Below are 60,948 nucleotides of genomic sequence, written 5' to 3' on the forward strand. Positions count from 1 at the left end.
AGAAAATTATTAAAAAGTCTCTATTTCCTGTAATTAAGCCACTGTGTTTTTACAAGAACAGAAAGCACTCTGTGTGTAATAAAACAGTGTAATTTATAACATATAAAAGTCAGAAATCTGAGCTGAGCTATTTCAAGCAACATGTGCTAGTGTTGTTTAATGTGATAGCATGCACAGTACAAAGAGCCAAGGCTGCAGTAGAATCTCATGATGCAGCACAGACCAGCACGGCCAGAAACATCTTGGACTCCTTTGATATTGAATAATGGTTTTGTCATTACACACTCAGAAACATTCTATTGTTACCACCGTTTTCACCTCCACCTTCAGTTACAGTGATCCCACAGAGCATCACAAGTCACAATATAAGAAGCCCGAGCTTCTCTACTCCTCCGTGTTCCAGAGACAGCCGCATCTTCTTGTGCAGTGCCAGCCTCGTCCCGTAGACAAAATGGTGAAGGTCGGTGTGAACGGATTTGGCCGTATTGGGCGCCTGGTCACCAGGGCTGCCATCTGCAGTGGCAAAGTGGAGATTGTTGCCATCAACGACCCCTTCATTGACCTCAACTACATGGTCTACATGTTCCAGTATGACTCCACCCACGGCAAATTCAACGGCACAGTCAAGGCCAAGAATGGGAAGCTTGTCATCAATGGGAAGCCCATCACCATCTTACAGGAGCGAGACCCCGCTAACATCAAATGGGGTGAGGCCGGTGCTGAGTATGTCGTGGAGTCTACTGGTGTCTTCACCACCATGGAGAAGGCCGGGGCCCACTTGAAGGGTGGAGCCAAAAGGGTCATCATCTCTGCCCCTTCTGCCGATGCCCCCATGTTTGTGATGGTGTGAACCACGAGAAATATGACAACTCACTCAAGATTGTCAGCAATGCATCCTGCACCACCAACTGCTTAGCTCCCCCTGGCCAAGATCATCCATGACAACTTTGGCATTGTGGAAGGCCTCATGACCATGGTCCATGCCATCACTGCCACCCAGAAGACTGTGGATGGCCCCTTTGGAAAGCTGTGGCGTGATGGTCATGGGGCTGCCCAGAACATCATCCCTGCATCCACTGGTGCTGCCAAGGCTGTGGGCAAGGTCATCCCAGAGCTGAACGGGAAGCTCACTGGCATGACCTTCTGTGTTCCTACCCCCAATGTGTCCATTGTGGATCTGACATGCCGCCTGGAGAAACCTGCCAAGTATGATGACATCAAGCGGGTGGTGAAGCAGGCATCTGAGGGCCCACTGAAGGGCATCTTGGGCTACACCGAGGACCGGGTTGTCTCCTGCGACTTCAACGGCAACTCCCACTCTTCCACCTTCGATGCCGGGGCTGGCATCTTTGTCAAGCTCATTTCCTGTTATGACAATGAATACAGCTACAGCAACAGGGTGGTGGACCTCATGGCCTACATGGCCTCCAAGGAGTAAGAAACCCTGGACCACCCACCCCAGCAAGGACACTGAGAGCAAGAGAGAGGCCCTCAGTTGCTGAGGAGCCCCTATCCCAGCTCGGCCCCCAACACTGAGCATCTCCCTCACAATTTCCATCCCAGACCCCCATAATAACAGGAGGGGCCTAGGGAGCCCTCCCTACTCTCTTGAATACCATCAATAAAGTTTGCTGCACCCAAACAAACAAACAAACAAACAAAAAACCAAGAAGCCCGAGCTTAGACTTTAGCTGCTGCTTTCAATAAGGTTCCCTACTTTAGATGGACTGTCTAACCTTTGTGTGTCTAACCTTTGTGACTATGTTGTATGCTGAGGAAGAGTGGGGCTAGTTTTTCAGTAGTCTGACTTAAGGCTTGAAGGTGTCCAACCAAGTCTACCTAGAAAACCTCTTCCATAGAAGACCATAGCTCACCAATAAGGGTACATTTATTCCCTAGTGCTTCTTTTTCTCAGCACTTTGACCCTGTGGTGACTGTCATCAGCATCCTCAGCTCAGTGCTGTTTCTCCAGCATGCATATTTTCTGCGCTATAATAACCCTATTTCTTACTCTCATCCATCTGGTTTTAGGACAACCAAAACAACCTCATGGCCTCAGCTAATTTAGCCATTTGTTTCCATAGACTTTACTTGATGGTACTTAAATGGTACATTCATTTAAGCCCTCTGTGAGAACTCTGATATGATACTGTTCCCTGCACATTTTCAGGACGCTAGCTACATTTCCATTATGTTCCACAGGAGGAAACCCAGCCAAACCCTGGCTACAGTCTCTCATATTCACTCAAGTTTGTCACCAACACATTCTTACTCCTATCTCTCAGAGCAATAAACTCCAAAGAGGCCCTTCCTTCCTGACCCAAGATGGTAAATAAATTCTTAGGAGTCCTTAGTGAAGAGAGCTAGAAATCTGCAACTTCACGGCCTTTGAACCCCAGCCCACTTGCCTAAATGGAAGCACATATCATCCATTCTTGGCATGCCATTAACTATAATGTGTTTCCATTTCTAGATGTATATTAAACTTGGCCTTATTATTTACTTGCTCAGGTTTCCCATGAAGAGAACCTTCCTTGTCTGTCCTTGTCTCTAGGATTCATCCAAAGACATTGCTACAACACAGGGAGGAAATCTGTTAGCCAATTCCCTCCCTGCTTCCTTTGTGAAGCTCCAAAGACCCTGTCCTACTTCTCTGTGACCCTGGGTATAAACCACTCTTGCCTTTTCAATATTGAGTGCTTCCCAACCTGGTAGCCCTGAAAATCTCTTTAGTCTCTCTCTCTCCTTTTCCTGCCCCGATAGATACAAGTTCCTGGCATGTGGCTGTCAACACAAAATTACTGTCCCTCTATTTCTTTTACCTGTCCTTTAAAATCCTCTGTGAGTTAAGAATTCAAGAAACCAAGCCAGAAAATATTCGGGCAGTAGTTCTCTGCTGTTCCATTTTCCTGCCCTGTAGCACAGACCCAGAGCTTACATGGGTAACAGGAAACTTCCAGAGGAAAGATCTTTAGAGAGGACCACCTCAAAAAGAGCTCATAAGACAAAATATCCTCAGGTCCCAGAAGAAAAAAAAAAATATCCTGAGACAGGTACTGGTTTCTCATACTTGCTTTAGCTATTCCAGCTTCTGTACTTTTTGAAATTTACTGGATGCTCTTTCTAACCTGTTTGCAACTTTTGTAGGTGACCTGAATTTCTTAAATTTACATCTTGCCAAGACAGCACCAGTTTGAATGATGAATCATGTGGTAAGTACTCTTGGGCATATTTTTTTCCAAAGTCCATTTTTTCTTTCTAACCGGGACAGTATTTGCAGGTATTTATGTGGAACAGCGTGACATTCAATACCCATGAGCAGTGTGAAGATCAGATCAGTGTGACTGGCATGTCTGCCACCTTAGACATTTATCACTTCTTTGTGTTGGGACCATTCAAAATCCTGTTAGCTATTTGGAACTACTCAACTGATGATTATTAATCTAGTTATCTTATGGAACTTGCATTTTCTCCCTTCTTCCTTCTGTCCTTCCTTCCTCCCTCCCTCCATCCCTTCCTCCCTTCTTTACTTCTTTTCTTCCTCCCTCCCTCCATTCCTTCCTCCCTTCTTTACTTCTTTTTTTCCTCCCTCCCTCCCTCCCTTCTTTCTTTCCTTCCTTTCTTCCTTCCTTCCTTCCTTTCTTCCTTCCTTCCTTCCTTCCTTCTTTCCTTCCTTCCTTTCTTGAGAGAGGATCTTATTCTGGCACAGGCTGAACTTAAATGCTCACCATCCTTCTGAGTTGCAAGGTTAAACGTATGAGCTATCATGCCTAGCTATGGGTGTTTTCATCTGACAACATTTTTAATTACCCTCTACAAAAAATTCTCTTGAGCAATAATCAGGCCCATCATTTTGTTAGTACCTTGGCACCACATAAATAACCTACTCTACTTCCATAGGCAGACGTTAGAACCAAATTCTGATGAATCAGCCACACCCATCTTGAGTACTATAAAGCAAAGGCATGGGGGGGGGGGAGGGTGAAGTCTAAAGAGTCACAGGAGTGAGCTGCATCCTGGCATAGACTCCCTTGTGATGTCATAGCTATATGACACTGAGGTAAATTTATGTTTGATAGCCTTGGATGTTTGCAAACAGTAATAGATACATGCCACCTCCAAGAGAGTGATTTATGTTCATAGTTTGTTTTGGGCATGCTTTGCTCTGCCAGCTCCCCATGTGACTTATAAATCAAGAGCTTTTTATTCACTCTTCTTCAGCAAGATGATTGTGTTGTTTGCTTACAGATGCTGTGGCAGTGGGGAGAGGTGAGGGCAAGACGGACTGCTTTTGATAATCTAGTTAATAAACAGAAGTGAAGAATCTCACCCTGTAGGACAAAGCAATGAGAGGATTATTTATTGTGGATGTTTAAGGACAACTTCAGAGTACAATCTGAGCATCTCTGAGGAGTCTGTGTTGACCTGCAGTTTGAATGAATGTTAGGCTGATCTTATTCTTCCAGCAGGCGGGCTGCAAGAGCCTGGCAAGAGAATTCCACTGTGCCTGAGTTCAACAACTCCATAGGCTTGGAAATCTGATCTCATCAGCTATTGAATTATAAAGCCATCTTTCAGGTAAAGATCCACATCTGCTAAGCTCACACTATTCATGTGTATCATCAAAGATCCAGTTGTGCAAACTAGAATAAAAATGCACTGCTCATCTTGACTCAGTGGCTCAACCTGGTATCTCTAGCCATCTGTATACCTGCAGAGAAAAACAAAGAGCAAAATCCTCCTAGGAGCACTGCACAGAAATGCATAAAAAGAGGAGAGCAAGCCAGATCTCCTAGAAAGAGTCAGGCCAAAGCTCTGGGAGCTCATAGGCAGAAGCAGTCACTTCCACCATTATTGACTGCATGTTTACCTACTTTCTTCAAACACTTCCCTTTCTTCATTGATTAATACATTTAATTTAAGCTATATTAACATTTTATTCGTTGTTGCCCTGGGACCTGTCTTGCTCCCACTTCAATGAGCTCATTGAAGTCTTTTGCTTTGTGTAAATTTGATTCACAATGTTCATTCTCTTATGTAGTCTGTATAAAGATTTGCATCAGTACCACTCCCAAGAGACTCCTGTATATCCAGAGGTAACTGAGATGAGCAGCGATATTCCTCGATGACACATTTTGCCCTTGCTTTTACTTCCCCAGACATGTTCAGTGGACACTTGTCTCCTGCACCTCCTGGGTATTATTCCCTTCCTTTCTCTGCATATCCCTCCTTTGCTCACCTCAGTCTAGGAACATTGGTCAAAGATTGTCACCAGGAGGCAGCATTATCGACCCACTTGTCACATGTTTCACCTCCCAGTAACAATTATTAAGTGGCTATTTCATTGCCTGCATTGTGGTATTATGTGTGCAAACATAGTGTGATATGTAATGTAAAGGTTTCAGTATTGCCTATGCTATTTCCCACAAAGTGCATCTCAGTTAGACAACCCCCACAGCACATTTCAGCCAAATCCTGATATGGATCCCATGCACTGCAGCATTGAAATCATACACAACTTGACAGCAATCTCTTTGGGTGGGACCATTCAGTCATCTTAAGGCTCTTCATGGTGCCTCAACTACATTGGCGTGGGTGTGGCTCCCTTTCCTGCTCCAGGAACAGCCAAAGCCAGATCTTCAAATGTATCCATGCAGAAGCGCAGGGTTGCCAAGGCCCAAGGGAAACCGAGAATAACTCATGACCGATCAGAGGGTGTGACGTTCACAGATCAATGGGTGTGAGTGTCGCCTTCGGGTGCCTTTATTCTGTGTTAGAGTTCACTGGGAAATACAGTTGAAAGAAGAGCTGGTAACATTGATGTTTCTAGAGAAACTCACATCACTTTTAAACTAGAATTCTAAAGTCTGTCATATCACCATGGAAACGAGGCAGAAAGCTGCCTGGCTTCCTAAATGCCATGGGACATGCTGATGACTTTCCTCACATTATCCTGAGAGTTCAAAGGCCTGAAGCCAATGGACAGGGACTGTGAATATGTAGCTAAGGCAGTAAACCCCATCAGCATGGCCAAGGCGGTTTCCAAATGTAAGTCCCACTCAGATGAGGTTAAGCCAGAGCAACCTGCCCAGACCTCTTGTCTTTAGCAAACATCAGAACTAGAAGGAAGCGTGCCAGGCAGCCAGATCTCATTTGCATTTGCCATTGTCAAGTCTGAAACTCAGTGAAGTTGACATCACATGACCGGACTCTTTCCATACTATTTGCCATCATTTATGAGTTTAGCCTGCACGTGTAGGAATTGTCCTCCCCTAAATGGTAGAAATGTAGTAACAAAAGATGCAAGAATTTCTACCTAATTTATGGAGCTCCTATGTATGTACAAAGTATGTAAAGTCCAGTAAACACACTTACATATGGAGCAACTACAGATTAGCTTAAGAGTGGTAGAGCACAGAACACGGAGCAATAGAGGCAAAAGGAAAAGACTACTGAAGATGGCAAATCCTAGGAATTTTCTCCACAGCATTAGAAGGTGACTGGAGTGGCACAAGGGAAAATGGTAAAGGGGCACTGCTTTTCAGGAGACCGTAGAACTTGTCTGTACACCCATCTAAGCAATGCATTCAAAGTCGTTGCCTGGTAGCTCTTCTGACTACTCTAGAACACGTGCACATAGACTGTGTGTGAATGTGTCATATTCTTTCCTTTGCAGCCTTAGTCAATGGTATCCTCTCTCTGTGTAGCCATTTTGCATCTCAGATCACTTTGCAGGGCTTCCAGTCCCATTCTGTTCATTCTGAGCACAGGAATGAAGTGAGGAATCATATCCCATTTGATGAGAGTGAGTGGTATTTAGAAACATTATTGGTTCGAAATCATATGCTGGACCTTCTATTTGTCAAAGGTAAGATAGGATAAACATTGCTCTAGTCCCTCCAGCCCAGAACTGCATAGAGAGAAGATGGTATCTCACATCCTGTAACTGGTGGTCAGGGGTGGGGTTCAATGTAAAGGTGCTTAGAGCTCGGAAGTTATAAAGCTTAACATTCAGGGATTTGGGGTTCCATAAGAGTCAGACTCCACAGTACAGAGGGCACATAGACTTTTCCCTGGAATTCTGTAGCTCATACTGAGCCACAACCCAGTTAGAAGCTATAGAGAGAGCTCTCCCCTCTTCTAGTGGACCCCATACCCCACCCATAGCCACAGTATGGTAGCAGGGCAGTTTTCATTTTGGCTTGCCGTCCTCTTCTCACCTGCTGTTTATAGTCTCAGTAAGACCCAGAAGTGATTCTCATCCATCACTCATGAGCCAATTTCACCACTACTTGCTGCAGACTGACATTCCAGAAGTGAATTTTGCAAACAGCTCAAGCTAGGAAGGTGCAGCTGGATTTTCCTGACCAGTCCACAGATGCCTTGAGGAACTGGCCAACATGCCCTTTAAACAGCATCCTCCAGACTCTCTTAACATTAGATTTAGCTACTCCATTTTAAAACAAGAAGGGACTTATTGGTTTCAAAAACAGTCCTCAACATCGAAAGGGGGGGGGGTTACATAGATGGGCAAAAGCCTTTGAGGCAAAAGCACTCCTGGCCAACTAGGTACACCACAGCAGTCATGTGTTGGAGAACCTCCAGGCTTGCGAAGCTACCCCAACATCTCTAATAACTAGGAAGTAGAAGGCACAATTCCTCTTGTTTCTGCTTCCAAACTCACTTCTACACTGGACTTCATAGCAATGAACTTGAAACTGTGCTACTTAATTGTGACTAGGGTTTGGAAATTAAATTCATTTGAATTCTGACCAAACATAGTTCTATGACTAACTGAAAGGATGTGCCTACTTTGGCTTAATTCCTGAAATGAATCTCACTGTGATATATAATAAACTTTGGCAGATTTTAATAACATTTTTCTTACAAATATTCTCTCAGCTAACAGTTTTACTATTAAAGGTTCTGGTAAAAATAACAAGTAGGGAGTTGCTACAAATGCAGATTCCTAATCTTCCTTGCATATTAATGCATGTGTGCAGAGGAGGAAGGAGGGCAGGAACCTGGGTGTCCATAACCTCAACACCACAACATTCTGAATGGGGCCACACTTCAAGAAATCCACAAACACTGTCCTACTTTCCAAGACATCTAACCTATTTTCCCTTGAGATTGCTAAGGTCCAGCTGAAGCGCCGACTTTCCTGATTTTGGAAGCCTTATTTCTTTCTTTCAGCTCAGTGTGGTTGATTCCTATAATTCACAGGATTGTTGTTCAAATAAATTAGGACCTCGGTACACTGCTTTTCATCTATTGGTGAGCAAGAACTGTTAGTTCCTTTTGTTCAAACAGAGATGCCTCTGGGGATAAGCTGTGTATATGCTAGTCAGGCCATGGAAACTCATCCTACCTGGAATTTTAAGTCGTTCCACTGGACTATGGAATTATTGAAGGGAAACATGCCCACACCATGGTGGAAATACAGAAAATAGAATTAAATAAGAAATAACTTATTGCTCAACGATGAAGCTCAATAAAGAACATGAGAATCAGGTGTAAATAGCTTGGCGGATTCCCTGTTTCTGGGACGGAATACCCTACAACTCTGACTCCCTCAAAACTCCCATCAATCAATCACACCAAAGGTCAGACTGTGTTTACCTGAATTACCTATGGACAGGAAATGCCAAGTTCCTCTGGGCAGGATTTGCTCCACTGGAGAGGGCCTGAGGGGTGACATCCCAGTGATTTACCTAGATGTGCTTACTGCTCCCTGCTTCATGTGTTAGCTAGCAGCAGACTATAGGGAGGAACATCAATTGTATCAAAGTCAATGGGGATGAAACTGCTGGCTGTGAAGACTGGGGTGCTGCTGCGTAGACTCCTTGACTTTTCATCAGGTGGCAGCTGCAGGTAGACTCAGATATTGGGATAGATCATTCCTGCTGTGGGCAGAGGTTAGCCCTCTATCCAAAGAAGGTTATATGGAGTTCTGAGCCATTGTCAGGAAGCTGAGAGTATAGACTCTGTGAGGCTATGGTCAGAGTCTGGACAAGGAGGCAGACCATCAACACTGCCACTACACTCAGTCAACCCAAAACAAGTATCCTGTGCATACAGCACAAATTATAGTTAACCAAGCACTGCCTTCATTTCTAAAACTCTGCTGGTATGTGTATCAGGTGTTCAACCACTGTCAGAATGGTGAGACCCAACCATAGCAAAGAGCAATAGAAAGAAAACTCAATAATCACCTTCAAGAAGACTTACCATGGCCTTGGCTCTTTATCCTAAGTACATTTGCAAAGCTACAGAAATTGCCAGCTCTTGGCCCCTGAGCACAGGTTCCTCAGAAACTCTGGAGTTAAGGCATAGGGTCAGAGGCACTTCTATACCCAGAGATGCCACTATGCAGCTAAGACTGTAATATAGATGTTCAATGTGAGTGTCACAAGAACCACCCTGACTGACATCTGACCCTGGTACAAACTCTGAAATGGTCTCATGCCATGGTGTACTAGAGCAAAGTCAACCTGACTGTTAAACTGTTAAGAATTTGACACAGACAAAGGTGAGTGTGATCATACCACAAAATCCACCATGTTCTATAAATCAGTCTTTCTATCCATCTCCAAACTCATCTCGAGAGCTAGTCATCAAACAGGCCACATACGTCTCCCCGCAAAATTTTAGTTAGCTAAAAATAGAGCTTCCACCTTCTAGGGAGGGAGTTCTTTGTAAAACTAAGTTTCTCATGATACTCTGCCCCTATAATAACTTATAGCATCTATCAGCTAAAGACCAAGGTCTTAGAATACAATGAAGTTTCTGATCCTTCATCACTCTCTGGCCTCTTAATTTTTTTCAGCTCTGGCCACCTCCATGTTCTTCTAAAGAAACAAAGATTGCAGTTTCCTGAAAATCACCTATCACACAATATTGGATGGATGCCTAGAACTCAGTGGGACATCAGTTTTAGATGAAGAAGAAAGGAAGAGAGTGAATCAGGACTTTAAAGACTTATGATTTTAAAGGTATTATAGCAACAATCAACAGCAATTGTGCGTCTCAGGTAGGATATATTATTTAACCAAGAAGAGGACATGGTGATGCTCTCTCACCTCTGTCTTCAGTGTTCAGGATTCTTCATTCCTGTAAAGCAAGAGCCCTTAGGTGAAAATGCAGTACGAAAGATGCCTGGATCTGATATTTTACAAGGAGCCTGGTCCCTCTGGAACTTACATCTGAAGGATGGCTGATGGCTGAACATATCAAGAGAGACTGAAAATTCTTGAAAACCCCAGATTAACAAACCCCCCAGAATTGCTTTTAGGAGGTTGAGTACAAAACAGACATTTTGCAGGGTCCCAGTCTCTAATCCCAAAGCAGAGGGAGGAATTTTCTGCATTATAACAGAGCCCACTCCAGGGTAGTTTTCCCAAGAGTGAGGTGAGAAAAAGACAAGACAAACACTTAGCCAGGCAGGGAGTAACTGCCCTGCAGCCTTCGAGTGATCACAACAATAGTAGTAACCACAGCAGCCTCAGCAGAAACAGAAAGAGACTAGAGGTGTCTCAACACCCTGCGTCCTAAATACCATTAGTGCTTTTCCATGGCAGCTTGCACTCCACATAGATGTTTAGACTGCTGAGAGTCCTGCACCAGGAATGTGCACCTATCCTAGAAGAAGGGAAATATTCTAAAGAGAGACATGCCTTTCCCTTTGGTTATCAGACTATTGAAATAATGAACAATGTGTAACTGGAATGTCCCAGGAATCTCATGCCAGTGGTAAGAGAACTCAGTGGGACATCAGTTTTAGATGAAGAAGAAAGGAAGAGAGAGTGAACCAGGATAAAGCCCTCATACAAGCCAGAGGAAGAACAGTCTCTGAGAAAATTATATTTTACTTGGTCAGATCATCTTATAGGAGACAGTGGCGTGGAGACAATGATGGATCACTGATGTTCAGGACTTCTTCGTTATGAATAGTTGTTCCATATTTAAATCTAAACCTCAGCCAGACATGGTGGTAGATGCCTTTAATCCCAAAGCTCAATGCTACCAGTTTAGGGTCTTGATCAGATTTATCTTCTCTAACAGTTAAAGAATTAAAAGGCAGGGGGAAAAAATCTTTATATGATGGCTAGTAGCGGTTAAACTGTGAACTTTGTAAACAGAAGTAGACAGAATCAGCAGTTCTAGAAAGTTCTTTATTGGTTTAAGGAAACTCATGTATGCTGCAGACACACAGAAAAAACAAAAAAAGTCCTTCACAAAACAGAGGGAACTTAGGAAGCCAAAAGTCCAGTTTCTCCTCAAGGACTGAGATTTTTTTCAAGTCTCTGTGGAGTCTCACTCCTCTAATTTAGTGAATCTGTTTGAAGAAACATAGATGTTTGATTGACCCAATCTGTTGTGTAAATATCTCCTGATCTGGCCTTGAACTTGTTGAGTCAATCCATCAGCAGCTGGGCTGCTAGTGGAAGACAAAGCCTACAGGCCTTTGTTTGAAACTTCTAGGCTTTTGTCTCAGGTCAGAAAGGGAAAAATGTATCTGCCATCTTGGAAGTTCAGCATCTTTATTGCCTGCTCATGGTCCTTCTCCTATCTCTCTACTTACCAAGGAATATGTCCATCATCAGGTGGCAGTGACAGGCTGATTCTTATGATTTCTCAAATGATATGATTTGAGGTTTACCTCATCCACATAGTGAGTTCCAGGCCAGCCAGCTACACTGTGAAGCTTTGTCTCTAATTAAATAAATCTAAATCTCATGTCAGAGTCAAATCCCTATGAATTTGCTAGAGCACTGGATATCTCTTTGTTTGTTGGCATGTGTTTATTTGTTGGTGATTCTCTTCCCAATCTGGTCAGTTCAATGAATCCCCTTTCGCTGCTCTTCACTGTTAGAATGAGTGGGAGCCAAGACCAGCTTCTTAGGGCTGCCAGTTCCAGGCTTCACCCTAACAGCTCCCAGTAGCAGTCATACTAACAGGGAATGCTGTGGGTTATGAAAAAAAAGTCTGTGAGTTTTGCAGTGCTCCATGAAGCCAAAGAGTTGCTGCCTACGCTCAAATTTTCTTATACTTCATTGTTTCAGTTGACTGGTGATGACTGTGCAGAGAAAAGCCAGACTTTCACATTAATAAGGTAATATGTCCTCCCTGAAATCTGGAAGAGTTTTTTCCCACTCTATAGTTGCCCAAAGGGAACAGTTACTTCTTTTTAGTGTAGCAGGGAGAATGGTGAGGATTTTGTCCTTATAACCAAGTTGTTGTTATTGTTGTTGTGGTGGTGGTGGTTTTTGTTTGCTTGTTTCAATTTCAGCAAGTTCCTTAGTCAGTCATTTGCTGATAACCTCTCTGGGTTCCTGGAAGAGACAGAAGGGCAACTCTTGGTTATCAAGGCTGTCCCAACCAGGCAGCCTCCTCCTGTTGAAAACATGCAGTTGCCTATAAGAAATGCTACACAGAAAGTCCTTGTGACATTTTTATTGCTGTTGTTGTTTACATCCTGACTGCAGTCCCCCTCCCTCCTCTCCATCCAGTCTCTATCCCCACCTCCCCTCTGCACCACCATACCCTATCCACTCCACAGTTTCAATTCAGAAAACTGCCTGCCTCCCATTGATATCATATCAAACCTGGCATATCAAGGAGCAATAAGACTAGACAACTCTTTTTGTATTAAGGCTGAACAAGGCAACCTGGTATGAGGAAATGGGTCCCAAAAGGTGGCAATAGGGTCAGAGACAGCGCCTGCTTCCACTGTTAGGAGTCCCACAAGAAGATCAAGGTACACAACTGTAACATATATGCAGACATGGCACTGACCTAGGTCCTTGGGACTTTTATGGGCTTTGGGAGAAACAAAGAGGCTCCGGGATGGTAGCATGTGGGCACGGCAGCAGGTTTCTCCCACCTGGGAAGGCGACACTTTGATTCTCACTCCCAGTGAACAAATTAAATATCCATATGTCCAAAATACCTAATTGGTGATCATGGAAAATGCATCTTTTAAAGTTTTCACAAACTTCCCACACTTTTTCTCTGCTGAGGACAGAGGGACCCTGGGACCTGCTTTGAGGGGGTAGAAAGCTGAGCTAAACTGCCATTCATATCCCTGCATCATACCCAGAGGAGTTCTTAGCTTTGTAAGACTGCAAAAGAAAAGCCAGACATTCGTAATTATAGTCTATTTGTTGACTTGCCTTCTGGATGTTTTTCTATCAACCAACATAGGATCTTGGAAATTTTAAGGTTGTTTTTTTGTTTGTTTGTTTGTTTGTTTTGCTTTGTTTTATATTTTTGGTATCACAATCAACTCACCATTTTCCACTGAATCATTTTCACTTCTTAATATTGGAAATTTTGTCTGCATGGGTATATATTGTGGTTTGGATTTTAAATATTCCCCCTAAGGCTCATGCACTGGAGACTTTGTCCCAGTGGATCACTGTTCAGAGGTAGGGCATTTGGAAAGGGGGTTGTTGAAAATGCCAGAAGACAGAGTCACAGCTCTCCAACCCCCCTAGTCTTGTAAGCACTTTGACTCAGCCCAAACTTGAATTCTTGGATTTTATATTGAAATGAATTACAAGTCTAGCCAGAATGAAGCAGAATTGTGGATCATATTAAATATATTTTAGAGTAGAGTTTAAGCAGGAAGACTTGGAGATGGAGAGGGCCTGAGAAAGAAAGACATGCCTGACTAGGGCTACGTATTTCCCAAAGGAGAGTAAGAGAACACACCTCAGTTTGGGTATGGGTTCCTCAAGGGAAAATTGCAATTACTTTTCCCACCATTAGCTGTATATTTTATTTTAGTGGCTGGCCAATTCCAATTTAAAATTTTACTAAAAGATTTTTTTCTCTTTTCCTTTCCTCTGTCTTTTAATAAATGAAGTTAAAAGATGGACCCAAAGTACCTTGGATAAAATTAAAATCTGATAATATAAACCTCAAATCTACTATGGTGCCGGGCAGTGGTGGTGCATGCCTTTAATCCTAGCACTTGGGAGGCAGAGACAGGTGGATTTCTGAGTTCAAGGCCAGCCTGGTCTACAAAGTGAGTTCCAGGACAGCCAGGGCAATACAGAGAAATCCTGTCTTGAAAAACCAACCAACCAAACAAACAAACAAACAAATAAAAATCTGCTATGGTTTCCCAAAGCAGAGAGTGTATGACCACGCCCTGTAATGGGGTTGCTGGGAATAAACATGGTATTTCATGAAAATAGAGGGTTTATATCTGAAAAAGGAGGAAGGCTGTATGCAGTTGTTAATTTTTCCGGAATTCTTATTTTTTTGATGACAAGATTCTTCAACCATATTTCAAAAAAGGGTTTCTTTCATGTTCCTCAACTTCCTCTGTCATGCTATCCTGCTTCAACTGATGATGAAAGCTCTGTCCTCATGAATGTATTTGTCCATCAATGGATTCACTGTTTAAAGGGTGACTGGGAGGAGATGGAAACTTTAGGAGAACTGCTTGTTTCCCTCTCATGACTACTCCGTATTTACAGGAGATAGACATGTCCTAACCCCTTTGGGCAACCTAAGTGAGTCATAGCTTTATATTATCAGATTATAATTGCACCAACTGATCTCTAAAGCCACCCTATAGTTTTATTTATCAGAAGAAAGAGAAAGAAAGTAGGAATGAGGTCTGTAAGTAACCTTTTAAGATATAACTGAAAAGTCACTGAAATGCTACATATGGATAATGCAAAGAGAAGCTATATTCTAAGATCCATGAGATAATTATGTTTCTCATAGAGGCAAAAGTCACTGTATAATAACCACGTTTAAGGCCTAACACATGGTTAAATATTGCCTTTCTCTATCTCAACTATAACCTAAAATTTGGGGTGAATCTTTCGAACAGGTCTACAAAATCAATTTATAGTAAAAGACAAGGTTTAATCCATTATGCAACACTGGTGACCCATAATCATATTTTATCAGATTGTAATATTCAAGATAACTCAAGTTAACTATCTCATTTTTCAAAAAAAAAAAAAAAAAGGAAAAGGAAAAGAAGAAAATGTGGGTTTCCCTTGAAACTTCTTGAGCAACGGAATTCCAAAAGCCTCCAAAGTTGTACATAGAGCTGTTGCCAAGACATATGTGTAGCTCTTTCTTATGAACCCCACACCTGTGCTTAAATGTGTCAAACTTCTCTTAATAAACTTCAACTCTACATTTGCTACTTCATCCTGAACATTTTTCTATGGCAAAGAATCCCACCAGGTACAGGTAACACCACAGAGCTATGTCCCTGGCCTACATCTGCTTACATGGCCTCACTGGAAGAAGTACTCACTGCAATCATGCCCTTGAATGATAGAGCCCGATCTCAGGTTCCTTCTCTTTTTTCTTCTCCATCCTTCCCTTCCTCCTTTTCCTTCCTCTCTCCTCTTTCCTCCTTGATATACCATGAGCTGAGCAATTTTGTTCCACCATGCATTCTTTGCCCTGGTGGTCTGTCTTCTTTACTCTCAAGCAATGAGGCCAACTAATTCCAGACTAGATTCTAAATCATAAGCCAAAATTGACCTTTAATTTTGTAAGTTGATTTTCTCAGGTATTCTGCCTTTTGAGAAAACAGGAAGCGATGGAAAGGAGAGCAACATGGTGTAAAAAAATTCTCTAACCGTCTCTTTATCTACCTCCTCTGCGCAAATAGCTGCACAACACTCTGTGTGACGCTATCCTCTGATTAGCCTTAATGTTCCAGATTTTCTCTACCTTGGATAATCTTTTTATAGCTTCCTTTCATAGAAGGTTTACATCAGACTCTTTTCTTCAAAGGAACTCATCAGAATCCTTTTTCTAGGCATTAATGTTTTCTAATGTATATAACAGTGTTTCCTCTCTGCTTCTGATCTTTTAGGATTACTTTGCGAATTTAAACTGCAGAAAGTATATTTTGTGTATAAATTTATTAATTCTCCCTGCTAAGTATAACATTTAAATGGCTTTCTGTTACCCCAATGGCATAAATGTTCTCTTTCTTTATATTACTGATTTAATCCTTAATTTTTGTTTAGAGGTGGATCTGTATTCATTTCATTTGTTTCTACTCTGATCCTCCTGGAATTAGCTTTTATAAGTGCTATTCAATGGGATCACAATGAACTGGGCGTCAATTACAGCAACACTATTCCTTGGAAGTTAGTAGGTCACCTGCATATTCATTGAGTGTAATTTGAAAATAATTTTGAATATTTTTTGTTCTTTTGTCCCATATGAATTCTAGAATTAGCTTGTCAAGTTTACAGTAATTACTGCAGTGCATTGATTAAGATTGCAAGTATTTCATAAACTATTTTTGGAAACAATTACCTTTTGAAAATATTAAGTGTTTTAGTCATGAACAAAATGAACAACTTCATTTATTCAGGTATTCTTGGATATTACCCAACAAAGTTGAGCAATTTTGTGCATAGAAGCAATTTTGTTACTCTTATGAATGCAATCTTTTTGTTTCATTGTTCCTTAATTTTTTAGATTAGATTATTTTCAACAAACAAAATTCACTGTGGAGTTTTTAAAATGTAATTCTTGTAATGAATAGAAAAATACAATTACAAACTACCTCTGCCTTAGGGCACTGAGCACACTCCCGAGGGAGCCAGTGTGGGCATTATGCCTCCTGGCTCAATGATCGGCTGCTGTGTTTGTACACTGAGTTTTTCAGAGGAAATCTGGCAAGGCCAGTTAACTAGTGATTTTTTTATCCTATCTGTCTATTTACCCCCAATGTTCACCAACTCTGGAAGAAACGGTTGTCCTATTTAAACATCTAATATTAAAACAAGAGCACAGTCGTGCTAAATAGTCTATACCCTTGGAATTCCACAACTGGGGCCCAAATATATGATCTTTGGTAGAAAGATTCAAGTCCTAGAGGATAATAGACACCTGGAGTCTTACCTCTGTTTGAACTCTGTAATGGGGAAGGGACAGCATTCCTTCCAGCAACCTGCTGGGGTCATTTCCTTCCTGTCTTAGTCCATTTTGTGTAGCTCTAATAAAATACCTGAGGCTGAGTACCTTAATGAATAAATTATTGTTTGCCTCACAATTATGGTGGTTTGATAGTCAAAACTGCATAACTGAACTCTCTCTTTTATCCTAACAGCGTGTGTTGTCTAAGCAAGAAAAACAAGACAGGATTTACAAGGCAAGAGAGAAGAAGGCCAAGGTTCATGCTTTTATACCAAACTTGCTTTAGTGAGAACTTCTTTATCTCTGCAAGGTCTAACCCATTACAGGAGTTTAGCACCAATCTCTTTCTGAGGTTGGTTATGTCCAACTTTTTCACCAGACCTCACCTCTCAAACATTCCCCTACTATCCGATACTATCACATGGAGGAATGAAACTTTTAGCAAGGAAATCTTTAGAGGATAAACAATATCTAACCCATAGCAGCATAACATACCTGTCCCCCTTTTCATGCCCATTAGCATAGAGGAAGGGCGTCATATTCTCAGAGTAGGTCACCAACATCAATATTCTATGTTCAGTCATACCTTCTCAATTTCAGGATTCTCAGTTGTTATGACTATTTTTCTGAAATTATTGTGAAGTTGAGAAAATATTCATATTTCCTACTCATTTAGCATATCTTCTTATGTGTGTTCTTTGTTGATTTTCTCTCTACATATATATATATACACACACACATATATATAACATATATATGTATAGATGTACATATATATATGTCTCTCTCTGTCTCTCTGTGTGTGTGTGTGTGTGTGTGTGTGTATGTGTCTTATGTTAGTGTTGCTTTGTCTGTATATTTCAAAGGCACTATTACCTTCCACATGCACCATACATCCTTCCCTTTTCTTCTCAAATTTATGAAACAATAATTGAGATACCATTAAAATATCCTTGGTAAAAAATGCAATTTTATTATTTCAATACATAGCCTTGTGTAACTGTCTATAATACAATGATATTATAATCTAATGTATGTACATAATCTAATGATTTGGTTTATTTTTTGGGTTTTTTGTTTTTTTCAGAGAATTCTAATCAACATGGAAGTATTCCTCTTGACCATTTTCAGCCAAACTCCATTTCTTCCTCAAGCCACAGGCAGCCACTGCTGTTCCTGTGGTGGTCATCATATGAAAGAAATCCCATAGCACATGATTTTGTATACCTGTCCTCTTTTAGTTGCTACAGTTGGGGAGGATTGAATTTATTGGCCATTTGATGATAATTTCCATCTTGGCAATATTGACTGACCCTATGCAAGGGCATAGGAGGTATTTACATTGACAACTGTTATGTTTTTCCTTAGCTATATTTTAATTTTTAATGTACAAATCTTATCTTTTATGGCCTCCAATCATATTTATTTTATATTTCTTGTTACTATTATAAATGGAATATCTTACATAATCTCATTTTGGATTACTCATTGCTAGCACAGTTGATATTTGTATATTGATCTGGTATTCTGCAAAGTAACCTCATGTATGAATTCTAGAGCATTTTATGCATGAGTCAATTTCTTAGAACTTTCTCCTTAGGGCCATATAGGATAATCCTGTGGATATGATGTTGTTCTTGTTTTTTTTTCCATTATGTATGTGCTTCATCATTTTTTTCTATTTTGTATCTGGTGCTTTTCTTCCCTAGCCAGGTTACATGAAATCTCTAGAACAATATTAAAAAGAGGGCTGGATTATTTAATTGTCACTATCTTGACACAATCTAGAATCTGTTCAGAAGGAAGTCTCAATGAGAAGTTTTCTAGATTAGGTTATGTTTCCCTTGTTTCCACTTAGCCCCTTTTTCAGATTCTTGCAGGTCTTCCTCCCAGTTGTTCCATTACTTTATCTCATACAATAATTGGGAAAGATTCAAACTCTGGACGATACTGTGCTGGAGGCCTCTGGATTTTGATCAGGTCAGTTAAGCAAATGTGTACTAAATGAGTATCCCAAGAAGAAAGTCATGTGGACAATTCTGTTGCTGATTGACTTGTAAAAGAGTAATTTTCAAATGTTATTTATTTATTTATTTATTTTATTTAGTGCAAAGATATTTTGCCTATGTGTAGTAGATTGTAACTGGTGACTACAGAGGTAAGAAGGCATTGGATCCCCTGGGACAGGAATTACAGGTAAGCTGCCCTGTAGGCACTGGAAATTGAACCAGGATGCTCTGGAAGAGCAGGAAGTGCTTTTAACTCTTCAGCCTTCTCTCCAGCCTTGGAATATTATATTTTGAAGGCCAGCATAAAATTAATCACTATGGCTCATTGAACTCACAACCACTTACACTCATTTTTATAATCAAACCTTCTCCTCTTTGCTGCTGCTGACTTGTAGGCTGCTGAGCCTTTCCCTAGCCTTCCAGGGGTCTTTATAATGCCTCCTTCTCGGTGTTTGTACCATTACTGGCTATGCCATTGTTCTTTCCTTTGTAAGATGTGTTCTATGGCATGTGGAAACATTGTGATTGTAACTCAATAAGTAAGATTTATTGGTAAAAATCACTCACTCATTTTATGGGATATCTAAAGTTTCACACAAGAGGCAGATGGAGGTTTATTAAGCACATCAATTATTAATTCATCACATTTATGAACCTAGTTTTCTCGTGTTCTGTAGGAACGCCTTCTAATAGTTGATCTGAGTTTTCTTTTATTGTGCTGTTTTACACTGTGATAATAAAATGCAGCAATTCACATCAGCTGAAGATCAGAGTTTGATTAAATGGAAGGAAGGGAATCACAGAGAGTCAGAGAATGAGACAGAGGTAGTGAAGGAGGGAAAGTCTGAGACCTTTATAACTATGTAATGTAAATCCAAGTGAACATAATATTAAACTAAATCCTAAAGACTTATTAATATACCCACATATTAGTGCATCTTTCAACCCTCATCAGAGAAGAGTCATCTTGCAATAGGTAAAACCTAACACAAAACTGATCACCATGCAGAAAATGGGACTGCAGAACGTTCAGTCCTAAATTGGATCTCTCTCTCTCTCTCTCTCTCTCTCTCTCTCTCTCTCTCTCTCTCTCTCTCTCTCTCTCACACACACACACACACACACACACACACACACACACACACACACAGGACTGTACCAAGGGTCATGGATTTTCACTAAAGAGGGGCTGAACAACTGTAAGAGGCAGGAGACAGCAGACATGGTCTAAACAAAACTTTCCAGACACAACAGAGAAGATGCACATATAAACTCAGAGATTGTGAGTGAGTTTAGCATACACAAAACCTATGCAGCCTCAGTCTAGAAAAAAAAATCCCAGCATGGAGAAGGAGAGGGAGACTAAGTCCCTTTACTACTAGTATTAAATAGCTACTGAGAAAGGAAGAGTGACCTGGTAGATAGACTACTCCTGAAGGCAGGTGTGAGACCCAGAGTGTTTGGAAGCACAAACTGGACTGGGAAAGATGGAGAAGAGCAAGAGAGAGAGAACATACGTCGCTGTTACAGTCTACTCATCCTCACGTTGTCACTCAGCAGAACTGGCCATATCCCAAGCACAGACCCCCTCCTTCTCCATCTTCTGTCCCCTTGCAGTCTCTGGTACAGTTGCCAGCAGTGCCCATTTCTCCCTCAATATCTCACCTGTTGACAACTCAGATCTCTCTGAGCAGATCTGGCTCCTTTGAAAGGAGCACCTGAAGTCCCCTTTGGTCAAGGTGTCTTCCCTGAACCTTTATTCTCTGATCCTTCTTATATCTAAGCTTTTATTAGTACCTATAAAAGCTTTTCCTAAAATATTTTTACAACTTAGTAGATCCTTCTGGTTCACAGATATCTATTTAGAAAACCCTGCAAAGGGCTGGTGAGATGGCTCAGTGGGTAAGAGCACCCGACTGCTCTTCCGAAGGTCCAGAGTTCAAATCCCAGCAACCACATGGTGGCTCACAACCATCCGTAATAAGATCTGACTCCCTCTTCTGGTGTGTCTGAAGACAGCTACAGTGTACTTACATATAATAAATAAATAAATCTTTAAAAAAAAAAAAAGAAAACCCTGCAAAGACCTAAATAATCCACCTGGTACTTACCACATATAACATTTTGGACAGCTTCCCAGATCTTCTCAAAGCTCTCCTTATATTAATACTTTCTTGCCTTTTTGTTTATTTTTAGTGGAAATAGGCCTGAAGTTTTACTTGAAACACCTGAATGAGTCTCCTTCCTGACTACAGACATTACTAGTGGGGATTTATTTCAAGTCTCAGTTTTCACTTCAGTGTGGTAGAAAAAATAACCATCTCACAAAACTATAGTGATAAGATCATAGAAGAGTCTATAAAAGGGATTTAATGAGCTACAGCACACAGTGTAAACATGGCCACCATAAGTCTTCTCATTAGGCAGTAGAGAAAGATCGGGTGAGCCATAATAGTTTACATTCCCTTTGCAGCAGTCAAGTGCAATGAACCCATTCAACAACTGGAAATAGAGAGGATAAAGAGCTGAACAGTGAGAAATAGAAGCAAGTTGGAAAAAAACCTCAGGATTGGAATGAGATGAGATATAATACCACTTCCTATTTGATCTTGGATGCATTTTCTAATCTCCCCAAACTTTAGTTTTGTCATCCTTCAAATGGCTGTAGCTGACAATGTTGTAATTCACAAGTCTAGCTTCCTGTCATTTTCCCTATCTCTGCTGTAGGTATGCTGAGTCAAGGGACTAACTACTGGGAAGTCATTAAGTACCACTCTAACTCTGACTGCCAGCTACTTTTCAGTATCTACACTTGCTCTTGTCACCACAGTGAATGTATCTATCATAAGTATTTATTGAAAAACAAACTTTCTCAAACTCAATGGCAGGTTTTTAAAAATCAATCATGTCTAAAGATTCCCCTCATCCCCCTATATCCCCATAGCTGTAAATTTCCATTCATTCTCCTGACCCTCTGGCCCTCGCTCCTGTCTCTTCCCATGCCTGATCCTGACTGCTCCCCTTTTTCCCCTCCCTTTCTCCTCTCCCACCCAGTTCCCTCCCTTTCTCCTCTCCCACCCAGTTCCCTCCCTTTCTCTGAACCATGATTAATTTATTTTCTGTTCTAAGTGAGTTTCAAGTATTCTCACTTGGGTCTTTCTTCTTGTTTAGCTTATTTGGGTCTATGGAGTGTATCATGTCTACCTTGTACTTAATGGCTAATATCCACTTACAAGTGAGTATATACCATGCATGTCTTTTTGGGGTTGGGTTACCTCACTCAGAATGATATTTTCAAGTTCCATCCACTGGACAGCAAGATTCGCAGTGTCCTTAATTTTAATAGCTGAATAGTATTCCACTGTGTAAATGAACCACATTTTTTGTATTCATTCTTCAGTTGAAGGGCATCTGGGTTATTCCCAGTTTCTGGCTATTACAAATAAATATATACATATATATGACAGTTGCTGTACAATTCAATTCATATAAAAATTAATTTGTGTCGTTGAAGTCAAAGTGGCATCCTTTATTCTAGAATCAAAAATAATAATAATAATAAATGTTGGTAGGATATGATTTGTCATATTTAGCAATTTATGTTTAACCACAAACTTGATACTCTCTTCTTAAAGGTAAATCAATAGAGCTGTGATAGAAAATCCAGAAAGGGTAAACTTTGGGTACACAAGACAAGTCCATACTTTTCCAGAAAGAGACTGTTTTGTCATTCTTTCTTTACAATGTAGTCAATTTTACAATGTGAGGAAATTCTTGAGGGATTTATTCTCTTGATTTAAGAACTGACCATATAGATACAATTTGTTTTCTAATAATTCCTCAAGCTTCACACTTTTGTTCTGTGTGCATTCTGTTTCTATAGGCTACTTAGCAATGGAATGTTTAGAAATATGCATGTGGATCATTTTGGTAAAAATTGTAGTAAGTGTGTGTACATATTGGTATAAATAATGTGCGACATAGATAGTGGGCCTGGGCCACTGTTGGGCAATGGGTCAACAGTCAAGAGCACTTACTGCTCTTGCAAAGAACTCAAGATGATTTCCCAGCACCTACATGTTGATGCACAACTATCTATAATTCTATTCCCAGAGGATACAAGGCCCTCTCTGGCCATCAAGGACACCAGGCACTCACAGAATATACAGACATAAATGCAAGCAAAATACCCATAAAATAAAAATAAAAAAATCTGTGAAATGCAGTATGAAAATATTACTAAGGCATTTATATGTAAATTAATACCTAAGAATTTAATAGTCATGTTTTTCAATGTAAAACCCTAGAAATAAATCTCTAGAACATGAAAAGATTCACAGAGATAAACCATCTTTTCTTTTACTAATAGAAAGCTTGCTGACAACTAGACTGAGCTCAAACTTCCCCTGCCTTTCCCCATGCCGGCAGATAGCAGCTCCTTTTTCCACAACAGAGCAGGAGAGACAGTTAATCATCGTGAACTTTAGAAACCAGGGTGAGTTGAAAGATTAGAGGGCAGGTCAAATCCCAGTTTCTGTTCTTCTTTTGAAAGACAGAGTTTTGTTTGAATTTGACTTTTGCAGTTTTGTGATGAGCTGCAATACTTTACTTGGACTGCAAGTGGGAAAGTCATCAATAAGGCACACTATGATATATTGCTGAACTTCCAAAAGGGTGAAAGCAAAAACATCGTGACTCTATATAGAACAGTCACATGGGTTGGGGTTCTGGAAAACTCCAGGAAAGGATTCCTGGAGAATTAAACAATCTTGATACATTCAGTTTGAGAATATTCAATGGTGGGTTGTAAATAAATCATCAAGAATGAGTATATGAAACCTCTCTGGAAATCAGTCTGGTGGTTCCTCAGAAAATTGGACATAGTATTAACTGAGGACCCAGCTATACCACTTCTGGGCATATACCCAAAAGGTGGTCTAACATATGACAAGTAGACATGCTCCACTATGTTCATAGCTGCCTTATTTATAAGAGCCAGAAGTTGGAAAGAACCCAGATGTCCTTCAACAGAGGAATGGATATAGAAAATGTGGAACATTTACATAATGGAGTACTATGCAGCTATTAAAAACAATGACTTCATGAAATCCTTAGGCCAATGGATGGAACTAGAAAATATCATGCTAAGTGTGGTAACCTGATCACAAAAGAACACACATAGTATGCACTCACTGATAAATGGATATTAGCCCAAAAGCTCAAAACACCCAAAATACAGTTCACAGACCATATGAAGCTCAAGAAGAAGGAAGACCAATGTGTGGATACTTTAGTTCTTCTTAGAAAGGGGAACAAAATATTCATGGGAGCAAATATGGAGACAAAGTGTGGAGCAGAGCCTGAAGCAAAGACCATCCAGAGACTGCCCCATCTGGGGATCTATCCCATAAATAGGCACCAAAGCCAGATACTACTGTGGAAACCAAGAAGTGCTTGCTGACAGGAGCCTGACATAGCTGTGTCCTGAGAGACTCTGCCAGAGTGTGACAAATACAGAAGCTGATGCTCACAGCCAACTATTGGACTGACTATGAGTTCCCCAGTGGAGGAGTTAGAGAAAGGATTGAAGGAGCTGGAGGGGTTTGTAACCCCATAGGAGAAACAACAATATGAACCAACCAGACCCCCCAGAACTCCCAGGGACTAAGCCACCAACCAAACACTACACATGGAGCGACCCATGGCTCCAGCCTCAAATGTAGCAGAGGGTGACTTTGTCAGACATCAATGGGAGGAGAGGCCCTTGGTCCTATAGAGGCTTGGTGTCCCAGGGTAAAGGAATGCCAGGACAGGGAAGCATAAGTGGGTAGATGGGTGGGGGAACACCCTCATAGAAGCAGGGGGAGGAGGTATAGGATAGAGGGGGTTTCTGGAGGGGAAACTAGAAAAGAAGATAACATTTGAAATGTAAATAAAGAAAATATCTAATAAAAATAAATCAATCAATAAATATTATTTTAAAAAATTGGTTTACAAGTCAAAAAAAGAATAAACATATTACACATTTGACTACTTTTTAAGAACAGTTGGGTTCTAGCACTGCTGTAAATATGTAATCTGGCTCTTCTACAAATCCCCATGTAATAATGGCTGTCCTTTTTCAATGTTTGACTTATTCCTTCATGAAAATTATCCTCATTTTGTCTTAATTGCAAGGTTTCTATAATCAATCCTTTCTTTCTTCTTTCCTTCCTTCCTTTCTTTCCTCCTTTGTGGTCTATGACAGCAATAAATGTTCTTTAACCAGTTTCACCTCTTTTTAACCATGAAACAATGACATTACAAAACCTGCCATAGACTGGTACCTTGACACACATTGCTTTCAACATGGCCCTCAAACATGACTGAACAACCTCCTGAGTCTCAGCTTCAATCCAATTTTCTCTTGGTCTAACTTTTCTTCAAAGACATATGAGAAGGATCTAGAGTGAGAAGTTTATTTGGAGATATCCTAGAAAGGCAGACAAGGGGGAAGACAAAGTGAAGGGAAGCAGAGACTTTAAAGCCAAGAGACAAGATGGTATGAGTCATGATGAAGACAACTGAGGTCCAACCCACTGGGAACCTTCTGTGAGGTCCTCTGAATGTTCTGTCTGAAGGACAAAAGTCTGGGATATTTACCAGTGACTCATCTGCTGCTGATTGGGGGTGTATTAGACCATTGGCATTCCTAGAATGCCCTGTGGGGAGGTGAGCATCCTGACACAGGGCTGGATGATCCCCTAGGACGTGGCCTACTGTGGTGCAGGTATGAGAAAGGTGCTTCTCTTTTTCATTGGAGCTGAGATCTGCTGTTACTTAAAGACAACTCAGAGCATTGGCTATTGGTGGGGGTAGAGAGGTCCCACAAGAGCATAAACAGAGATAACATCAACATCTAGCCACATCCAACTGTGCACAGCTTGGAGTAGAAAACACCCATTGAAGCTACTGGAGCCATCTGGTGAAGAAAATGCCTCACACTCACACATCCCACTGAATGAACCAAATTACTCCAGAACAAATAAAGAAAGCTGGCATACTGTCTCCCAAGCCTTTACTTGTCATATATATATTTGCTCAGAAAGCATCTGCACCCCAGACAGCACCCACACTTACTTCTCATCCTAGTTAGCAACATTCGCACCACACCCAGAGCTTGCCATAACAGTGCCAGAAAGCAGCAGCCTCCCTCACTCCTCCGTGTCACAGGCAACAAAATGGAATTCTGCCCTAAGCTGCACTCACTGGGGCTGAAAATATTTTTTTAATGCCAAAAATTAATTTGAACACTTTTCAATGTTCATCATAAGGGATTTTCATCTTGATTTTAAAACTAGAATATTCATGGGTGTTGGCAACTCCACTTGGCTGTTTTATTCATTCTTTGACATTGAAATGTTAACTGTTTTGGAGAATAAACTCATACCTAAGAAAACCAAACTACTTCTATTAAAATAAAACTCTTTGGGAATGACTGAGCAGAAGCAGATGTGATGGGCAGTGCTGACTCCATCCACTGGCAAAGGGAAGATCCCCAACCCAAAATACAAGAGCTCCTTGGTAAGATCCAAGAGGGGGCAGGGGAGGAGAGAGGGAGAGAGGAAAAGGGAGAGAGAAGGAGAGAAAGGGAGAGAGGGAGAGAGAGGGGGAGAAAGAGGGAGAGAGGGAGAGAGAGAGGGAGAGAAGCCAGAGTGAGGTCTGGCTATGAGTCAGCTGCACACCTTCCTGGAGCATGAGTGGTCCAGACAGAATGCACCATGCACCTTGGAAGAGGCACATAGGAACCACCTTGAAAATACAGTTCAGTTTCTGTTATCCATGTGATGGTATTTCCAGACCCCAGCATCTAGCCCCAAAATACTACTCTGTGTTGTAAGGCCCTGTCCCTTAACCACCCACCTGGATCTAGATCTACTTTGGCTCATGTGTTACCCTTGCTCAATAGCTTCAATGCCACTCTCCCAACAGGATACCCTCCAAAGCTTCCAACTTTATTCCTGTAGTCTCTCTGCCAGCTTAGGTTAAAAAAATACTCTCAAATCAGATGTAAGAACAATATAAAAGCCTGTTATGATCTCATAGATTAGTATCAAACTGGTTATCCATCAGTGTCATGTGGGCATCATTTGTTGAGGATAGAGGGAAAGACAAATTCTGTATGCATTGGTGATTTCAACTGTGGTTGCCAAGTAGAACTATTAGGGGCGCTTTAAATATTCCTGATACTAAGAATTAATACCAGGAATATATAAAGAACTCAGAAGTCTATATGAGAAACACTTAAATGCAAATGGTCAATAAATAGGTAAACAATGTTCAACCTCATTAGCCATCAGAGACATGCAAAAGCAAAATACATTGAGCTTCTACCTAACTCCATTGAGAATTTCAGTCATAACGAAACCAAATAAACAGTGCTTGAAGGATCCAGAAAAGGGGAAGGCTTGTACTTACACACTGCTAGTAGGAATATGAACTAGACCAACTGCTACAGAAAATTCTCCAATACCTTCCAAACCTACAATTATGCCCCAGGTTTACTGCTCCTAGATATTTACTCAAAGAGTTCCATCCAGGTCAAAAAGCACAGAGATATTTTCATGTTAATATTTATCACAGCACTATTCACAACAGATTAGTTATAGAAATGATCTAGGTGTTCAAAGTTAGAAGAATAGCATTCAGAGAATGTGGTGTTTTGTTCCATCTTAAATCACAGAGTTATGTCATTTTCAGAAAAATGTATGCAGCTAAAGATAAACATATTAGGCAAATTAAGTCAGCCTCAGAAAGATAAACACCATATTGTCTTCATTTATTTTTCCTAGATTTTATATAGACCCATGTAATGATGTATGAACATTTGACATTGAAAGTACAATTTTAACTGTCTATGGGGGCAGAGAGTACTAAATAGGAAGGGGTTAGGAAAAGGGGATAGCAATATGCATGAGCTATGGAGTAGGATTGAAGTTTGAAGCTCTTTATCCCACAAGTAAACTGTTTTTTTTCCAAAATTCTGTGTGTTCTTTTCATAAATATGGAGAAAATGGAATTTGTTTCATTGAGTGGCAGTAAGAACTGAGTAAAAGGAAACCTGCAATGTTTATGATAAAGTGCCAGACACGTCTGAAGGGTAATTATATTCCTCACAGAAAGGATGCCACTCTCAGGCCCAGCTTCTCTTCATCTCAGGAACAGACCTTCTTGCTGGGTGAACGGACTTATCAGAATCCGTTATGCCCTATGTTTGTTTAATTTGGTGATTATCTAAGTATATTTAAGACATGTCAGGCTAGACAAGAGCAGCTGCTCATAGATGTGATCTGACTAATGATCAGCAGCTAGTACAACACTGCAGTGGTCCTCTACTTTCCTAGACCATCCTATTGATACTACTATATTTAGTAACTGGTCTAGTTTCTCTCTGGTGCTATAATAAATACCTTGACCAAAAACAACTTGGAAAGGAGTTTATTTGACCTTCACTTCAAGGTTTCACTCAATCCTAGAAGAATGTCATGGCAGAAGTTCAAGCAAGAACTATAGAGGAATGTCAATCAGTATCTTATCATCTGACTTGACCTTTGACTTAGCTAGCTTTTTTTTTTTTTTTTTTTTTTTTTTGTCCCAGCGCCACCTACCTACGGATGGAATCATCCATAGTGAGCTGGGCTCTCTAATATAGTTTCTCACAGACAAATCTTACCTGAGCAATTGCTCAAAAGAACTTTTTTCTCCAGAGGTGACTCTACTAGTTTGTGCCAAGTCAAGGATGACAACTAACCAGGTTAGCATTGTAATACACTAAAATTGAACTACTAGGCTTAAGAGATATTTCTGCCTTAACTTCTGGAAGAACTGAAATCAATAATGTTGATCACTGTGCCCCATTATATCTCATCCTAGGCAGGGCTGGCCTCAGAGGGACAAAGATAAATGTAACACTATTTGTTTATGGTTCCAATGATTAATACTGAAGAAGGGGATTCCCTGAAGAGCATCTCCATCTCTCCTTAAGACACTGATTTGATGGTAGCTCTTGCAATCTTTAACTGTATTTAACTGAATTTAGCTGTATTTCCAAGAATATGCAGCTTGTTGTTATTGAGATTCTATAGGGACCTTCCCATGGATCAAAAGAGATAAGCCTCTCTCTACCAAGAAATACCAATTTTATGCACATTGCAAATGTACTTTCCATCTTTAGAATCCATTCGAAGAAAGAGCCACATAGCCAGATATGTTAATTAACAAATAAAAGAAAATCTTTAACATTGGGCAACTGTAATAGTTAATTTTTATTGGTGTGATAAAACACCATGGTCAAAAGAAATTTATGGAGGGGGAGGAATGGGTTAATTTACTTTATGGTTCCAAACAGAGAGTGTCCATAATGGTAGATGAAACGTAGCAGAAGGGGTTAGAGCAGAAAATTGAGAGATCGTATCTCAACCTCACATAAGAAGCAAAGAGAGTGAACTGATAGTAAGGTAAGACTATGAAAATTAAAAATCTATCTGTAGTGGCCTAATTTGCTCAGCAAGGATATAACACCTAAAAATTCCATAACTTCCCCAAACATCACCACCAATAGGGAACCATGTTTTTAAATACATGAGACTACTAGAGACAGCTCTAATTAGAACTACCACAGCTATGCTTATAAAATTTGAGGTACACATGACCCACTGAGGGTTCTGGTTCAAATACAGATGTTGATAGAAGTCTGATGTGTAGTTCATATTCTACGTGTCCTTAGTGTTGCCAATGCCACTGGTCTGGAAAGCATGCTGTGACTCTGAAGCTCAGATGCACTAGAATCCAACATTGGTGTTATTAATTGAACACAACACAACACTACTGCTTTGTCTTTTAGATCATGGCCCCCATGCTGTAGGTGGTGTTCTGGGATGTTCTAGAAACTTTACCTGGTAAGATCTAGCTAGAGAAAGTAGGATTCTGAGAGTAGGCCTTTGAAAGACATGGAGTTCTCAATCCCCACCATTAATTCTCTGCTTTTCATCTGACTGAAATGAGGACTTCCTATACCATGTATTCTCACTGTCATGATGTTTCGTTCGACCAAGGATGTGCAACCAAGCAAGAATGGGTTGAACCCTATTAAACAATGAGCCAAAATAAACTCTTTCCTCTCTCTGTTATTTGTGTTAGATTTTCTGTCATAGCAATGAAAAACAGAAATTAACATAGTTGGTGAGGTTCCTTTACAGGTGAGGACACATTTGGGAACTCTCTAGAAGTCTTGGAGTGACAATAAACCCATAAAGAGCAATTGGAAGAGCAATTTTACATCTTAATAGAATGTAAAGATTGACCTGAAGGAACAAACGGGAGCTGCATCTTACCCTGGAGTGATGTGGGTTCCCATCACTGCAGGATGCTGCAGGATTCTACCAACTCTCACTCATATCACTCAGGGTGTTTGACTCTGAGGACTTTTACAAGGACTCCTGACCCCAGGCCTTGGAGAGGAGCTTCCAGCTGGAGAGATGTTCTAAGTCTTGCTGAATAATGTTTCTCTGCTCAGTTGCAAAATTGAAACGTCTCATCTTGGAAAAATGTGTTAGCCACTTCAGTAAGAATGTGAGTAGTCCAAGTCCCAGCTATAACACTCTTGGACATATATCCAAAAGATGTTCTGCCATCTCACAAAGACACTTGCTCAATTATATTCATAGCAGCTTTATTTGTAATAACCAGAAAATGGAAGCAATCTAGATGTCCCTCAACTGAAAAATGGATAAAGAAAATGTAGTATTCCACACAGTAGAATACTATTCAACTATTAAAAACAAAGACATTATGAATTTCACAGGCAAATGGATAGAACGTGAGAATATCATTCTCTGTGAAGTAGCCCAGTCCCAAAAGACATGCACAGTATCTACTCACTTATACGTGGAAATTAGCCATAAAATATAGCATACCCATGCTACACTCCAGAGACCCAAAGAAGCTAAAGAAGAAGGAAGACACAAGCAAGGATGCTTGAATCTCACTTAAAAGGGAGAATAAAATAGTAATAAGGGGCAGATGGAGAGAATTGGGTGGGAGAGGGGATTTGGGAGGGAAAAGGGAGGGAGTTCAGGATCAAGTGTGGGGAAGGATAGGAGAGATGGCCAGAGGGTGATTAGGATGAAAGGAAATCTACAGCTGTCTGGGGTTAAGATTTAGAGAGCATGTCTAGGACAAGACAGGGTCCTGGGATAAGGGAGATGCCTAAGAATCAATGGAGATAACCTTAGCTGTGATTCACACTATTGGGGATATGGAACCTGAAAGAGGCTACTTCCTCTAGCCAGGCAGGAACCCAAGGAAAGAGATAGGGATACCAACTCACCAACAAATTTTTGATCCAAAATTTGTCCTATCTATAAGAAATACAGGCACAGGGATGGAGCAGAGACTTAGGGAATGCTCAACCAATAACTGGCCCAATTTGAAATCCAACTCATGGACAATCACTAATCCTTTGCACTATTAATGATATCTTGTTGTACTTGCAGACAAGAGTCTAGCATGGCTGTCCTCTGAGAGGCACCACCCAACAGTTAACTCAAACAGATGCAGACACTCACAGCCAAACAGTGCTTGGAGCTTGGTGACTCTTGGGGAAGAATAGGGGAAAAGCTTTTGGACCCCTAAGGGAATAGGGACTCTACAGAAAGACCAACAGAGTCATCTAACCTGAACCCTTGGAGCTCTCAAAGACTGAACCACCAACCAAAGAATATACATGGGCTGGACCTAGGCCTCCCTGCACATATGTAGTGGATGTGCAGCTTGGTCTTCATATGGGTCCTAAACCACTGGAGAGGGGACATTACCAAAAGCTGTTGTTGTATGTGGAATACATTCTTCTAGCTGGGCTGCCTTGTCTAGCCTCAGTGGGAAAGGAAGTGCCCAGCCTGGTAGGGTGTGAGATACCCAGAGGGCCCCCACCTGCTCAGAGGAGAAGAGGAGGTAACAGAAATGGGGTGGGGGGCAGTGAACAGGATGAAAATTGACTAAGTAAAAAAAAAATGTATGAGTAGTCAAAGCAATGATCTAAGCCTAGACAGGCAACTTGGGAGAACTTTACATAAATGAGTTGAAAAGCATCAAATTTTAAAAATTAGGGAGGGTGTGTCTGGGCAAAAAATCCAGGAAGTGGAAGCCAAGTAGTATAACTTGTTTGTTTTTAAATATTCAGCTACCTCCCTCAAGTCGTCTATGGTTCCTGTTTCTCAGAATGAAAATATATGATGATATGTTTTGCTTTCACAATAAATGAGGTATGAAAGTATTAAATAAATTCTAAAGCATGATCCAAATGCACAGCAAAGCATTTTTATTTACCTCCAGGTAAGTCCAGCAATTTGTATTCATCAGCTGTTAACCTAAATGGAAGAACATTTGGAAAATATTGCTAATATATTTCCTGATAATACACCTGTTTAACTTACGGCCCGTGATTATCTCAACATCCAAGGGCAAATAATTCATTTGTTGATGCTGCTCATTCTTAAGCTAGCAAACACTGTTGGAAGCCCTTCTCCAGGTGTCAGCACCTATGGTCTAGTTGACAAGAAACCTTCACTGGAAGGTTACCTTTGCTAATGAGGACTCATCTGCCTAGAGATGCTAGAAAGGAATCCTTCCCAGAATGACCTGTAACCAACTACTTATGTTATGTATCACAGAGTCCAAGGTACCCTACAGGACTCCTACCGTGGTTTGATTAAGGTTTGGTTACATCCTTCAAATATCCAAGCACTGGAAGCTTAGGATTTGTGGGGCAATGGGCTACACACAGACAGCCTAGTCTCCAGTGGAGCTGAGGTCTTGAACCCTGGTAGTACCCGGTGGTGGTAATTTCCATCTACATGGGACAGAAGGTGTTCCCTTGTGTCTCCTGGACCCCTGGCTTCTGAGGAAGTTACCTCCCCGACAGCCCCCACAGGGGAGGCGTGGCTATCAGCCACATAGGCACAGCACCAAACCTTCCCACATGCAAATAAGGTTTCCCCAAAACTCTCAATCCAAGCCAATGAGAGGTACCTGCTGTTAAACCCTGAATCACCCCCAGAACTGTATATAAATCCATCCAGGGAATTAAAGGTATGTAAAAACTATCCCTTCGTCTGAGTCTTGTGTTCTAAAAGCTGTATATAACACTTGGGAAGAGATCTTCTCTCCTGAAGAGTCACCGAAGGAGATCCAGCCCCACTCCTCACTGGATTGTCAGCTTTTCATTGGTCCAGCCAGACCCGACTCAGTTCAGAGAGGCTAGGAGTTACCGGAGTTACTGAGCAACCTGGAAGGCATGGCAGACTTCATCTTCCTGCCTGCACTCACTTCCCTTCGCTGGAACCCTCCCACCCGGCCTGGACAGAGATCTCCATGGAAAACTTCTTGTACTGAGGCCCAAGGATTCATTGTAGTGAAGGGAGATGTGGTACTTTTTAGAGTTGGGGTCTAGTAGAATATTTTTAGGTCTCTATAGACACTGCTTCTGTCAGATTTCTTGCTGTTATTGTGAAGGGAGTTAGCTCACACAAAAGTGAGTTATAAAATAAAATTTTAAAAAGCCACTGCAATAAGATGCTTTCATGTATAGATGTACAGAACTTACTTTATTTCTAAGAAAGTCTCTCTTGTTCCTTCAGCTGAGTAGCAGACATAACACTTGAATTCAATTCACCATAGGACATGTTGTCTCCAAGTTGCCTGTGTGTGCATCTGTATGAGTGTGTGTGTGTGTGTGTGTGTGTGTGTGTGTGTGTGTGTGTGTGTGTGTGTGTTACCTGATAATCTCTACCTCAGAGATCCTTGTCTCCAAATTTTAAGCACTATGTCTCCAGGAGGAAGTCATCCACACGTCAAAATTGTCCAGAAAAGACTATGGTGTATCATCCTGTCTTTCTTAATTCCTTTTCATATTAACAGCTATATAAAAACCCTATGTTGTATATAAACTTGTTGCCTGAGTCTTCCGTCCTGTCTGGTATCCTCCTTGACAGCAGTGAGTGAGAAGGCACAGAATCAACAGCTCAGACTCCAGCAGCAGGTGAGGTTGCGGTAGCAAGCTCATTTATAAATTCAGGGAGCACCCATTATACACTCCACCCCATTGGTCCCAAGCAAGAGTGTCCTCCAAGTGGCAGCTGCCAAGTGGCTATCATTGTCTGTGTCACCAATCTCTAGGCTCTCAAGCAGGCTTCAATTTGACCTCCATGGGGAAGCAGCCACCACTCTGGCAGTGGGGGCCTTCTGTTCCTCCTACATAAACTATCAGAGCAATTGAGCCCTCAAAAATGGTTCTATGTACCAATGATTCAGAACCAAGCTGAATCTGGCTACCACATCCATGGAGGTCCTATAGACAGAGGTCCTCGCCAGAAAAGATTGTTTCTGTGGGCTATGAAGACCTATGCAAAGACTGTGCAATTGTCCACATATCACAAAATGCTAATATCTGAAATGTTCTCGGGACTATGAAAAGCAAGAGTTTTGAGAACTTCAGCCTTGTTATTTTTTTTGTTCCAGACACTAGAGCTCTAAGCACGTTTATCTTCAGACCAGGGACAGTTGCTGTGGGTGTTTCTCTGCTGATTTATGAGCAAAGAAATGACAATAAAGCAACGTTCCTGCAGTTTCTAGTAGGAACATCCATTTCTTATGAATGTCCTGCCTGCCTGTGGTCCTCTTGTGGCCAGTGTCTTGAGTGGGCAGGGGACAGAGGCTATCAAGCTGCCCCGCTGCCCATCTTTCCTCGTACTACTTGTCCATCCTGAATAGAAGCATTCTTTTTATATATCCAGGGAGTTTACCAGTGTTTAAAATAGGACTGGAAAGATGCCTGTCACAAAGATAGGAATCATGGGATTTAGACTTAACAGATGCACTGTCTCTCCTCCAGTATGCTGGATAGACTACGGGCTGAAAATCATCCAATATACAATGAACAATGTGCAAAATGGCATGACTTGGGCTCACACTAACTCCTTCCTCATGTTATTTTAGGAAAGTCTGGATCTCTTAGCTGCTTTGGCCACTAACTACACTGTCCAGCTAGGGAAGCTTCAAACCAAATAAAACATATTCTTTCCAAACATATTCTGTAGCTCTTCATATTAGGCTTTTCTTGGGAAAGAACACATTTCAGGAAGTTGATATTCTGAGCTTGCAAGGTAAGTAATTCTTGACATAGTCCCAATATGATTTCTATGGTTTGGTAAGTGAGTGCCCACCCCAGGATTCAAGGGATAAATGTCTCAGATTCCTGCTGGATTTTCCAGCTTTGCCTTCGGTCTTCCTGTCTTTTTTTTTCCATTTTAAATGTTATCCCCTTTCCTAGTTTCCCCTCTGAAAATCCCCTATCCCCTACCCCCTACCCCTGCTCCCCAACCCACCTACTCCCATTCCTGGCCCTTGCATTCCCCTATACTGGGGCATAGAACCTTCACAGGACCTAGGGCCTCTCCTCCCATTGATGACCAACTAGGCCATCCTCTGCTACATATGGAGCTAGAGCCACCAATCCCACCATGTGTTTTCTTTGATTGGTGCTTTAGTCCCAAGGAGCTCTGTAGGTACTGGTCACTTCATATTGATGTTCCTCTTATGAGGCTGCAAACCCCTTCAGCTCCTTGGGTGCTTCCTCTAGCTCCTTCATTGTGGACCCTGTGCTCTGTAAAATGGATGACTGTGAGCATCCACTTCTGTGTTTGCCAGGCACTGGCAGAGTCTCTCAGGAGACACCTATATCAGGCTCCTGTCAGCAAACTTTTGTTGGCATCTGCCACCGTTTCTGGGTTTGGTGGTTGTTTATGGGATGGATCCCCAAGTGGAGCAGTCTCTGGATGGTCATTTTCTTTAGTCTCTGCTCTGAAATCTGTCTCTGTAACTCCTTCCATGGGTATTTTGTTCCCCCATTCTAAGGATTCTGAGTTTCTTGGCTAATATCCACTTATCAGTGAGTGCATACCATGTGAGTTCTTTTGTGATTGGGTTACCTTACTTAGGATGATATCCTCCAGATCAATCCATTTGCTAAGAATTTCATAAGTTCATTGATTGTAATAGCTGAGTAGTACTCCATTGTGTAGATGTACCACATTTTCTGTATCCATTCCTCTGTTGTGGAACATCTGGGTACTGGTATAGTGACAGACAGGTAGATCAATGGAACAGAATTGAAGACCCAGAAATGAATCCACACACCTATGGTCACTTGATCTTTGACAAAGGAGCTAAAACCATTCAGTGGAAAGAAGACAGCATCTTCAACAATGGTGCTGGCTCAACTAGTGATTAGCATGTAAAAGAATGTGAATTGATCCATTCTTATCTCCTTGTACAAAGCTCAGATCTAAGTGGATCGAGGAACTCCACATAAAACCAGAGACACTGAAACTTAAAGAGGAGAAAGTGGGGGGAAAAGCCTCAAAGATATGGGCACAGGGGAAAGATTCCTGAACAGAATAGCAATGGCTTGTGCTGTAAGATCAAAAATGGACAAATGGTACTCATAAAATTGCTTCTGTAAGGCAAAGGACATTGTCAATAAGACAAAAGCACAGCCAACAGATTGGGAAAGGATCTTTACCAATCCTAAATCTGATAGGGTGCTAATATCCAATATATATAAAGAACTCAAGAAGTTGGACTCCAGAAAACCAAATAACCCTATTAAAAACCCACCTGAGGAATACCAAGTGGCTGAGAAGCACCTAGAAAAAAAAATGTTCAACATCCTTAATCATCAAGGAAATGTAAATCAAAACAACACTGAGATTTCACCTCACATCAGAATGGCTAAGATCAAAAACTCAGGTGACAGCAGATACTGGCAAGGATGTGGAGAAAGAGGAACACTCCTCCATTGCTGGTGGGATTGCAAGCTGGTACAACCACTCTGGAAATCAGTCTGGTAGTTCCTCAGAAAATTAGACAGTTCTATCGGAAGATCCAGCAATACCACTCCTGGGCATATACCCAGAAGATGTTCCAACTTGTAATAAGGACACGTGCTCCACTATGTTCATAGCAGCCTTATTCATAATAGCCAGAAGCTGGAAAGAACCCAGTCTTCCTGTCTTCATTCATCAGAATTGTCCTCAGATACTATTGAAGGAATCACTGTGGCTGGATGAAGCTGGCATACCATGAGAATGAAATGATGGTGAGAGCTACTTGCCTCTATGTGGAACCCTAAGTGAGGCCCCAACACAAGGGGGATGCAGCCCAATGTCCTGAACCTTTATCCTGAGTCCCACTGTTAGAACCTAAAGCTGCCACCCAGGTACAAGACCTAGATTATATTTGTGCTTGTCAGCTCCACAAAGAATGGCTACCAGTAGCATGGCTCTGCTCTGAAAGAAGTGGAGGCTGGTCATACCACCATCTTATATTTCATCCTTAGAATAATGCAGATGCATTTACTTTATTAGTAGTTTTAGTATTATTCAAACCCTTACAGGGACCATAACTCAACTATGCAGTATACAAAAGTATAAGGACAACCACCAGCTCTCACAGAGTCCACAATCCGGTATTGGAACCTGAGCTTAACTTAGAAAAGTCACACAGTACACAAACAAACCAAGACAAGCACTATACAGAAAAGGCAAAGGCGGGACCATGTCCCTTAAATCTGCTTGAAGGTTGGCATGGCCAGAATGCAAACTTGCTTCAGGGTCTCCACTAATATACTATAGCGAGTAAAAGTTCTCATCGTGATGTAGGTGAGCTTGTAGGATAAGGGCATAGACCCCCCAGCTAAAATAAGAAAGGTCACATCAGAGAATGTGACAAACTGTCCTGCAATGTCAGGAACTTGACAGAGACCGGTCTAGAATTCACTGGCCACTGGCATCCACTGAACAAGTGTTAGCAAGGAAAAGTAACCCATGCAAACCAGGACCCCATGTGGCTGTAACAACAATGCCAATAGAGGTTCAGACAGTCTGATTCCAATGCTGAGAGATGGTAAAACATGTGAATGGTGTGGTTCAATTGAGCCTGTAAACTATAGCTGGATATAATCCTGCTACTGGATGTCTATCCAGAGGAAATAAAGTCAGTATGTCAAAGAGATACCCACAGGCCTGTGTTCACCATGTTATCTTTTACAATAGCCCAAACATGGCATCAACCAGAGTGCATATTAATGGATGCATGAAGTCATGATAGAATATCACAACAGAATACTGCTCAAGCCACAAGGAAGAACAAATCCTGTCCTTTTTAGTTATGTGGATGAAACTGGAGGACATTATATTAAGGAAATAAGCCAGGCACAGAGACACAAATAGTACATGATCTCATTCATTTATAGAATCTGAAAACACTGATCTCATGGGTGTATAGATTAGAATAGTGGTTAGCAGAAGCCAGGGAGAGGAAGAGATAAAGAAATGAGGAGACATAAGACAACATGAACAAAATCAGGCAGGGGGACTAAGTTTCAGTGTTCCAAACACAGTGAAAAGTAGAATGACTATCCCTAACAACAACAATGAAATGACTGACTTCAAAATAACCAGAAAAGATGATTTGGAATGTTCTCAAATCAAAGAAGTGATAACTAGAACTATTTGTGGTAACAGATATGCTAGATGCAATAATTTGATAATTACAAAATGTGCACACATATTAAAGTAGCCCTTAATTTTGTATTCCATAAATATCTAGAATTAACTCATTATTTTTCTCATTAAGCATTTCAAATTTTGTTAATAGACAATAATTGTTCATATATGAAGTGCAGTATAGTATTTTTAATTAATTAAATTTTTACATTCTGATTGAAGCTTGCCCTACTTCCTCTTTTTCCTGTAGTCCCCTCTTACGTCACCTCCCTCGCCCATCCTGCAACCCTTCCTTTCTCCTCAGTATAGGGAAAGGGAGATCCCATGGATAACAACCTGTATTGGCATATCAAGTTACAGTAGAGCTGGGAGCATCCTTTCCCTTTGTGACTAGATAAGGGAACTCAGTTACGGGAAAAGAATCCAAAGGCAGGCAACAAAATCAGATATAGACCCTGCTCTTGCTGTTAGGAGTCCCACGTGAAGGTCAAGCTGCACAACTTTTATATATGTGCAGAGGTCCTAGGGCCATATCATGTATGCTCTCTGCCATTTCACTCTCTGTGTTGCTCCTATGGGCTCTGGTTAATTAGTTCTGTTTTCTTGTGGTGTCCTTGAACCCTCTGGCTCCTTCAATCCTTCTTCCTTCTCTTCCTTAGAACTTCTCAAGTTCCACTTAATGTTTGGCTTTTTTGTTGTTATTTTTTGAGACAGAGATTTTCTGTGTAACCCTGACTGTCCTGGAACTCACTTTGTCAACCAAGCTGACCTCAAACTCAGAGATTTGCCTTCCTAAACCTCCGAAATGCTGGGATTAAAGACATGTATCACCATGCCTAGCTTCGGCTCAGTATTTTAACACAAGTGTATAATACATTCGGATCAAATTTGGGTAACAAATATTTCCATCTTTTAACAGTATTTTGTGTTTTGAGATCCTCAGCATCTATTTTCTATTTCTAAAATATATAATGTGTTCTTGTCAACTATAGTCTTCCCAGTGTTATAGAATGTGAGAGCTGATTAGATCCATCTAATTGTGATTGGGCAGGCATTATCTAACTTCTCTTTACTACTTTCCACTCCCCTTCACCACCATACTACTTTTACAACTTCTGATAATTGCTACTTAATGTTAATTTTGTTATCAGCATACATAAAGGCAGAGAACATGTATATTTATTTTTGCTGCAAGTGAATTATCTAACTAAATCCAAGGTCCTCCAGGTCTGTCTATTTTGTTCAAATAGCTGGAAATGATTATTTTTTTACAGCTGAGTAATACTTCACTATGTATTGATACCACATTGTTTACCCATTCAGCCATTACTAGACACTGAGAATGATACCACATCTTAAGTATTATGACATTGATATGCTGGTGTCTCTTGACATGTTTTTTATCATTTCCCCAGGCTGTATATGAGGGAGTAGAATAGCCAGCTCATATGAGAGATCTATTTTGGGCTTGAAGGGAAAAAAATACCACCTGTTCTCTGTAATGGTTTTACTAATTACAACTCCACTACCAATATGTAAGAATTCCCACATTCATAACAGCACTTCTTATTTTTTTAACTTTTTTGGCAAAATCATTCTTATATAAAAGAAATGTTGCAATTTTATTTCAATTAGACATCAGTTGTAAACAAAATAAAAGACTAACACTTAGCTCTGAGTGCTACTACAGTAAAATTATAGATCTTTGCAAAGCCTATTATCTTTCTGGAGTCAAGAAATGGCAAGTGGCCTGGTGGCCACTTGGTTCTCATGTCCAGTGTTTTACTGATCCAGTAACATAAGACTCACCAGCATGGTAGTGGGATCTCTCTGAGGGATGCTCAGGAATCTATCTTCCTCCACTATGACAGAAGAGCCAAGCCTACAAGTCATTCCTTTTCTGCTAAAGAATTTTTGATGTGCCAGTGACAGCAGGATACAGAAGTGGGGACTAGGGACCCTCCATGTAACAGAGAACCAGCTTTCATCCAGCACCCAGCCTTTTTGCAAACACCTTACACCTTACAGAGCAAGCCTTATCAAAAGCAATGTTCTTCTGAGGGGATAAGACTATCACGTGCCAGACTCCATTTAAATGCAAGCAGGAATGACAAGAGATGCAAGTGCTTGATGGACGCAATGCACTCAAGACTTGGGTAAATAAGTTCAAAACTGAGCTGATGCAGGATGCTTGCATGATATGCAATCATCCAAGCCCCTGGGCTTACCTAGATTAGAGACAAGCCAGGATGACGGTGGAAAGGTAGACATTTTAAACCAACAAAAGGAAGAGAAACTGGGGTCTGAGAAGGGTGTCAATCAAACCACCTTCTGTGCACTGAAGTCACTACTGGCCTTCCTGTTAACTTGCTTTTCCTATAGACGAAAGCGTCTTTGGGTGCTGCAGAGTGCTTACTGGAATTCCTAAAAGTAAGTAGACAGACCCTCCTCTACCTTTCACTTTGAGAATACTGACACGATGGCAAGAATGTCTACTCCAATGGGTTAATGCTGTTGCAGCTAGAAGGAGAGAAGGCGCTAGGTTGGGAATGTCACCAATTTGACTAATATTCTGAGTCTTCACCCAAACTAAAAGCCACCATCCTACAGCAGACTTTGTCACATTTATCTCTTGCTGCTTGCTGTGGTGTGGTCCAGTAAGATGGAAATTAAAGCTCTTCATTCCCACAAGGAGACTTGGCTCATATCCTCATTTCTCAAGAGCAGCAAGGGCATATGCCAATGTGAACAACTTTCCTATCATAGACTTGGCAAAACCCGTTTGCATGAATGAGAAAACACATTGTGAATGACATACAGTGGGCATGCTTGAAGAAATCCTCCAACATCTGTAAGGAGATAGGTGTATAACCCCTCTTCAAGAGACTCAATTAGAGGAAAAGCATGGCAGACAGAATGGAATCAATTTAACTCAAGGATGAAGGGATTTTTCTCCACAACATGGAATGAGTCTGAAAGCATGAAAACCCAAATTTGAAACCACAGGCCATGGCTATGCATTCCTATAAATCTGGCGTTGAAAGACAAAGACTGGCAGAACCTGAGAGCTCTCAAGCCAGCTAACCTCCCCCCAAATGGAAGGTTTCCTGTTCAGTGAGAAAGACCCTTTCTCAAAAAATATGGCAGAGAACAACAGCAGCTGACATCCCTGATCTATACATACCCAATACCCATGCCCATCCAACACACACACACACACACACACACAGTGCAAATTCAGCAGATGGGGTACCTAGAACAAGCTCTCCAAATGATTGTTATTTTTTGTTGTTTCATCCTTCCTTTCACTTTTATTTCCTATAGAAACTGGATGGTGACTAGCCAGGAAAAAGTCCTTTATCAGCAGCCATGAAGCTTATCCTTTCATAACTCAAAATTGGCACTCACAGAAAAGACAAAGCAGGAAAAGAAAAAGTCAACAAACATACTCCGGAGACACTATAGTAATCTTAATTCACATCTACTAAAAGTGTGAGAAATCTCCAGGAAAAGTATCAGAGGTAAAATCATAAACTCTTGACTGCAATCCTTTCTTTCGTCTTTCAAATAAACACCAAATGAACAACATGCAGGAAGCAAGGAGCCGAGTCCATTCCACAGAGCAAGCCCAGGTTGAGGAAGACAATGCTACTATTTTCTAAAGCATCTTAAATGAATGTGTGCACAACAGTATGGGTTATTTGGAGGCAAAGATGAATCATGTCTTTAATTTAGACTCTCGACTCTCCTGTTTCCCTTCCCTTTGTCTTTTATGTTTTTGTTTGTTTATTCTCTCTCTCTCTCTTTCTCTCTCTCTCTCTCTCTCTCTCTCTCTCTCTCTCTGTGTGTGTGTGTGTGTGTGTGTGTGTGTGTGTGTGTGTGTGTGATGACAAGCAAACCAGTCTTTCTTTTTTGGGGGGGGGGGGGGGAGGGTTTATTCAGCTTACATTTCCACACTGCTGTTCATCACCAAAGGAAGTCAGGTCTGGAACTCAAGCAAGTCAGGAAGCAGGAGTTGATGCAGCGGCCATGGAGGGATGTTTCTTTCTGACTTGCTTCCCCTGGCTTGCTCAGCTTGCTTTCTTATAGAACCCAGGACTACCAGTCCAGTAATGGCACCACCCACAATGGGCTCTCCCTTACAGCTGGATCTCATGGAGGCATTTCCTCAACTGAAGCTCCTTTCTCTGTGATAACTCCAGCTTGTGTCAAGTTGTCACACAAAACCAGCCAGTTCAGCTATCCAGCAACAATCTCATCTGAATATATACCCAATAGGCCTCAGCAAAACGCAACCCAACCACATCAAAAGGGCTGTGCCAGAGGTCAAACCAGTATTTCTTATGTGCTGGACAGACTGTCTCCTTCATCCTGCTTTCCCTACCAAATGAATTCAGAAAGTCCTTTCCTTTCCCTTTAACAGTTATACTGTAAATTATTTTTAGCAGATATTTTTAATTGATAGAATATATTTATATGTATAACACAGTATTTTGAATTATAGAGATACTGTGAAATGACTAAAATAAAAATTGGCTAATGAGAAGGTGCTTGCTTTTTTTTTTTTCAGTTCCTAAAAATAAAACTTAATCTCAATGATTTTCAAGAACACTCTTGGGGCTGAAGAGATGGTTCAGTGTTGATGAGCACTGGCTGCTTATCCAGAAGATCTGAGTTCAATGCCCAGCACCATATGGTGGCTTGCAATCATCTGTAACTCCAGTTCCAGGGAGTGTGACACCATCTTCTGGCCTTCAAAAGCACTAGGCATACCAGTGGTAAAGAGGCATGCATGTAGAAAAAAACATACATACACACAGAATAGAATTAAAACGATTAAAAGAATTAATACTGCCCTTCTATGAGGAACTATTAGTTGTTCATGCAAAGGGGTTAGATGCCATTTTCTTTGGTGGTGTAGCCATTAGTAGTTGCCCATACTCCAGTAAATAACCCTCTACCTATGGTAATGCAAATGCCCTAATTAACCTCCCCCCCCCCCACACACACACACAACATCATCAACATCATCATCATCATGTAAAAAAGGAATTTATTGTAAAAGAGCGGTTCTTCAGGTGTGGAAAACAGATAAGAGAGGATAATATGCATGAATATGTTCAAATCACATTATATACTCTATGAACTTGTCAAATAACAATGTTTTATTTGTAAGGAGTATAATGCATTGTGATTAACTCTAGACTCCACGTTGCATGATATGACTTACTGACCTTATTGCTTCTCCCAATTGGACTTTTGTCACACTCTCGACTCTAACATGCAAATGCACATACTTTCCTCCCTCCTCTGGCTGAGCCATAAAAAGCCTCTGACAACTACTGTTATTACAGGGACTAGTAGTTATGTCATAGAGAATAATGAGAACCCCTTCCCTTATAATAAATTCCTGTTTTACTCTGAAGGGTTCTCAAGGGAGAGGGAGAGGGGGAGGGAGAGGAGAGAGGGGGAGAGGGGGAGAGGGGGAGAGGGAGAGGGAGAGGGAGAGTGAGAGGGAGAGGGGGAGGGAGAGGAGAGGGGGAGAGGAAGGGGGAGAGGGGGAGAGGGGGAGAGGGAGAGGGAGAGGAGGGAGAAAAAAGATCTTCACAAAACTGAGCCTCTATGTAAGAACAATCAATTGTGTTTTCAATGTCAAGACCCATGGGGCATCTCTTATGAGTGCTGTGTTATTTAAGTTCCCAGACCAGAGTGAATGTCCTCTGTGGGAATACAACTCAATTTAAATCCATTGACTTTATAACTTTATCTTTTAATTGTGCCGGACACTTTCCAATTGGCTCTCAAATGCATTGTCTCTTTTAATTTTCTGAACTATGCACAGAATCAATATGCAGTCACTGCCATTATCAAATGTACAATGGGGAGTCCAATTGCCACAGGAGCTTCACAGTCCTGTGCATATGGGCCCCAGGACAACTCAGAAGGAGAAGGTGGAGTCTTCCATTGCGATGCTGCTACAGGCTAGTTCTGGAAGAGCTCAGCCCATTTCTGTTTACGTTTTCAGCCAGAAGTGAATAAATTAACACGAAACAGATGAACCAGATTGAAAAAGCAGAGCTGCCAGCTCTAAACCTTAACTGATACCCAATAAACTAAGGTGAGGACCTGCTCTGATCCAGGCAGCGCCCTGGGTCTTGAAGGCAGTATTTTAATTCCTTAAGAACATTTAGAAAATTGAGACTCAACAGGCCATGCCTGACAGAAGACCAGGTAGCCTACCGCCTGCCTGCAAAACTTCTCTGTCTTGCTGGGCGTGGTGGTGCATGCCTTTAATCCCAGCACTCGGGAGGCAGAGGCAGGCGGATTTCTGAGTTTGAGGCCAGCCTGGTCTATAGAGTGAGTTCTGGGACAGCCAGGGCTATACAGAGAAACCCTGTCTTGAAAAACAAAAACAAACAAAAACAAACAAACAAACAACAACAACAACAACAACAACAACAAAAACCTTCTCTGTCTTCTCAATTCCCTCAGCACACCTAATACCCTCAGGCTCCTCCCTAAAAGGCAACCTCCCTTCCTCTTGCATCCTCCGGATCCCACAGACCACGCCTTCCTTTCTGGCCTCCCTTCACCTGTCATCACAATGTCTCAATCCCCCAACTCCTGCTTAACCAGAGGCCATGCCTGACAGAAGACCCTCTCCCCATCCCCCAACATAGGCTGCCTTTTGGACCTTCTCCACTCTCTAGGTTGCCCTGCAGACCCTGTGTCAAGCCTGTCCCTAGCCCCTAGGGCTGTAACACATCACCAGAGGCAGCCTCCCTTCCCCTACTAAACACACCTCTGGTGAATCCCACAGACAATCCTCTCCCTCCTTCCCTCCCTCCCAGCCTCCAACTCCAGCAGGCATTCTCCGTGAACATATTAGCTAAGCAGGCAGCACACCGTTACCACACTCTCTGAAATTGCAAAAAGGAAACAGAAACAAAACAAAACAAAAAAGAAACACATGCACCCAACAAAGACAAAGCCAGAAATCAACACCTAGACCTATATCCACCCCAAACCCAGATGAGAACATAATCAAGAACAACCAGGACAATATGTGTCAACTAGAGCCCAGCTATCCTATCAAAGCAGGACCCGAATACTACAACATAATTGAAGCAGAAGAAAAAGACCTTCAAACCATCTATAGGGAGATGATAGAGGTCCTTAAAGAAGAAATGAATAAATCCTTAAAGAAATCCAGTAAACCCAAATCCTAGGATACCCAAGATATAAGATACAATTTCCTAAACACATGAAACTCAAGAAAAATGAAGACTGAAGTGTGGACACTATACCCCTCCTTAGAAGTGGGAACAAAACACCCTTGGAAGGAGTTACAGAGACAAAGTTTGGAGCTGAGATGAAAGGATGGACCATGTAGAGACTGCCATATCCAGGGATCCACCCCATAATCAGCATCCAAACGCTGACTCCATTGCATACACTAGCAAGATTTTATCGAAAGGACCCAGATGTAGCTGTCTCTTGTGAGACTATGCCGGGGCCTAGCAAACACAGAAGTAGATGCTCACAGTCAGCTAATGGATGGATCACAGGGCTCCCAATGGAGGAGCTAGAGAAACTACCCAAGGAGCTAAAGGGATCTGCAACCCTATAGGTGGAACAACATTATGAACTAACCAGTACCCCGGAGCTCTTGACTCTAGCTGCATATGTATCAAAAGATGGCCTAGTCGGCCATCACTGGAAAGAGAGGCCCATTGGACTTGCAAACTTTATATGCCCCAGTACAGGGGAACACCAGGGCCAAAAAGGGGGAGTGGGTGGGTATGGGAGTGGGGGTGGGTGGCTATGGGGGCCTTTTGGTATAGCATTGGAAATGTAAATGAGCTAAATACCTAATAAAAAATGGAAAAAAAAAAGAAAAAAAGAAATCCAGTAAACCATAACAAACAATTTGAGGAAATGAATAATTCCCTTAAAAAAAACAGCCAGGAAAAATATAAACAAACAAATGCTCTAGTTGTATTGTCTCGTCCTGCTTTGGTGTGAGGGCTTTTGCCTTATGTTGTATTTTATTTTGTCCAGTTTGGTTGTTGACTCTTGGAGGCCTGCCCACTTCTGAAGGGAACTAAAGTGGGAGTGGATCTGAGAGGAGGGAAATGGAAGGAAAACTGAGAGGAGTGGAGGGGGCCGAAACAGAATGTATTGTCTGAGAGAAGAATCTATTTCTCTCTCTCTCTCTCTCTCTCTCTCTCTCTTTCTCTCTCTCTCTCTCTCTCTCTCTCTCTCTCTCTCTCTCTGTGTGTGTGTGTGTGTGTGTGTGTGTCAGAGAGAGAGAGAGAGAGAGAAAGAGAGGAGAGAGAGAGTTTTATTTTCTTGTTTGTCTGTTTGTTTGTTTTTATGAACGGAAAGTGAATATCAAAACTGGAAGTGAGTTCCCCTAAAGTTTTGATTAATGGGAAGCTTGAATCCCAAATTGTAAATTTTCACTTTCCAGTTAGTCATCCTTTTTATTTGGTATACTGGCATACATAAAGAGATTGCTGCAAAGAACTTTCACTTCTATGGTGAAAAAAAAATATTCATGGAAATAGCAGGCCTTTCAATGAGGTGTTGGCCTTTTTCGAACTGATATCACAGAGCAGGTATCAGTATGACTTTCCCATCCATGCTGTGAACAGATCACACAGAACAAAGCCTGTCTCCTGAGGCCTTAGGGAATCTTTTATTTCCCATGTGTCTCTCTGGCCCTGAGCAGCAGGATTCCATGGGTAGGCATGACTCTTTCCCTTATAATGGAGTTATTTTCTGCTGCCTAAGTTGTTTCTCCTCCTTCTGTAGAGATGTATGGCTAAGGGGTAAACTGTGGCTATCATATCTGACTAGGCTGGCCATTCCCCTGTTTCTTGGTCTTGTGCTTTATGGAGAAATCTCTAAATCACCCTGCCTTTCTTTACACCTCACATGAAGAGTGCTGCTAAACTTCTCTAAAGTGTACTCTATCAAATAAACTTCAAAGAACATGGAAGTGTCATTGAAACAAGTCATTTTAATTTTCATGGTGGCATGCTCCTTTTTGTTTGGGGAAAAGGTTCATAGGGAAGCTACGCACTTCACTATTGCTTTCTTTTATGTCCCAGAGCTCAATTAACAAGCAGATAAAATAGTTGAGGCCTCTGAGCTTGTTTGAAAATTGTGTGTAATGAAAAGTAAAACACAACATTTTCAATCAAGAAAATTAGTAGAAAAAAATTACTAATTAATTTTGTTGCTTTGTTTGCTCTCCTTTGTGAATTATACTGGGAGAAGGGAGTGAACTCAGGGGCTTCATACACACTAAGCAAGCACTCTACCACTGAATTCCAGTCCTGATCTTACCTTTCTACACCAACAAAATCACATGCTAAAAGACAAATGGCAGTTTGAAGAAACTGAAGAAACATCAAAATAAGCCATGGAATAACTATTAATGTGATCAAATCACGATAATGGCATAGAACTCACTCTGTAACTGAGGTAGGCCTTGAATTAGTAATCCTTCTGCCTCAGCTACTATGCTAAGATGTCATACATTCTTGATCACAGACCCTTTTTCAAAAAGACTTTTCACTGCACTGTGTATGACTACAGCAAACATGGAGATGATGTGGTAGCAATGGGACAGCAAATGGGACAGCACTGCAACAGAGGTTGGTAGCAATGTCAATAGGACTTTTAAAACTAGCATCTAGTTGCCAGCCACAACAAAGTGTAGCATCTTTCAAAGTAGAAATGGATAGTCCTGGCATACAATTGAAAATTACTAGACAATAAGTAAATAAATAAATAACTCCAATAAAACTATCCCTAATGCAGAGAGAAAACAGCAGAGAGAGACAGACACACACAAAGACAGACAGACACAGAGAGATGGACAGACAGACACAGAGACAGAGAGAGACAGAGAGAGAGGAGAGGAAAGATAACCAGAGAAACACTCTAAGGTTGGCAGCATGCAGGTATGGGCTCGCTGAAAAGCTGACATCTTGTTATATGACTCCAGAATCTTCTTCCCCTGTCCTCACAATTTGCCTCTGCATTGTTCATGGTCTATACCAGAACTGTATCATGTTCATCTTTCAACAAAGAAACCATAGGCTTGAAGGCAGCAAACATCAAAATCAGACATGGCACCTGTGCTAAAATCATCAAAGAACTTAAAGTGACTCTGATTATTATGCTAAATTCTCTCATGGATAAACAGTTTGCAGGAACTGGTGAGAAAGGCAGCAGAGAGATGAAATCCTAAGGAAGAGTGAGAGGGTGAAAGCACCATAGTGGGCATGGAGACTGCCTCATGGACTCTATGGGCTTCTTAGTTCATCTGTTATAGTTGAGGGTAGAATCATTGAACTCAAGGTTGTCTCAGTAGAAGCTTCCAAAACTAAAAGGCAAAGATAACTAAGACAGATTCAGTAGAACGTAATACCTAAAACTATAAACTAACCATTACAAAGTGTAATAGAAGCAATGAAAATACTAAAAGAAGAGGTAATTTGATCTGCATACATATAGCCAACTGCATTTTATAATGAAACCAACACACCAGAATATTGTTTTCAACAATGATGCATCTAGACATTGAGATACAAAAATGGACAATGAATCTCTACACAAACCCTGTACCTTTCTTGACAATTGACTGAAGATATATTACAGCTCTAACTGTACAGCAAAGGACACTGGGAACTATAAAAATGTAACACAGCAGCAGATACTCTGTATTACTTTTGGTTTGATAGTGACACCAAAACATGATCCAGAAAAAATATTTCCTGGTGAGCTGGGTTAATTAAAATTCACTTTTTTGTTTGCGTAAGACAATGTGATGAGAATGAAAGGATGGGCTACAGAGCAGGAAAACATATTTGCAAAGACATTTCCAACAAAAGATTGTTAATTGAAGTGTACAAGAAACTCTTGAAGCCTACCAAACATATGACCAAATTAAATAATTTCTCAAAGACCTTAGCCATACACTACTTCAGATAAGGTTTACAGATGGCAAATGAGCATATGGAATGTCTTCCACATCATGTACCATCAGACAAATGTGAGATAAAATGAATTCCACCAAAATCCTTAGAATGGCCAAAATGCAGAACACAGACAAGCCACAAGCTGGTGACTGTGGAGCCACAAGGATGCTTGTTTGTTGCCAGTGGAAGTGGAAATCCACACAGACATGTTAGAAAATGCTTTGAAGGTTTTCTCCAAAGCCAAACTTAATCTCTTATATTATGATTCAGCAAACATGTGCATCAGTATCTAAAAGAAGTTGGAAACTTATGTATACACAAGACCTTCCACGTAGATGATTATAGTGACTTTTTTCACAATTGCTAAGGCTTGTGAGCTATTAAGATGTCTTTCATTTGGTGAAGATATAAATATGCTGTCCTACATCAGATAATGTTATCCACTGTTCAACAAAATAAATTATCAAGCCGTGAAAAGGCATGAAGAGAACTGTGACTTCACTGTCTTTCATTTTAATGAAATACTTGAGATAACCAACTTATGGTTTTCAAAAGAAACGGATTATTTTGATTCACACTTTGAGAGGTTTTAATCCACAACTCATTGGCCCCATTGTACTGAGAGAGCACATGATGGCAGGAACACATAATGGAGAAATTCACCCATTAATGGGCAAGATGCAAAAGACAATTAGCAGGAGACCAAGAACACATGTTCTCCTTTAAAGACATGTTCCCAATTAACTTAAAGATCTCTAGCCAGGACCCACCTCATGCAGATTTCACCACTTCCTGTTTGTATCACCCGGTGAAACAAGCTGTTAGCACTAAGAGTCATTGTAGAGCCAACAATTGAAGATATGAAAGAACATATTAGTAAGTGGAGGGAAGAAAAATATGAAACTTACATGCTGTGTCATTCTAGAAGCATACCATTCTATAAAAGGCAAAACTACAAGACCATGGGTACCAAAAGTCAGGGGAAAGAAAAGGATGAAGGGACAAGACACAAATGATTGTTAAGGTAGTAAAGACACTATATCTGATGCTGTAATGATAGATACATGTAACCATGTAATGGTCAAAACCCACAGTAATATAACAACTAGAGTGAATTCTAATGTAAACTCTGGATGTTTATAACTACAGATGTGGTGGGTTCACTGATTTTAACGAATGATACGTAGAGGATATGATGAGAGAAACTATGTGTCGTATATGAATCAGGAGTTATGCTGGATAACTCTGCACCTGCTCCTCAGTATTTCTGTGAACTTAAAACTGCTCTAAAATAATGATGTTTTTAAAATAAACCATCAATGATCCCAACACAGAAATTAGCAGTAAAAACATGTAAGCAGTACTTCAATGACTAAAGGGAAACATGAAAATTATAAATAGAATCAGATGGGGATTCTAGAACTGAAAATTATAAGGCATAAATTTTTAATTAATTGGGATTTTATAAGCAAATTAGAGCTAGCAAGAAAGCCACTGAGCTCAACCACAGGTCAGGAGAAAGTATGCAAACTAGATGCTTCAGTCAGTAAAATACTTGCTATGAAATATAAGGAACTAAGTTCAGTCACCACTGTGTGTGTGTGTGTGTGTGTGTGTGTGTGTGTCTGTGTGTGTGTGTGTGCGTGTGCACGTGTGTACATGTGTCCATCTTTTCATGTATGTGAACATGTGAATAAGAAGGCCAGACATCAATGCTCGGTGTTTTGTTCATATATATGTGTGTGTGTGTGTGTGTGTGTGTGTGTGTGTGTGTGCGCGCACGTGTGTACATGTGTCCATCTTTTCATGTATGTGAACATGTGAATAAGAAGGCCAGGCATCAATGCTGGGTGTTTTCTTCATATCTCTCTCTCTCTCTCTCTCTCTCTCTCTCTCTCTCTCTCTCTCTGTGTGTGTGTGTGTGTGTGTGTGTGTGTGTGTGTGTGTGTTATGCAAGGTGAAAATTAGAGAAAAATGTTTGGAAAATCCTGTTCTGAAAACAGGATTTCAGGAAGAAACGATTACAAGAATTGGACAGAAAAGTAGTTTAAGAAATAATGTGCCAATTGTCTTCAAAACATTGATAAAAACATCAGTTTACAGATAAAGGGATATCAGCACTATAGAAAAAATAAAAAGTTACCTATTTATAGCTAGACATATGAGGCTGTTTATCGAAATGTATTGCAAGTCACAGTCATTTTTTATAATACATAAGATGAAACATAAACTCTAGGTGCTGAGCAAAGAATCAGGCTGCATCAAATGGCCTGCCTAAAATTATATTAAATGTATGAAAATAGTAATTTCTCAGTGGTGACCAGCAGTGAGAATGATGACATATGACAGATGTGTGCATACATGCAGCGATGTAAAAAAGCTTTCAGAGAAGAAAGAAAATAGAAAATCATAAAATATTTGTACAAGACTTTTACTTGTAAGATACTCACTAATATTGTACATGGACACACATGTATGAAAATGCAGATAATGCAGAGGAACAGAATATACAGTATTAGAAGAGTCTCAAAAGGAGGAGACCCCATGTCTTCTAAAAAGCAGAGGCCTAAGTAAAAAGTTCTGTCTCCAGTATCCAGCTGGCTTCCAGGGAGTTCTTTCAATCTTTCCTTTCTAGATAGCTTGGTCAGTTTTTACTCCTTTATAATATGTTGAAAGCAGTACTCAAGTTCTCACAACTCTTGGGCATTTAATAGTGTGCCAGTCCACCCTGAACGCTACCACAGACAGGAAAACAAGGCAGCACAATGCAGCCCTGGAAAAGTCATCACAGTACCCCAGAAAGCAGTGCTGTCTGCTTTCCATAATTAGATCCTGGAACTGTACAGAGCATACAGGACATGGAGGAAAAAAATAAGAGACGTTCTGATTCTTGAAGAGTGCAGAGCCTACCCTGTACCAGAGTAAATGCCATAGGTTCCGAACAAGAGTATCAGGAAAGCCAAACTAAATTGTCACTCCCAAGGGTATCATTCTTGTACAAGTTCCCAGTATCCCATGCCCACGGACACTCATATCCAAGTCATTATGGGGAACACCAGCCTTCACAAAGGATTTCTCTCTTCCCAAACTTATGTGCATTCTTAATTTCTTCCTGAAGAAGTTGAGAGTGAAGTGAATGCACATTCTTTCAAAGCAATTGCTTATATCTGCCTTTTTTTTTTTTCCTGCCGGTAAAAATGCCAAAGGCCAAGCTCCTTAATGGAAAAGAAATGATTAACAGCCTTAATGTGTGCTTCTGAAATGCTAACTCCAAATATTTGTCTACTTCAACTCTCCAACAGAATCATCTGACCCAGTGATGGAACTGATTGGGGAACAGAACAACTTGAGTTGATAAAGGTGACATAGACTAGAAAAATCAACTGTTTTACTTGAAATGATCATGAGTATAAAGAGATATCACAGTAAAAAGGATACTCCAGGAAATATTTGGAAAAGCACAGAATGTAGAGGCTCACATATACACAGATAGACAGACAGACAGACAGACAGACACACACACATACACACACACACACACACACACACACACACACACACACACTCGCCCCTCCATGTGTCTTTACAGGATTTGATTTCTTCCTAACAGGGATTACAGTCCAGACACTAATATAAGATAGCCATACTTTCAGTTTTGAGTGAATGGGTTTATTACTACGTGTATAGCAAGCCAAAATAAAAGGATAAATAGCAAGTGACAGATGGATAGAAATACTAGATAGAGGGTTGAATACTGTCAAATTAAGCATTCAAAATACCCAGCCGCAACTGACTGGGAAGAACCACTGAGGCTGTCAGCTGGCATTCTGACATCTAAAGCAGAGCAGAGCAGAGTGTTCTCTCAGGTGAAGCTTCTAAGTAAAAGAACATGTGTCAGCAGAAAGTAACGGCATCCAATCAGAGGTTTACCAGCATCGAAAAACTGACTGAGGGAGACAACTGGAGTTTGTGCTCCACCAAGTCCCAGGCAGAGCAGACAGCGTTATCAAACCTGGCACCCACAGCATTCAGCAGAAACGGGCTGCAGACGTTGAAGCAATCAGCCAGCCCTCCTGATTGACCTTTAACTATATGGATGACCTTCTCCCCGCTACATTTCTGACTTTTCTCCCTCACTGTAGACACCTTTATATTATAGGATAAACAATAGTAACATCTGTTAGAATTGATTTTCCCTTTAGTTGTATTCAAGGACAACTGATTTTACTCTCAGGCTGTTTTGCTGTTTTCTTCCCTCCCTGTCAGAGAGTTGGTGAGAGATAGCCCATCCCCAAAAAGGGGAACTGGGGGATGTCTTAAGCCACATACGTTTGGGTCTGAAATAAAAGGAAAAAAATCGAAGTGGGCTCAAAGAATGTATGAGAACTTATTAGAGTAATGTACATTACATAGGAAAATGTGAGAACTTTGAAAATATAAATACATTCAAAATTAACTAATAAGTGTACATTCCCTGTCTCAGCACCGTGTTTGAGTCTAAGGAATTTTGGCAAGGGATTTATAATGTTAATATGAAAGAGAAAATATAAAAGAATATAAATAAATTTGGAAATATGAATATTAATGAAATGCTTGACCTACCAAATATGAAAACAGCCTGTAAAGTTACAGTAATCAAACACTGATAAGGGGAGAAACAAATGGAGTGAACAGACGCTTAGAAACAAATCCATACAACACGGAAGCACAGAATTCCGCTAAAATTCTGTAAAAATCATTTATTTTTATTTTGTGTAAATGATTGGTTTTTTTTTATGTTTATGAGTGTTTTGTCCACATGTATGTCTAAGCATCATGAACATTCACTATTCACAGAGGTCAGAAGAGGGCATTAGATTCTCTGGAACTACTTAAAGACTGTTGTGTGCCTCCATGTCAGTACTGAAAACCGAACTTGAGTCCTCTGCAAGACCAACCAGAGTCCTTAACCACTGAGCTACCTCTCTAGCTCCAGCATAGAATTTTCAAACAGTGAAGAAAAAACAGATTCAATCTTTAAAAATTCACTTCTTGCTGTAGTAGGCAGCATATAAAAACCCACAGATGTCCACATTTCCATGACATAAAGTCTTTGCAGATTACAGTAAAGTCCCAAGTATCAAAACAGTGAGGTAAATTATATACGTGGTTTCAATGTAATTTCAGGAGATCTTAAAAGCAGGGGTGGGGCGGGGTCCTGTCTTGAGTCAGTGCTAGAGAAAGGTAAGGGGGATAAGATGCTGCTAGCATTGAGGACACAGGAATGAGTCAAGAAATGTGGGTAGTGTTCAAAAGCTAGAGGATCTTGATCAAACAGAGTCTGGCCTATTAGCATGTTGGGAAAGAAGGCAGCCTTTTTAAGACCTTTGTTTCTGCCCATAAGAGCCATGTTTGACTGTTACAAGTATATAGCATTTTTGCAGTAGATTTGGGTTGATTTAAGCCACAAGTGTTTTAGTAACTTATTAAAGCCACAAGACACAATTAATAAACTTTGAAGAAGTAAGAATCCCACTTCAAATTACTTTACAAATGTAAATTCTAGAGTAACTAATGAGCTAAACACAACCAAACATTTGGTTAGACAGAACGCAGATGGAGTCGTTTATGTTATCCCTAGCAAAAATAAATAAATAAGAAAAGAAAGCTGGTAGGTTAGGAAGGAAAGGTCATTGCACAGGTAGCGTTGCCTAAAAGCAACCTGAGAAGATACTGCTAGAATGACAGGACTCCTACATAAGCCACCACAGCATCAGACAAAAAGTATCTTTATAGGGACATCTGCAGAGCAGCAGTCTATTCAACCTCAAACTGAGGTCATCTTTGTTATTAATCATGTGGCAAAAGCACATTGTTTCAAAATACCTTATCTAATTCTCCTCGGTTAAAAAATAAACAAGCAAACCAACAACCCTTCCCTTAATTAAACCTCTCTGATTACACTCATACCTTATAGAGGTACACATGTTATGCTTTTCTGCTGCCCCAAGTGCAATGCTCTTTTCCCCCAAATCTGATTCAGCCTTGAATTTAACCCCTCTGTTTCTCTTGTCTGGTAACACACATGTACATGTGTGTACCATTTGTACAGTGGAACAGAGAGATAAAATAGGCTCTAGTAAGATCGTTATATTTCAAGCGAGGAAAGTCCTACAAGCAACGCATAAAATAGAGAAGCAATAAAGAAACAGAGGGAGAAATTATATTCAAAAATAAAAATTCTCTGACGTACAAAAGTATATTAGGAACAAAAGCAGATTGAGAGAGTCTGCTTCTTATATAGGTAATTGGCAATGTAGTCATAGCTTTACCATACAAATTCAGGACTAAAATAAACAAAAAAAATGTAATATTAATAGGATAAGAAAGATTGGACATAACAGGAAAACAAAGTACCTCTCAAAACAGGAACAAAATGGAGTCTGGAGGATGGAGCTAGGCAGACCAGTACTTCAGCCATTGATTTGCAAACTCTTCAGAGACGAGAGCAGCTTACTTCTTTTGTTTTCCCCAGCAAGGCAGACTGAACCCTGACACTGGTGCACACTCTGGCAAGCACTCTACTACTACAGAGTTACTGCTCAACAGCCCCTCCCCCCTTTGAAATTTTAAGACAAAGTCCTATTGTTCAGCCTAGGCTGCTCTCGATCTGATAATCCTCTCACCTCTGTTTCCTGAATAGCTTGAATTATACCAGTGTACTAGCTTCACATCCAGTTCACTTAAAGGTCATTGAGTGAACATGACGTTTGTATTCAAGGTATGGAATGTAAATACATGAAATAAATAGAAAAAGTGAAATACAGTGCAGCTAACCCTTTCTGTATATGATTTATGTCATGATTGACTATTTTTTTTCATTTCTTCTTATTAGACAAGATAAACCGAAACAGCCACGTACACCTGTACACACATGCATCACTGCAGTTGAGCGAGGCTGGAGGCACCAAGCTCTGTGAATAAGAAATCAGGGCTCCTGCCTGAAGCTGCTATTTCTGGGGAAATCCATGCAAGTCTAGTCATATTTTTGAATGAGGAAGGATACCTTCCAGGGATCTTTTCACTTCCACCAAGGTCTCCCACCCTTGGACTCTGTCACTGTGAATTCTTCCATACAGGAGTAGTGATACTTAACTTAAACCCTTTTTCTTTTCTTCCTTATAAAGTTTAAAAGGGATTTATGGGAAGAAGAAATGCGAAGTGTGTGGCTAGGAAAAGGTAAATACAAGGTTCCCTCTTCTATCCTGGGTCCATTCCTCCCAGATCCTGAGGTGCATCCCTGTCTTAGGAGTCTAAGGACTCACAGGACACTTGTTTTGTAGGTATGTGGGATGAAAGCAAATAACAAAATTCATCTCAAAAATAAGTTATAGAGAATAGTAATTTTCAGCTGTCAGCTCTAGATGCTTTATTGGTCAGATTGTCTCATTTCTAGTAGTAAAAAAAGTGTGAATTCTCAAAAATGAGCAGAAACATGCCATGGTGCTTAAAAAGCACAGTTTTGTGTTCTGCTGGGTACAAAATGCTAAGTGACCTATTTTTCTCCAAAACTCGCCTATCTGACTTATGAACTTGCTAAGAGCCTAAGGTGAATATATGTGTAAGACTGCTGACACCTAACACTTGATGAACATCCGTGCCTTCTCTTCCCTAGAACCTTTCTCTGGAGTCAGCACACTAGCCCTCACTGGCTTTTTTATCTAAAATGCCAAGAGTCTCATCCCAACTCATTTGTTTATAGGGTCTACGGCAGCTTTTCTATTGAATGGCAGCAAATTTACACCATAGCCTCAAATATTTCCTCTCTGGCCTCTTAAAGGAAACTCCCTGGACTGTACAGCAATTTTCATCTCTACTACCTGCTCGCCTGTATCACAAAACTATTAGGCACATAAGGAAGGAAGTATTGCTACTAATTGCTCATATATATTTATGAATAAGGGCTTTCTTTACACCACCATTGCTAATTATACTTGCAACTTCATCTAAGTGTTTTTTGATGGAAAAGAACTTCTGCATAAATGTTAAGAAGCTGAATTTACATATTTTTTTTTATTTTACACATCTTTTATAAGAAAGGCCCAGATGCTTTCAGCACATTCCTAAAAGGGAAGCTTACATTGAAAAGATCTTAGCCAGTGAGATATGTTGGCTTCAGGTGGTAGAACTCACAAATAACCATGGTTCAGACCAACCTGACTTGCCTCTAGGAAGAAGGTAGGTTATACAGTGTCTCCAAGGACTCTGTTTATATCCTTCTTTTAGGCTGTCCTACGGGTCTGGGATTTTCATCCAAATCCATCATTGCTTCATGATACTGTCACACAGCCGCTACAAGAAGCATGAAGTGAGGTGAGATGAGGTGAGGTGAGGTGGAGAATGACAGGAAGACAGTGTTCCTACTTCTTTGCTCATTGAATAAGGAGAGATTTTCCAGAAATTCTGCAAGCTTTCAAGTTACCAGTCATTGGCCAGACTCGAATCATAGAAACCTCCTTCCCTACCAAGAATGCTGGGAAATGAGTATGTGTGCTGTTTCTTTGTGTTTGGCCTCTACCGAGAATGATCAGTTGCCAATAGCTTTTGTCAAGACATTTCCCTCTAGGTAGGCCATGTGTCTTAGTCTCTTCCCTTTAAGTGGGTCCTTGCTGTTTTCCCCTGCCATATTGTAGTGGCTGGTTTTGTGTGTCACCTTTACACAAGTTGCAGTTATCACAGAGAAAGGAGCCTACCTTCATGAGATCCAGCTATAAGGAATTTTTCCAATTAGTGATCAAGGGTGAGGGCCCAGCCCATTGTGGTGGTGCCATCACTAGGCTGGTAGTCCTGTGTTCTATAAGAAAGCAAGCTGAGCAAGCCAGGGGAAGCAATCCAATAAGCAGCATCCCTCCATGGCTTCTGCATCATCTCTATCCTCCAGGTTCCTATCCTGTGTGAGTTCCAGTCCTGACTTTCTTCGGTGATGAACAACAATGTGGATGTGTAAGCTGAATAAACCCTTTTCTTCTCAACTTCTTGGTCATGATGTTTTGTGCAGGAATACAAACACTGACTAAGACATATATTTTCCTGGAATTGTAGACACTGGTTTTCAATGGTCACTAGGGAGATCTGTGTTGGTACGAATCTTCATGTTCTGTATTATTTTGTCAACTGTATCCTTTGATATTCTGAAATGGGATGGGCAAATCAAATCTTAAAATTTTAGTTCATGGAGAATTTCAAAGGTAAGTTCTAGTACCTTTGGACAGTCACAAGGATGTAGCTAATTTGTTCCTAGTGGGTGGAGCTCAGACAGATTATTTGTGTTGTTTTGTACCTTCTGCATTCATTTTCCTAAAATGGGAGGACTCTTTACCAAACACTGAGGTCAAAACCAAGATTTTCTACTCCTAGCCCTCCATCAACAAAATAGGGATGCCTTGCTCCGTCCTTAGCCAACATCCTCTTATTCCTTTAATTCATGCCATTTGAATGATTATAATACAGCACCTACCTCTCCTTCCCTTTGAACTATAGGTTCTGTTTAGATAAACTTTTACTAAGTTCAGCCAAAAGTCTTTCTATCTCTACCACCTACTCTCCATAAAGAGCTCCATAAAAATAATATTCTGAAAAATGTTTAAAATATACATTTATGTATGTGTGTATGAATACATGCATATATGTATACACCATATACATATATCCTCCCAGTAACCCAGAATCAAATCCCTTATTTGAAATGGTATAGTATACAGAACACACAGATCTTCCCTCATCTTTAAATTATGTCTAATCTAATCTAATCTAAAACATGGTTCATCTCTATTGTATTTGATATCATTGATTTTAACAGTCAGTTCTAAAGTATATTTACTTATAGAAAATATACTATATATATTAATATATTATAAATACCATGTAAATAGTTAATATATTGAATTGTTTAAGGAGTAATGGTAATATGCTTCAGTAGAGATCCTTTTTTTCTGATATTTTCAATCTTCACTTGGTTGAACTTGTACAGGAAAAAATTAATACAGAGGGCGAAGTTCCTAATTCTGTGGTATGGAGCCTTCAATGTTAAAGGGACTTTCAATACATTGAAGTGCCTCTTATGACAGAGGTGAGATTAATTCATAAGGAAATTTGACTTGCTGACTATGAGTGGTCAATTCCTGTGTCTCACCTCTATTTGTACTTGAGATCAATGGTTTTGGTCATTTAGGAGACACCAGTCCTCATAATATTAACACAGCTCCTTTTCTCCATCAGCTGGGGCTCTCAGTAGTCTGAGATAAGATGGGCCAGCATCTCCTTGCACAGGAATCATACAAGATGCCTAGGGCCTCTTTTTCCATGTTATTTTTTAAATTAAAAACAATCCTTTATTTTGAAAAGTTAATAACATTCTAATAAAGTGGCATAGGCAGCAGAATGTAGTCACTGATGTATCCCAGGGTAGATGAGATGCTAGTGGGATAGAACCACTAACCGTATTTCCTGATTAAAAAATAAATAAAAAGAGAATATTGCTATGGAACTAATTAGTGAATGAAATTCTAGAGCCATGAGACATTTGGCATGAAGTCATGATGAAAACCAAAGAGCTTTGATTTACCCCACAACCTGAAAGAAGCCCCTTCTGCAGGGTAGCAATAGGTACAGTACACTCTCAGGGAAGCAAGTAGCCATGGATGCCTGGTAGTCACAAGCCTAGAAGTGATAGTTAAAAATCGGAAGATGCTGATATCCCACAAAAGTATGAACTTAGTAACTTAAGACATTCCATGAGACGACCACATTTTAGAGTTTCTAGCACCTTCAAACAACACTCTAGATTAGGAACCTTTGGGGGGTCCATGAACTTCCTGGTGAGCTTCTAAATCTAAACCATGTCAGAATGCACTGTGTTTAGTAATTGCAGGTGACTATTCTAGTCCCTGTAGACAAACATACTTTGCACTGATGGCTCTTCTCTCCTAGGTGAACCACATACGTATGTATAAGGCAAGAAGTTGATGACACCCTATGACTTCTGTTCAGCTTTATGGAGACGAGGAGCAGTTGTAAGAGAGCTTATACATCATTCATTCATTCATTGAGTCCCTAGTACTAATCTCCAAACCTTTGGCAAGTTTGACGCCTGTGATGTTAATATTTCAAGGGCACATGTCCATGTTCCAGTCCTGAAGGACAGATATCCTCACAACCTGGTGTCTTAACATACTTCCTACACAACCCTATCCTCAGTAGCAACTTGGGGAAGGCTCTGATGCCACTTATTCTATGTAAGGGCTCACTGATAGAGGTGACTGAGCCCTAGGCAGTTCTTCATTGGGGTGTCATCAGTCTATGCATGTTCATTCTGCATCAGATGGAATTGCTGAATTGGGGGAAATTAATGAACCTTTGCTGTCTATCTGTTGATTGAAGATCACTATG

General features: G+C 40.7%; 1 long non-coding RNA gene and 1 pseudogene across 1 annotated transcript; one reads left to right on the top strand and one right to left on the bottom strand.

The window, feature by feature from the left end:
* Gm14130 (predicted gene 14130) lies at nt 434–1,640 on the top strand (annotated as a pseudogene).
* Nucleotides 11,161–56,097, bottom strand: Gm14133 (predicted gene 14133). The gene is made up of 2 exons (NR_166392.1): nt 55,918–56,097; nt 11,161–12,335 (listed from the first exon to the last, which is right to left on the bottom strand). It is a non-coding gene; the product is annotated as a predicted gene 14133 (long non-coding RNA).
* Between the last annotated feature and the right edge of the window lie 4,851 nt (nt 56,098–60,948).

Source organism: Mus musculus, chromosome 2 (genome assembly GCF_000001635.26).
Source record: "Mus musculus strain C57BL/6J chromosome 2, GRCm38.p6 C57BL/6J".
In the NCBI taxonomy this organism is placed as follows: domain Eukaryota; kingdom Metazoa; phylum Chordata; class Mammalia; order Rodentia; family Muridae; genus Mus; species Mus musculus.